Raw genomic sequence first — 71,626 nt, forward strand, 5'->3', positions numbered from 1 at the left:
GCATATGGTTAACACGAAAACTGTGGCTGTATTTAAAATGGGGTCACAGGTAAAAATTCAGTAGGTTTCACCAGGATTGGAATTCTCTTTCAAAGTCAGTGGCACTGTCCCAAATTATTTTCTAAATTTGTGTGGGAAAAGTGCCTTGTTCACCTTCTCTTATAACTGAAGCAAAAACTGTCTGCATCTACAATTGTGTCTGGATACAGCTGAGAGCCAAAGAAACATTGTTTTGTGTAGCACAAAGTGCATCAATTATCAATTTGTGATCATTTAGATTTACCTTCTCCCAATTTGGTAATATGTTTGATAGCAACCACTGGTGCGTTCACAAAAGCCAGTAAGAATGACTGCAGTGGTTGCTGTAATTTGATCAAATCTCTAATTGTGACAGCCAATTGATTCAAGTTGAAGTAATTTACATGTTATGTATAATATCATCACCTGGTGTTACCGTAAAGGGAAGGGAAAACATTATTTCCATCACTAGTGTTATCATGGTTTATCAGGTCTTCTTGTCCCTCGGAGTTCTTCTGAAAAAGTAAACACAACAGACTGCCACGAAGAGGCAGAAAAAGTTAGAACAATGGAATTGTCAGAGAGGTTTTGAACAGCAGTGGTACTTCCCCTACAGCAGCAGAGGGTCCACCAAAAACAGGTTGTCCAGGGTAATGTGCTGGGTTCTTGAAATCATCTGGTCCCTGTAGTGAGGGAATTATGCTTGGAGCTGTCAGGCAAAAAGCAGTGATTTTGGAACACTCATTTACCCCCCATCTATAGTAAGAGGTGTGAGAAGTCCATTCAATCTTTTCACCTTCTGCCCAATCCTGCACACTTTTGACAGTAGAGTGAGAAACGTTGTCAGATTGAATTTCCTGTGGGTTTAGGAAAATCCCAAACCATCCTTGCATTGCTTTAACAGTATTATCTCCTGTATCTCTTTTAAAAGCATTAGCCTGGAGCAACCCAAGTATAAACATACCAAGTATAGCATAGGACTTGGTGTTAGTACAGACAAGAAAGCAATTCTGTCCCTCGCTTTGGAAAATACTCCAAACAGTTAACAGTTCCCCAACCTGGGCATTGTCCTGTTCCTCTCTGTTAGCAGAAGTGGGGGAGAGAGGAGGGGTTGCTTTAGTCACAGAGGCAGGTTTATTTTGTCTGCTACCCAAGCTCCCAGTTTCTTGGATTGCGCAGTTCTCCTCCACCTCCCTGGGAGCCAAGCCAACCACAAACACTCCCCCTTCCCAGGTAGTGTACCTATTCTCAGCATCTTTGAAACCACAGGAATAAAAACCAACAGGCTTTGTCAGACCCTCAGGACCCTGCTGCCAAATGTGTACTGAAAGCTGTGAGGAGGGAAATCCCCACTCCACCTGAAAGGGGTCTATAGGATTGATAGGGTCCAGTGCCTGATGAGCTGTCACTTCAAGAATCAGCAATTTCAATGTTTCCTTTTGAGAAGAAGTTCAATCCCATTTTATTCTTTTTCTCAGCAAGTCGTAAAGGGGAATAAAAGGGTCATTCTGGTTACTAAGAAGTTTATCTGGTCTTTCTATAGGAGACAGAGCTACTATGGTTTTCTGAAGGAGAATTGCTGTAGGTTTAAGTGTTCCTGGAAGCCTTTGAGTTAAAGAGGTCATAATTTCAGGCTTTACAGGTGATTGGATTGGAGATTCAAAACCAGGAATTAATTTCTTTTCATGAATCAATTGCAGGCAGCCGGATTTGTGAATGTTTTCCAGGAGTTGGTCAAGGGTACCAACCAAAGGGTCTCTCCTTTCCAAGGGGTTAAGCCCCCCTGCCCAATGAGCTGTGTGCTGAGTTAGGGACCATGGGATGCGTCTGTCTGCTGTGGTTAGAAGCACCCCGTGTCCCCAACACCCACTGGCTTTTTGATCTGACAAAAGAATCTGATCTCCCCCAATGAGAGACATTTGACAAATCTGTTCTGTTTCAGATTTTTGAGGGAGAAGCCTGTACTGCTTTGCAAGTTTCGTTAATTCAGTAGTAGTGTACGGGATTTCTTTAGTGGTTTTGTGCGGGTTACAATCTTCATTATTGATATAGTTGCATTCTGTTTTAATTAGAGGTTTTATGTTATTACAGCAGTGCTTCCCGCAATTTTTCATCAGGGCTAATTCTTTTTGAGAGAAATTGTGATTAATGTGAGGAGTTTCTTTATCTTCTGTTTCTTTTGAGGAATCAGAGTTCTGTGAATTTTTAACATGTTCCTCTCTCAGGGCAGCCCACAACAACTTATTTACATTTCTTTCTTCATCCAATTGTTTTTGCAAAACTTCAACTAGGTTTTGGAGGGAGCCTAGGATAGCATTGTCCTCACTTTTTCACTTAAAGCAAGTTTCTATGGCTGCTGTGAGACAGGCACCCAAGACTGAGCAGAGGATGGTTTTATTTGTGCCCAGTTTGAATTTTGTTTCATGTTGCAAAAAAGATATTCTATCAATAACATTTTCTAAGTTAAACCAATTGCAGCTTGCCCATTCTTCTCCCCCCGGAGAAGGTGTGGCATTGTATTTAGCAAGCAGAGCATAAAATTCAGCTTTACCTTTTGCACTGAAGTTCTTAGTCATTTTGTGAGGGGACCAAAGCTACACCAGGGAGTTAACTTAAGTTACACAAATCACACAGCCTTTCCACTGTCCCCTTGCTTCCCTGGGTAGTTGAAGAGACAGAATCAGTCTGGGAGGCCCTGTGAGGTTGCTTCAAATTTGTCTCTTCCTTCCCAGACAGTACAGATACGCACTCACATGAACACACACACACAAGTGTTTTCTTTGTGAGGGGACCAGAAACCTAGAACAGGGGGAAAGCCATGCAGCCTTTGCTGGGCCACCCCTCACTCCCCTGTGTAGGTGAAGGGACAATATCTGTCTAAAAGGCACAGCTTAATTTCTTCAGGTCTGTCCCTTCCGTTTTAGACAGTCCAGGCACACAAAAATACAACAGTAAAAACAGTAACAGTTTCAAATTCAGCTCAAATACAACAGTAACAGGTTCAGATTCAACTCAAATACAACAACAACGGTATCAATATCAGTAACAGCATCAATATCAGGATCAGGAGAAGTATCAGTGTCGGCATCAGGGCCGGTATCAGAGTCAGCAACAGTAGTGACAGTGACAGTTACCCCTGTTTTGCACTGAGAGATCTTTTGTGCCAATTCCGGAGTCAGAGCACTCAATTTAGCATGGGATTTGCCTGCAAATCCCTCTGTCTACTGGAAAACTGTCCGTGACGCCAATTTAAGGTCAGGGTCCATCCTAATGGACAGATGACCTGATGGTTCATAGGAATGATCTCAGAGTGCAAAACACCAACATGGTACAAGGGGGTTTGCAGTGATAATCAAAACAAATGCAGTTTTATTGAAATAACTACAGCAAAAATGTGATAGAGGGATTAAGAGAGAGAAAAAGAGAGAGAACGAGAGAGAGAGAGAGGGAGAGAGAGAGGGGATATAGCTACCAACTCAGAGACGAAGTCCTTTGGTGCAGTCCAGCCGAGGGTCCGCCTGCTACGCTGGGGAGATCTGAAAGGCTCTAGCTAACTCAGAGGTTTTTATTACTGAAAATTGTGAGGGGCGGGGAAACAGATACAATAGGGAACAGATGTAACAGGTAGTCTATGTTCTTAGCAGTAAATGAGCTTGATAGATGTAACAGGTAGTCTATGTACTTAGCAGTAAGCGAGAGCCATTGTATTCTCGGTCCAGTGATCACAACCTGCAGGCAAACATCTCGCTTTGGTCAGCTTGCCTCCCCCACACACCTCCCTGGGCTGGGGGTTTCAGTCCCAGTCCTTGGAAGGAGCAGAGGGGCCTTTTAGGAGTTTCATGTCTCAGTCCTTGATGGAAAAGCTTCTCACATCTCCGTCTGTCTGTCATGGTGGTTGTAAAACAGGTGAGGGTCTTTGGTGGGAGACCACCTGGAACTCAGGAGAAGTCCAGCCAGGCTGAGGGGTGGGACAGCTTCCAAAGCTGCTATTGTTGCAAACAGGGCATGGTGCCCTCTTCTTAGCATACAGCAAACACTCCTGTGAAAACAATAGCTCAAAACTGAGCTTTCAGGTCTCAGGGCTCGTGGCGTGTGAATTTCTCCTCCAGAGCCAGATATAGACGGGGGGGGGGGGGGGGTTGTGTCTTCTCTTCAGTGGTCTCCCAAGGACGATCGTGAGGGCAGATGAGGGAAAATTCTGATGGACTCTCACACCCAGTGTCCCCAGTCTTCTCAGATTGGCCCCAGTGTCCCCTGTATGTCCCAGTATCCCCCAGTGTCACTCCCAGTATGCCCCAGTGTCTCCCACAGCGTTCCCAGTGTTCCCCAGTATGTCCCAGTTCCTCCCCAGTGTTTCCAAGGACAGTTTCATTTCTCACAGTGGCCGCAGCAACCAAACCCAGCAGTGGGGTCAGTGCAGTGCCCATGGCCACAGCCCCTTGCAGTGCCCAGTGCAGCTTGGGCTGATGATCCACCCTCACAGCTGGCCCAGGGCAGCTCTGCAGTGCCTTTGGTGGCACCTGGGGCTGGCACACACTTGAGCAGTGTGTCTGTTTGCAGTGGGGAAACTCAGCAGTGTGAGATTGCTGCAAAAAGTACAAAAAGGGAAAACCCCTCTCAGGCTGGGTGCAGCCAGCTCTGCAAGCACAGCAGGGCCCAGGACAGTGAGGACAGACAGGATGGGGCTGGGCAGTGTGGAGCAAGATTGTCCACACTGGGTCAGAGCTCCAGGCACAGCTTCTGTGAGCAGGCCAGAGCTGCTGAGGAGAGACCCTGGGTCAATATCAAGCACAGAATGCTGCAATCACCTCTGCTCTAAAGAGAAATTTAATAAAAGACACCCTTTAAAATAGGAATGTGTATTTTATTACTGCTCTTTGAAATCTTTCTGCATAACTGGACTAGGAAAACTTTAATGACCCTCTCAGGGCTTTCCTGTTGTTTACATCAGACTCAGTCCTTGAGAGTGTCTTGAAATAACTTCTCAATAGCCCAGAGTTAAATTTAAACTCCAAATATTCTTGAAGTTTTAATAGGTCACACAGAGGGGACGCCACTGGGAAAGTGTCCCCAGGTTCCAGGGTCAGCAGAACACTGGAGGCAGTGATGACAGCTGGGGACAAACAAGGCAAAGGTGTCTCTGGTGCTGAGAAAACCTGGATGTGTTTGAGGAATGCCAAGGGCAAAGGCCTGAGCCCCAGTCCCTGGCCAGGCAGATCCTGTCCCTCCCTCCTTGCTCAGGGCTCTTCCCGGGATGGGCACTGGCATGTGGGGATGTGCAATGGCAAGGGCAGGAGCATGGGGCGGCCCCTGCCAGGCTGCTGAGCAGGGACAAGGAGGCCATGAGGCCCCAGGCCTGCAAGGGTCACTTGTCCCCTCGTGGCCTCAGGCCCAGGCCCAGCAGCCACGGCCAAAGTGCTGCCCAAGTTGGCTCTGGCAGGGCTGTCTTGCAGCTGCTGCCCATCCCTGTGCCCTGTGCAGCCCAGGCTGTCCCACGGTGTCCCTGCCCTGCGCCTCTGTCCCTGCAGGCTGTCGGCATTCCCCGACTGCCCCACCTGGCTGGCCCCTTCCTGTGCTGACAGCTCTGCCTCCTGCCTGCCTCTGCCTGCCCACACAGAGCCTTGGCCTGATACCAAAAGTGTTTTTTCCATGTTTACCCTGCCCGTGATCTTTCAGCACAGGAACAAGACATGCAGGGGCTGCTGTCCCTGCAAGGATGGTTGGAAGAGAAGAAGAAAACATCTGGCTCAAGGGTGCAGGGATAGAGAAAACAAAAAGTGAATCTGGGAACTTGGGGTGGGTTTTACGGAAATGGGTAAATTGTAATTCACATTTTGCAACTGCATATGTGCAACACACTGGTAGAATTACACGTTCATGTAAGGTTGGGCGATATTCCATGTTGGATCTCTCTCCTGAATAAATGATACCCTCTGAAATAGCAAATTAATGTTCAGGAGCCTTATTCTGATATTTCAGAGATTTGGTGACAGTGGTTCCTCACAGAACCAAGGACTCAGCTGTGACACTGTGCAAACTCATGGAACAAAGGGTCCATGGTGACACAACAGAACCCCATGGAACCAAAATCCATTTTGGCACATTGGGGCCACATTGAACCAATGCTCCATTGTGATACTGCAGATTCAAGGAGACCATTGTGACCCTGAGAAACCTCTTGGAACCAAGGGGCCATTGTGACACAGCAAGGCCTGATGGAACCATGGCTCCATTTTGACACTACAGAACCTCACGGAACCAAGGTGACCATGTTCTACCGCGAAACCTCATGGAACAAAGGGACCTTGGTGACACTGTGTCATGGTTTAAGCCTGGCACAGAGCCAGTGCCCCCATGAGAATACCCTCTCCCTGGTGTCTGCTCTGAGATGTGACCAGGAATAAGCAAAGCAGGCTCCAGCTTGGAAATAAAGAAAACTTTATTAACTAAACTACAAGAAAAGAAGGGAAAAACTATAAGGGGAAAATTGAAAACCTTACAAAAAGCACTTTCCTCCTCCTCCCCACCAAATTTCTCGATGTAATATATTCCCCCAAATCATCAAATCTCAGTCCAGCATCCTTTAGAATACTAAAACTTCAGTCCATGAAGAGGAGAGGAGTCCTTCTTGCACCATAGACTTCCCCTGGAAACATGCTGAAACCTCGTGTGCTTCCATGTCACTCAGCACTGCCCGGAAAGTCCTTTGCCATTATGACATTTTTCCTTCCATGCCCAGTGCTCTCACCACTGTGCATGGACCAGAGCTTCTTTTAGGGTTGTCTTTTAAGGATGCCTTGTCTCACTCCAAAAGATGCACAGTCTCTCCTTCGGGACATCTGTCCCCCCCATTTTTTCACTCCCTGGGGCCGAGGCGTGCCCACAATGAACCCTCCTGGTTCTGAGGCACTGCCTCCCCCTAAATGCAGTCTCTGTGTCACAGGAATAAAAAATGGTTCAGTCTATGGCCACATAAGGAAAGTCCAGCCAAAAGGCCACTCCATCTCTTCCCCCACTCAGCCAATCTTCTCCACTTTCCTCGGGCCTAGTCCTCGTTATCTCATCTCTTATCTCTCTTCTTATTCAGCTCCGAGGAGGATCAGCATTTTTGCAAGGTCCCAATCATGTAAGAAAAGGGTTAAAAATTTCAGTCTCTGCCTGTCCTAGAGCTCCGGCACTCCCACGCTGCTCTGGCCCCTGCTCTGGCCGGGCACTTTCTTGCCGCACTCCCCCCTTCTCCTCCTCGGCCAGCTGCTATCACATTCTGTCGCCGGCTCTCCCTCTCTCTCTCTTGGGGGAGGGGGATGGGGTGGCTCGATGTCTCTTGGGGCTCCTCCACCCTTCCATCCTCAACGGCCTCCTCACCCCGCACCTCTGTCCAGGCCCAAGCCTACCGCATGGCTGCCCCTCTCCCGCCCAGCAGCAGCAGCGGGACGGGGGAGGGAGATCCGACCTCTTTGCCTCAAAGTCCCAAGAGAGAACTCCCAGGGCCGAAGCTCTGGTTTTTAACCCCTGCGTGATCTCAGGGGTGTGTCCAAACCCCACTGGTCACATCAGGTGCCAGTATCAAAATCTGAGCACCCATTGGTTTGACCACAACATCCCAGAATTCCCACTTCTTCCTGGTCAAACCAGCACACACTGCAGAACCGAGGAGACTGCCTGGCAGCGTGAGAGCTCATGGAACCAGAAGTCCATTGTGACACAGGATGTACACCAAGGGTCCTTGGGCCTGATGTATGCCAAGGGTCCCTTGTTAAACTGTGTGGCCTCATGGAACCATGAGACATTGTGACACAGCAGGGCCTCATAGAACCTGGAGGCCATTATTAAAATTGGTGGCCTTGAGAAAACAAAGGGCCTTTGTGGCACTTCAGAGCCTTGTGGAGCCAAGGGAACACTGTGACACTGTGAGGCTCCATGAAACCAATGGCCTGTTGTGACACTGCAAGGCCTTATGGGATCATGGAGACCATTGTGACACTGCAGGGCCCCATGGAACTAAGGATCCAAGAACAGTACAGGACCCCATGGAACCAAAGGTCCATTGTGACATTGCGGGGCCTTGTGGAATCCTGGAGGCCATGATGACACTTAGAGGCCTTGTTGGATCAAGGGGCTCTGCAGGGCCTCATGGAGCCAAGGAGACCCTTCTGACACTGTGAGTCCCCATGGAACCAAACGTCCATTGTGACACTGCAGCACCAAGGAGACCCCTGTGACACCACCAGGCCTCATGGAAGCAAGGGACCATGTGACACTGAAGCCCCATGGAAACAAGAGGCCAGTGTGAGACATCTGGGCCTGATGAAACCAAGGATCCAATATGACACCACCACTGTGACCCTGCAGGGCCCCATGGATCCCAGGGAACAGGGAACAGGCCTGCTTGGCTTGGCCTGACTGGTCCAACTGCCCTTGGCATGTTGAGGGTCTCTTCTTATGTACCCCTGAAACCCTGGGGTCTGGGCTTTCCTTCAATTGGAAAAGAGCTGCCTTTCTCATTCAAGCATCTATGGCCAAAATGGGATTCCCCCTCCAAATTTCCCAATATCCAGGGATTTCTCCCACATAAAAGCTTCCATTACCAACACGTCTGGCTGACCTTGTCTTCCTGAGGGCTGGCTCTCACCTGCCTTCAAACAGTGAGGCTGTGTGCTTTCCTTCCTATGGAAAAGAACTGTCCCTCCTGCACAGGCACCCATGGCCAAAACTGGTACTTGTCCTCCAAAATTCCTACATTCAAGGGTTTTTTCTTCCAGACAAGATCTCCCAGTACAGACAGGTCGTGCTGGCCTTGGCTTCTGGTTGTTGCCTGAATTCTGCCCTGAAACACTGGGGCTCTGCCCTTTCCATCCTAAGGGAAAAGAACCATCCTTCTTCTCCAGGTGCCCGTGGTCGAAATTGGGATTCCACCTTCAAAAGTCCTATATCAAATGATTGCTCCTACACAAAAGCTGCCATTACAGAAAGGTCTGGCTGGCCTTGGTCTCTGGTGCCTGCAGTTCATCAGCCCCTGAAGCACTGGGGTTCTGTGCTTTCCTTCCTATGGAAAAGAATCTTCTTATTCCTCAACGGCCAAAATTGCTACTCCTCCTAAAATATTCACGATATGAAGGGTTTCTCCCAGACAAAACCTGCCAGCTCTCTCTGGCACTGTGGGCTCGGATGGCCACCTGTCATCTACTCCGGAAACACTGGGGCTCTCTGCCTTCCTTGTGATGGAAATAGAACAGTCTCCTTGTCCAGGGGCCAGGGCCAAATTTGAGATTTGGCCCCTAAATTTCATATATCCAAGGATAGGTCCCAATCAAAAGCTGCCAGGAGAGATGAGTTTGGCTGGCTTGGCCTCCCAGCGGCTGCTTCTCATCTACCATCAAACCCTGGGGCTCTCTGCTTTCCTTCAGATGGAAGAGAAATGGCCTTTTCATCAAGGGACCAGTGGCCAAAACTGGTATTCTACCTCCCAAATTATGTGTATCCAAGGATTTCTCTCAGGCACAAGCTGCAATTCCAGCAAGGTCTGGCTCACCTTGGCCCTTGGTGGCTGCTGCTCATCTGCCCCTGAAACACTGGGCCTCAGCTTTCTTTCCAATGGAAGAGAATCGTTGTTCACATCAAAGTGCCCATGGGCAAAACTGAAATTCGGCCTGAAAAATTCTATTTATCCAAGGATTGCTCCAAGGCAAAAGTAGCCAGGACACACAGGTCTGACTGGTGTTGTCCTGAGGTGATTTTCTTAGACTATGAGCAGAATGTTTTCATTTGCCAATACCTTGGACAGGGCCCAGATATCTCCCAAGGTGGGGTTTGGAGGCTTCAAGCACATGAGCACTTTACAGGGACAGAGGAGCTCTGTGCTCAGTTGGGTGGGGACTGAGGACAGCAGAGGTGAGCCCTGGAAGGGACTGAATGGTGGTTTCAGAGGTGGTGGATCTTTTTTACATAGTAGAGAACAGACAGAGAAAGAAAGAATTAATGCAAAGGAGAGATAGGGAGGGCCAGACAGGACCCAAAGAGAAAGGAATTTCCCTCTCAGAGCAGGACTGTGGTGCAACATGGCCCCCAGAAGGAGTCTGGGTCATCCCTAGGCTTTGTGTGGGCAGGCAGGGGCAGGCAGGAGGCAGAGCTGTCAGCTAAGGAAGGACCCAGCCAGGTGGGGCAGCCGGGGAATGCCGACAGCCTGCAGGGACAGAGGCGCAGGGCAGGGACACCGTGGGACAGCCTGGGCTGCACAGGGCACAGGGATGGGCAGCAGCTGCAAGACAGCCCTGCCAGAGCCAACTTGGGCAGCACTTTGGCCATGGCTGCTGGGCCTGGGCCTGAGGCCACGAGGGGACAAGTGACCCTTGCAGGGCTGGGGCCTCATTGCCTCCTTGTCCCTGCTCAGCAGCCTGGCAGGGGCCGCCCCATGCTCCTGCCCTTGCCATTGCACATGCCCACATGCCAGTGCCCATCCCGGCAAGAGCCCTGAGCAAGGAGGGAGGGACAGGATCTGCCTGGCCAGGGACTGGGACTCAGGCCTTTGCCCTTGGCATTCCTCAAACACATCCAGCTTTGCTCAGCACCAGAGACACCTTTGCCTTCTTTGTCCCCAGCTGTCATCACTGCCTCCAGTGTTCTGCTCTAACTGGAACTAACCAGGGACACTTTCTCAGTCATGTCCCTCAGTGGGAACCATAACAACTTCAAGAAACTTCAGACTTTCAATTTAAGTTTGAGTTCTTGAGAAGTTTTTTGAACACTCTCTCAGGGACTGAGTTTGATGTAAACAACACCAAAGCCCCAAGAGGGTCATTAAAGTCCTTGTGCTCTGTGCTGCTGAGTTGGGCTGGGCTCCTGGCACAGAAGCAGCTCCTGGCAAACCAAGAAGACCTTCAAAAAGACATTTCTCCTGAGGAGCAGCTCCTCTCCCAGCCCAGCAGGGCTGGGGCACTGCCGGTAGCCACCCTGGGCACAGCACAGAGGCACAGAGAGCTTCAATCCGTCAGGGCTGGGAAGTGCTGAGAAGTGCCTGGGGCAGAATCACTGCCAGCATTTGCCGCAGGAACCTCTGGCTGCAGGACAATGAAGCTGCAGCTCCTGGAGTGATCTCCCAAAGCTGGAACATCCCAAAGCCTACAGACTCTGTGAGTAAAACTCTGAATATTTCTGGTGCAGGGGAGGTGAAATGCTCATGAAGCTTTGACATGCTGAGGAATGCTGGTCAGTCATAAAATATTTCCAATACAAGGATTTCATTAAAAATTAGGACATTTCCAAAGACTTCAGATTCCTAATATTGGAGAATGGCAGGGAGTGGGGGGATTAATATTCAAGATTGATTATGAATTATTAATTAAAAAATTTTAAAAGTTCCTGAGACATTGGAACTGTTATTTTTGTGTTCTGTAGATTCACAGGAGATCCCTAATGTACTTTCAGCCACTCTGCCCATGAACAGCACCAGCATCCCATTTGCTGAACCCATCAGGCTCAGTCTGAGCTGTCCTTTGTCCCATCTGCAAACAGAACCTGGCCCCAGGCAGTGCCCTGAAAACAAGCAGGGTTCTGTAGGGCCAAGGAGAGTGCACAGAGATTTGGGGTCTGTGAGTGCTGGCAGGGAGAGATCAGGCACTGGGAAACACCTGCTGGAGGGAAATCTGCAGGAAGCAGAGAGAAGATCGGGCAATGAGAGAAAACAAAACCCAGCAATGCTGTGGCAGGGAGAGTTTAGAGATGTCCACAGGATCCCCTGCAGTGCAGCCCCTCCCTCTGAACAAGCCCCCTCCCTCCTGTGCCCCAGCCAAGCCTCTGCCCTCAGGGCCGGGGCTCCAAGGCATGCAGCCCCTCCTGTGCAGGCAGAGCTGCAGCAGAGCTGTGGGGCAGCTCTGCAGCCCCGGGCCCAGTTCCCTCTGCAGAGCACAGGGCTGGGAGCAGCTGCCCGGCACTGGGGGCTCTGGAGGGGGCACAGCTGGCTCAGGGTGACGCTGTCCCCAGTGCCCAGCTCTGGGCAATGCTGTCAGTGCAGCCAGGGAAGGAGCTGCATCTCCCTTCATCCAATGCCATCATAGGGACACCTGGAATCTCCCTGAGATTTCAGTCCAAGCTTTGAGCTTCCCTCCAGGATACAAACCTGTCTGTAGCATCTCTGTGTTATCTAAAAGCCCCACAGTGAGACACAGAAGGTCTATGATGAGAAAATACTTTTGGGTTGGTGAAATGAGCCCTGTCCTGGGTACAAATGTGGGGCTGAGACCTTGAGAAGGGGATGGACATTTGGTGGACTGTGGGGATCCATCTGCTGTCAGCAATGTCAGGATGGTTTTTAAGGGAAACATGGGAGGGTGATCATCCTCTGTCTGGGAAAGGTGAAAGCTTAGAGAATCCTGAAACAGGACAGGGTGACAGACATCCTCCCCTTCTTCTCCACTCACCACCTTGCCTCAGAGAACTCACTGTTCTCCCTGAGGGCAGCAGAAATGCAAAGAGTTTCTGACATCCAAAAATAATCAGCAGGGGAGATGAAGAAAAGCTGTAAATAACACTAGTACATTTTAAGAGACTTTACCATTCCTGTTCACTGGCAGTGAGAGGGCAGATGCTGACAGGGCTGTCTGTGTTAACAGAGATTCAAAGAAGAACAAAAGGACAGGTCCCTGTGCCCCTCCTATGTCTGCACAGCAAGGCTGAACTATAAAAACCTCTGTGTGTACCTACCCTAAACCTGAAGTCCCACTCAGGCAGCACCAGCCAGGGCTCCAAACTTGGAGCTGAAGAAAAATCTTCTGGAAATTGAAAAGGGTGTCAGAGTGTTACAGGAGAAGGGTCTGTGGAAAAAGGCTTTGATTTGGCTGGAAGAAGTTTCTCCCAACCGGTCACTAACTTTTCTCCATGAACAGCTCCCAATAGCCAGAGAAATCAAATGTCCAACAGCAGCTCCATCAGGCACTTCCTCCTGCTGGCATTGGCAGACACGCGGCAGCTGCAGCTCCTGCACTTCTGCCTCTTGCTGGGCATCTCCCTGGCTGCCCTCCTGGGCAACGGCCTCATCATCAGCGCCGTAGCCTGCGGCCACCACCTGCACACGCCCATGTTCTTCTTCCTGCTCAACCTGGCCCTCAGCGACCTGGGCTCCATCTGCACCACTGTCCCCAAAGCCATGCACAATTCCCTCTGGGACACCAGGAACATCTCCTACTCAGGATGTGCTGCTCAGCTCTTCTTCTTTATGTTCTTTATCTCAGCAGAGCTTTCCCTCCTGACCATCATGTGCTATGACCGCTACGTGTCCATCTGCAAACCCCTGCACTACGGGACCCTCCTGGGCAGCAGAGCTTGTGCCCACATGGCAGCAGCTGCCTGGGCCAGTGCCTTTCTCTACTCACTGCTGCACACAGCCAATACATTTTCCCTGCCCCTGTGCCATGGCAATGCCCTGGGCCAGTTCTTCTGTGAAATCCCACAGATCCTCAAGCTCTCCTCCTCCAAATCCTACCTCAGGGAACTTGGGCTTCTTGCTCTAAGTGCCTGTGTAGCCTCAAGCTGCTTTGTGTTCATTGTTTTCTCCTATGTGCAGATCTTCAGGGCTGTGCTGAGGATCCCCTCTGAGCAGGGACGGTACAAAGCCTTTTCCACCTGCCTCCCTCACCTGGCTGTTGTCTCCCTGTTTCTTAGCACTGGCGTTTTTGCCTACCTGAAGCCCCCCTCCATCTCCTCCCCATCCCTTGATCTGGCCCTGTCAGTTCTGTATTCGGTGGTGCCTCCAGCCCTGAATCCCCTCATCTACAGCCTGAGAAACCAGGAGCTCAAGGCTGCAGTGTGGAGATTGGTGACTGGACTATATCAGAAACATTAAACTGCTTGCCAATTTCTGCAAATCACTTGAAATCAATGTAATCTTTCATTGTTCTTCTTGCGTATGGTGGTTGGTTTATTATTCTCATTCTTTTTATTTTTTTTAGTATTGTCCAAATGAAGTGCTACTGGTTTTGCCATTTCTCATTTCATTTCTCTCCACCTTTGCTGTGGCCCCAGACTGTGTCAATGAGGAGCTGTGCTCTCAGTGGCTCTAAAGGAAGTAAAGGATCTCCAAGCAAAGTTTTAACCAGAGTTCCCCCTCTTGTTGCCTTCGCTGGAGCTGCAGCAGCAATGTCTGTGTGCAGAGCTGGGGGCAGATCAGTGCTGGCACAGCAGCTGTGCCCAGCAGCAGCAGCTCTTGCTGTTGCCAGTGCTGCTGCCGTGGCCCTGCCCCGCTGCCCTGGTGGCCCTGGTGTTGCTGCAGGGCCTGAGTGCTCTCAGGGCCGGGCACAGCCCTGGGGGTGGCAGTGCTGGGGCTGCAGCAGGGACAGGCCATGGGCACTGCTGGGGCAGCGCTGACGCCTCAGGCCAGGCCCTGGGGGCTCCAGACTCCTTGCCCAGGCTCTCTCAAGAACACACCCAGGCCAATGGTCAGCACAGAAAAGCCCCGTGAGCAGCCCCAGGCTGGCCATGGGCAGGCTGGGGGCAAACAGCATGGCTGGGGCTCTACAAGGTCCCTGGGGCAGAGGGGAAGGAGTAGCAGAGCAGGGGCTGATCCATCCCCAGTGTGCTGCACAGCCCAGGGCAGCGTCCCAGAGCGTCCTGATGGAGCTGCCAACAACATCCCCCTCTGCAGCCCTGGCCTCTCCCCCAGCTCACACAGGTGCCCCATCCTTGCAGGCACAGACACGGCAGCACTGGCTCAGCAGCCCCTGTTTGCATTGCACACAGCAGGGGGAGCACCCCCATGCTGTTGGTGTGGGGACATGAACCTGAGGGAGCACAAATGCCATCAGCCCCTGGGGCCAGCAAGGGCTGGGGGACAGCAGGGAAACCACTCAGCTTTGTCCTGGCCTCTGCAGTCAGCCAGAAAGTTTGTTCCCATCAGCTGGGACTTTCCTGTCCCACTGCAGATATTGTTGGTCAGAGCCAGGGCTGCCTGGCAGCCACTCCCAAACTGCCCCGAGCATTTCCCTGCCTTCACCTTTGCTTTCCTTCCTCTTTCCTGATCCAGATTTCTTCCTATTGCCCATCCCTGTTCCTTCCCCTCCAAGGAGCCCATCCCTGTTTGCCCTTTCCTCTCTGGCCCCACTCCCCATTGCAGTTCCTGACTTGGCACCATGGGAACGTCCCTTGGGGAGCAGGATCATCCTACAAGTGCTGCAGGAATTGTCTGCAGGCTCCTGCAGTGCCTGGTGCTGCTTCCTTGCCAGAGGCACCCCAGGCCAGGGGGGCACATCTGGGCTGCTCTGTCTGGCTCTGGGGCTCCCTGTTCTGGGCAATGAGGAGGAGCTGCAGAGGCTCTGCAGGACTGACAGGATGGGCTTTGGGGCTGCCAGGAAAAGCTGAGGCACCTGGGCTGCTGGAGCTCCTGAAAAGGAGTCCCTGGGCTCATGCTGCAACTTCTCCAAGGGTGTTTCCAGAGGATCCCAGAATCAGCAATGTTGGAAAAGACCTCGGAGATCATCAATCCAATCTTTCCCCTGCCACTGCCTTGTGTCTTCTGAACCTCCTCTTCTCCAGGAAAGACAACCCCAGCTCCCTCAGCTGTACTCCAGACCCCTCCCAGCATTGTGTCCCTTCTCTGGACACGCTCCAGCCCCTCCATGTCCTTCCTAAATTGGGGGCACCAGAACTGCAAACAGCACTTGAGGTGCTGCCCAAGCAGTGCTGAGCACAGGGGAACAATCCCTGCCCTGCTCCTGCTGGCCACACCATTCCTGATCCAGGCCAGGAGCCATTGGCCTTCTTGGCCACCTGGGCACACTGCTGGCTCCTGTCCAGCCTGCTGTCCATCAGTCCCTGCAGGTCCCTTTCTGCCTGGCTGCTGTCCAGCCACTCTGTCCCCAGCCTGTATTGCTGCAGGGGTTGTTGTGGCCAAAGTGCAGGACTCAGCACTTGGACTTGTTAAACCTCACCTTGTTGGGTTTGGCCCCTGCATCTATCCTGTCCAGGAGCCCTGCTCCCAGCATGAGCCCAGTTGCCCCCCCCCGTGTCCTTCCAGTTTCCTTGTCAGTCCGAGGATGATCCTGGTCACTTCCCCTCACTCCTGGCAGGATCCCTCCTCTTCCCAGTATGAGCCCAGGCACTCACAGTCATTCCCCGTTATGCAATTTGTCCCCAACCTGGTCCCAGTTGCTCCCACTTTCATCCAGTGTGTTCCCAGTTCTACCAGTTGCCCATAGTATAGTCCCAGTACCTCCAAGTATGATGTCAGTCTCTCCCAGCAGGGCCCCAGTCACTCACACTTGCCCCCAGTTGCCCCCTGCATGGTCCCAGTTCCCCCAGCACATTCCCAGTGGCTCCCAGTGTTGTCCCAGTCACCACCTGCATGGTCTCAGGCATTCCCAGCATATCCCAGTTGCCCTGAACATACTCGTACTCATTGCCAGGCACTCCCAGTTACCTCAGTGTGGTTCAGCTGCCCCCAGTTTTATCCCAGTCACTGCCAGGAAATCCCAGTTGTCACCAGCATGCATCCTGTCATTCCCAGTTGTTCCCAGTTCCTCCCAGTATGATCCCAGTTGTCCCTCGAATAGTCCCAGTCCCTCTCAGCATGGTCCCACTCACTCCCAGTTGCCCCCAGCATGGTCCCAGCTGTTTGCATTGTGGTTCCAGTGCCCTCAGTATGGTCACAGACACTCCCAGCATATCCCAGTTGCCCCAGTGAGGTTCTGGTTTCCTGAAAATGATCCCAGTCTTTCCCACTTACTCCCACTTGCCTCTAGCATGATCCCAGTTTCTGGCAGTTGCCCAAAGTGTGGTCCCAGTTACCCCAGTTGTGTCCTTAGTCCCCTTAACATGGTTGCAGTATCCTCCAGTTGATTCCAGTTGCTCCCAATGTGTCCACATTTTCCTGCCAGCATGGGCCCAGTAGCTCCCAGTAACCCCCAGTCAGGATCCATTCTCATCTCCTGTAACCCCAGTGGCTCCCAGGATGATCCCAGTTGCACCCAGTCACTCCCAGTATGGTTACAACCACCCCTCGTATGATCCCAGTCACTCGTAGATCCTCCCAATATGATTCCAGTCATGCTCAGAGTGACTCCCTGTCACTCCCAGTGTGGGCCCTGTTGCTCCCAGTCACTTCCAGTATAGTTCCAGTCACAGCCAGCACCTTTCCAGTCACTCCCAGTCTGGTTCCAGTAGGATCCCAGTCACTTTCAGATACTCCCAGTACTATTCCTGTCAATCCCAGTATGATGTCAACCAGTTCCAGTATGACCCCAGCATGGGCACAGCTGCTCCCATGACCATCCAGTGGGGTTTCAGTTGCTCCCATTTACCCCCACTGTGGTTTCAATCACTCCCAGCGTATTCCAGTTACTCCCAGCAGGTTCCCAGTTAGTCCCAATTGTCCTCAGTTGCTTCCAGCCTGATCCCAGTTGCTCACAGCCACTCCCAGTCACCCTCAGTGTAGTCCCAGTTTCTCCAAGTATGATCCAGTTTGATCCAAGTTGCCCCCAGCATTGTTCCAGTTGCTCCCTGTTCCTCCCAGTGTGATCCCAGTTGAACCCTGTTGTCCCTTCTATAGTCTCAGTCACTCCCCATGTGATCCCAGTCCCGGCCAGCATGATCCCAGTCATGCCCTATTGCCCCCAGTGTAGACCCAGTCACTCCCACTCACTCCCAGTTGCCCCTACCATGGTCCCAGCTCTCCCCAGCATGGTCCCTCTTGTTCCCAGTCATTCCCAGTATGATTACAAACACTCCCAGTACATCCCAGTTTCCCTCAGCATGTCCGTGGTTCTTCCCAGACCCTCACAGTGATCCCAGTAAGGTGCTTGTTATCCCAGTATGTTCTCAGTCATGCCCAGCATATCCCAGGTGCCTCCAGCCTGCATCCAGTCATTGCCAGTTCCTCCAGTTTGCTTGCAGCATGATCCCAGTTTCTCTCAGTTGCTCCCAGTGGCCCAAAGTGTGATCCCAGCTGCTTCCATTCAATACCAATAGGAGCCCAGTAAGCTCCAGTTTGATCCTTGTCACATGCCAGCACTCCCAGTATGGTCCCAGTATAATCCCAATAACTTCCAATCACTCCCAGTATGGTCCCAGTTGCCTCCAGCTAGATCAATCCAGTCAGTCCCAGTATGATGCCATTTGCTCCCAGCTGTTCCCAGTCGCCCCCAGTATGGGGGATGATGTGCATGGTGTGTTCCCAGTCACTCTCAGACACTCCCAGTATTAGTCCAGTCCCTACCAGTATGATCCAGAGATGATCCCAGTGTGTTCCCAGTCCCTGCCAGTATGAACCAGTTGTGCCCCACATGGCTCGAGTTGCTCTCTTTCACCCTCACTTTCATTGCAGACACTCCCAGTATGTCCCAGTGTAGCCCAGTTCCTTCCAGCACATTCCCAGTCACTCCCAGTCCCTTCCAGCATGATCCCATTTGCTCACAACCACTCCCAGTCAGCCTCAGTGTAGTGGCACTCACTGCCAGTATGATCCCAGTCACCTCCAGCATGACCCCAGTTCATCCCAGTATAAGCTCAGTGGCTTCCAATCATGCCCATCATGTACCCGCTCACTCCCAGTTCCTCCCAGTTGCTCCTTGCATGATCCCAGTTGCTCAGAGCTGCTCCTGGTCACCCTCAGAATGATCCCAGTCACTCCCAGTATATCCCATCTGTCCCCCAATATGGTCTCAATTGCCCCCTGCAGGCTCCTACTCCACCCCAGTGTGATCCCAGTATGATCCCAGTCTTCCTCAGTGTGATCGCAGTCTGCCCCAGCATGGGCCTAGCTGCTCCCAGTATGATCCCCGTAGCATCCCAGTACAATCCCAGTCATTGGAGATGTTGATCTTTGACATCCCTGAATGATCCCTTTTGGTCCTGAAACAGACTTGCAGAATCCTGAAACAAAGAACTGCTAAAGAAAAGTCACTAATAACTATTTTAAAAATTCCATTGATAATTATCAAACAATATTGAGAAAATTTCTGGAATGCTCTGGCCACTGTCCTTAATTGAATCACTTGGGCTGAGCCTGACTTGTGGCTTTCCAGTACTTTGAGCTGGTAGCTCTAGCCACCATTCTTTTTTTTTTATTTTTCCTGCACCACTGGGTGGGACAGGGTCCCTGGCCCCAGTCCGAGTGGGCAGACCAAGGACCCCAGACCAGGCCCACAGAACAGAGCCCCAGGCCTGAGTAGGGGAATCAAAGCCCACAAACCTGGTGGTGGGCAGGCCAAACAGCCCAGACCTGGCCTGCAGGGTGGGGTCTTTGTTCTCACAGCCCATCCCCACCATGCTGCCAGTGCCTTGGCAGCAGGAGTGACCGAACGCTTTTTCCCTCTCCCCCTATAACCACCAGTGCACACCGGCAGCTGGGAAGGAGAAGCTTTCCCTGGGATCTCCATCCCGGATCTGCGGGTCTTCTTTCCCCAGAAAAAGTGAGCGATGCTCGCTCTCCACCCCCTCCACCCCTCACCCCACAATTCAAATTCCAATGTTCCTGTTTTCTGTTCCTCAACATCACCCCCATCCCCTCCGGGCTTCTGGACAGAGGCAGCACCTCTGGGAGCCACATCCCCCACGCCACTGGCGCCCATGAGGGGAGTCAGGCACCCCAAATCCCAGCGAGAAGCCCCTGACCAAACATGAATCAGCCTGTGAAAAATGTTGTGTCCCAGAAAAACACTGAGTTTGAAAGTTTTCAGCTGGGAGGCCCCGGCTGTCAGCAAATGAGCCGCGCCTCCCCTGAGGGACAGGCCAGCGTCCCCTTCTTCTCTCCCAGCTCCCCCCACAGGGGTATTATAAATAAGAAGCTTGACTAGGCCAATATTCAAGCAGCAATCAAGTCATTAATTAATATGGTAAAGTACGAGCAATACAGCGCTGGGTACAGTGGGGGAAGTTTTCCCTCCAACTGCACACCGATAGTTGAGGCATACAGGTATTTGTAGGGGTACTCATCAGCTTTCTCAGCAGTTTCTATTCCCAATTTTTATGTCACAATTCTATACCTATTGTGATTTAGTTATTCTCAGGATGTATCCCAGAAAGGAGTATCTCAAGATCCTGGTGGTTCAGTTTCTGAAAGAAGGAAGAAATCTCCCAGATGGTGTGGTCCAGAATCCAGATGTGGGTCCACCTTTTAATTGCAGAGACTATAAATCTCATAGCAGTGATGTCCAGTTTCCCTTGGCTATTAATCCTTGAGTTGAGTTGAGGTTCATCTTCCTTTCTCAGGCTGCTTTTCACTGTTTTGTTAAGGTGTGAGATAAGCGTGTTTCCTTTTATTTATTCTAAAGGTATATTTTCAAAGATCCTTACTACAAGCAATATTCTAAAATTATACTTCAAAAGGTTATTATTGCAAAACTCTTTCAGGCTTAGCTACAAGCAGAAAGTTCCTGTCAAAAAGCAACATCCTTAATGCTTTAATTCAAATGCTCCTAAATCAACTTAACACTTATAAAGGTTAATTAAGAAAAAAGGATAGGTTCAAAGGCCTTCTTCCATGCTTTACGTTCCTCAGTAATTATTAGAATTTGTCTTTATAACTGTCCCATGTTTGGTTTCCACACATATTAAAATCACAAATACACACGTTGCCAGTATGTACCTGACATGAAACAGGGCTTTGTATTTCACAGGGGGGCACAGGGACGTCTCCTGTGAGAAGCTGATGGAAGCTTCCACCGTGTCTGGCACAGCCAATTCCTGTTGGCTTCAAAGATGGACCTGCTGCTGGCAAAGGCTGGGCCAGTTACAAATGGTGGCAATGCCTCTGTGATAACAGATTGAAAAGGAAATCAAAATAGAGATTGTGGCGCAGTTTTAACTCCACTCAGAGGAGAGCAGAGGGAGAACATGTGAGAAGAACAACTCTGCAGGCATCCAGGTCAGTGCAGAAGGAGGGGCAGGAGGTGCTCCAGGCCCTGGAGACCCAGGCACCCTGCAGGAGAGCCATGGAGAGAGGGGCCCTGCTCCCAGGCTGGAGCAGCCTGTCCCTGGAGGAATGCACCCCCTGGAAGAGTGACCCATGCTGCAGCAGTTTGGGAAGGACTGTTGTCCCTGGCATGGACTCACACTGCAGCAGTTTGCAGAGGGCTGCTGCCCCTGAAATGGACTCACATGGGAGAAGCTCCTGCAGAACTGTCTCCCTTGGGAGGGACCCACGGTGCAGCAGGGGAACCACTCCTCTCCCTGAGCAGGGCCAGAAGCCATGGGTGATGAACTGACCATAACCCCCATTCCCTGTCTCCCTGCACTGCTGGGGTAGGAGGTAGAGCTGGAAGGAGGGAGGTGAGGAGCTTATTTTATTTCCCCTTTTCCTGCTCTGACTTTGTTAGTAATAAATGAATTTCACATCTCTAAGCTAAGCCTGTTTCTCCCAGGACAGTATTTGATGAGTGATCTCACCCAGTCCTTATCTCAACCCACGAACCATTTATTAAATTGTCTTTATCCAGCTGCAGAGGGGAGTGAGTGAGCAGCCCACATGGATGCCTGGCATTTGGCCTGGGTCAACCCACGACACCTTGGTACCACAGGGTCACAACGGACCCTTGGTTCTATGGGGTCTCATCGGTTCCATCTGGCCCTGCAGGGCCACTGTGGTGAATATTATTAATAGTTGGTTAGCTGAGAAAGGCCATACTGACATAATGCCGCTGGTCAAGCTGAAAGAGGGAAGTCAGCAGTCAGCAGGCTGAAAGGAGAAGTCAGCAGTCGGTGACCAATGACAGGCAAGGACAGAATGCCCTTGCCGCAACATGAGGATAGGGAAGAGAGATTCTTCCTGAGAATATGTAGAAAGTATCAAAAGTATAACCATAAGAATGCAGAAGTAGGCGTAGTTGCTGATATGTAACTAACCAATCCTGAGCTCAACTTTTGCAATATGTATGAAGCTCATTATGAACTGTATTTAACCTGCTGTACTGATCAGTAAAATTGGGCCTGTGATGAGCTAATTGATGTCCTGGTCTCCTTCTGTCGACAGGCCACTTCATTCAACAAGGCCCCAAAGTTTCACAGTGGTCTCCAGGATTCCATGGGGCCCTGCAATGTCAAAATGGACCTTTGGATCCATGGGGGCCCACAGTGTCACAATGGGCTCTTTTGGTTCTACAGCTTCACAACGGCCCCTTGGTTCCATGTGTCCTGCACTGTTCCATGAATCCTTAGTTCCATGTAGGGTCACAATGGTCTCCTTGGTTTCATGGTGCCACAGTTGCCATAATTTCCATGGTCTCACAACTGCCCTTGGATCCCAAGAGGCCCCAGAGTGTGACAATGGCCCCTTGCTTCCATGACGCCCTGCACTGTCACAATGGTGTCCATGATTCCATCAGGCCCTGCAGTGTCACCATGGACAGTTGGTTCAGTGACACCCTACAATGTCACCACGGACCCTTGGTTCCACAGAGCCCCACTGTGTCACTGTGGTCCCTTTGCTTCCAAGGCTCAGAAGTGCCAGAACAACCCTTTGGTTCCATCAGGCCTTGAAGTTCCAAAATGGTCTCCATGGTTTCATGAGTACCCCCTGTGTCACAAGAGACTCTTGGTTCCCTGAAGTTCTCCAGTGTCACAATGGGCCCTTGGTTCCATGAGGTTTCGTAGAGTCCCAATTGACTCCTGAGTTCCATGCAGCCCTGCTGTGTCACAATGCCCATGGTTCCATGAGTGTCCATGGTGTCACCACAGTCCCCTTGGATCCCCAGTATCACCATGGTCTCCTTGGTACCATCCAGGTCTTGTAACAAGAGACAGTGAGGCATTTTGTGCCTTAGATGAAAGGCTGCAAAACCCATGGTGGTGAGGCTGTGTCACTGATAAGAAACAAAAACCACCTGAATCTAAACGCGAAATATCATCTCAAGTACCTTCAATCCCAGCCTCAACAGAGGTAGAAAATACAAACAGAGATCTCCTAGTAAATCAAAAACAGGGACCATATTTGGAATGCAGGCAAAATGCATTCAAGTGCACTCAAATGCACTCGATATGATGGGGAGGTGATGATCCCCTATTCCAAGAGTGAACTTAAGAAGGGCTGACTATTGAAGTAACTACAGAGAACCACAATATAAGAAAAGCTGGTGGCAAAGGTAATTCTGGGACAGGGAGACCAGAAAGCAAGAGCAGATGAACCAGCACAGTCGCCACCAAGAAGATCACGTTCACACGCTGTGGGCAGCAACCCCATCAGGCCATGTCACCATCCCCTGGTACAAGGGGGGTCACAATGGTTTGTTTCACTGATCTCAGGGTGCAAAGACACACAGCAGGGGACTTTCAGTATTAACCAAAACAAATGCACCTTTTATTGAGCGCCTGCAGCAGATGCAACAGAAGGATTAGAAAGGAGATAAAGGACAGAGGGACAGAGAAAAGGGGGGGGAGAATAGCTGCCAACGAAGAGATTAAATACTCGTGTTCTGGCCAATAGATCCGTCTGGTCACGTCGGGGAGAGTCTCAAAGTCTTTGGTTAACTCAAGGCTCTTTTATAATCTACCGCCGGGAAGGGAGCAGGATGGCACATGGAGGGAACAGTGGAGAATAAATCCATTGGGAACAGGCACAGACAGTCCAGTTCTGAACAGCACAAACCGGTGCCAGCAGTGAGTGGGGCCCGTTGTTTCAGGACTGGTTCCTATGGGAAACATCCCGCTTCCCATGGCAGACATCCCACTCCAGTCAGGCCAGCACCCCTGGGTTAGAATTTTAGGGGTCTCAGTCTCAGTCCTTGGGGAGGGCTTCAATCTCCATCCTTGACGACGGCTGTGAGGCAGATGAGGGATCTTTGGACCGTCTCTTACAGACTGACATCCCTAAACATAAAAATAATTAGGCATTTCCCCTTAAAAATAAAATTTACGGAATTAGGAAAATTATAATTATTTTTATTATTTATGATAGTAATATTCTATATTTGTATTAAAAAATTTTAATATTTGTATTTAAAAATCCATACCTTTTTAGCAAGCAAAAAATTTATTGGTCATTAGTTCTAAGTAACACAATTCCCAACATTAATTCATTGACCAGTGTGGCTATTGATTTCTACTTCTTTAGGCTAATCAGTCCTATGTTAAATCCTTTTGTTATCTTTTTTATCATTTTCAAAGACAGGATAAAAGGGGCCACTTTGCGGTCCGTGGAGACATTTCTGCGGCACATTTTGGGCAGTTTTGGGTCTGGAGAGGGAATTCAGAGAGAACTTGAGGGTCTGGAGGACACGGGGGAGCCGGGTGGGCACTTGGTGGGGCACTCAGGGCTTCCAGTTCGGGGCGCGGGGCAGCACTTGGGGGTCCAGGGGGGCGCTTGGAGGCCAGGGAGGGGAATTTGGGGCCCTTCGGGATCCGGGCGGGCCCTTGGAGGACTCTGACGGAGCTCTCTGGGGCGCGAGCGGTGATGGGAGTTGTAGGCGCAGGTCTAATGCAGTTTAACAGGGCCGCGGGGCATCATGGAAGTTGGAGGCGCAGCTGCAATAGACGTCGGTTGAGGTGCGGGGCATGACGGGAGATGAAGTCCCGGCTAAGACAGCACTGGGCAAGTGCCGCAGAGCATGATGCGAGCCGTAGTCCCGGAAGTGGCTCCAACGCTTTGTTTGGAGGTTCGGGAAGGCTCTTGGCGGACTCTTCTGCATCCGAGCCGCGACTTGAGGTCCTCGGGGGAATGTAAACGGTTTGAGAGAACTTGAGGGGAGCTCGGGGAGCTCTAATCGGGCTCTTTAGGGTGCGGCCCACGGCAGGAGTTTTAGGCGCCTGACTGTTCTGAGGGGCTTTGGGGCCGCGGGGCATGAGAGGAGATGAATTCCCAGAAGTGGCTGTACCGGGCATCTGTGGGGTTGGGAGCACTCAGGGGGTCCGGGGACGCTTTTGGGGGGTCCCGAATGGGCACTGAGGGGGCAGTGAGGGATCCTGTAGGGTCTGGGGGACGCTTAAGGGACAAAGGGGTGGCGGATCCCAGGGTTAGAGCGCGGGGCATGACTGGGGTTGTAGTCCCGGCTCCAATGGGGCTCAATCCGGCCGCGGGGCATGACGGGAGTTGTGGCTACAGTAGGTACCGTCCCCGAGTCTCCGAAATCTGCCGCTGATTGGCTTCGGGCGGTGATAGGCGGGAGTCTTGGCAAATAGGATGCGGCAGAGGCGGGAACAGTCCATTCAACATCTCCAGTCCCTCCCAGTACAGTCCAGTTCATCCCCAGTACAGCCCACGTCATCTACAGCCCAAGTACAACCCAGTTCAACCCCAGTGCCCCTCACATCCCTCCCAGTACAGCCCAGTCCCTCCCAATACACCTGAGTTTATACCCAGTCCCTCCAAGTTCCCTCCAGTGTCATCCACAGGATGCCCCAGTGTCCCCAGTCCTCCCCGCAACGGCCCCAGTGTCTTCCACAGCATTCCCAGTGCTCCCAGTATGTCCCAGTTCTCCCGAGTCTCACTCCCAGTATGTCCCAGTGTCTCCCACAGCGTTCCGAGTTTTCCCAGTTTGTCCCAGTCCTCCTCAGTGATTCCAAGCACAGTTTAATTTCTCACGGTGGCCATGGCAGCCAAACCCAGCAGTGGGGTCAGTGCAGTGCCCATGGCCACAGCCCCTTGCAGGGCCCAGTGCAGCTTGGGCTGATGATCCACCCTCACAGCTGGCCCAGGGCAGCTCTGCAGTGCCTTTGGCGGCACCTGGGGCTGGCACACACCTGAGCAGTGTGTCTGTTTGCAGTGGGGAAACTCAGCAGTTTGAGATTGCTGCAAAAAACCCCAAAAAAGTGAAAACCCCTCTCAGGCTGGGTGCAGCCAGCTCTGCAAGCACAGCAGGGCCCAGGACAGTGAGGACAGACAGGATGGGGCTGGGCAATGTGGAGCAAGGTTGTCCACGCTGGGTCAGAGCTCCAGGCACAGCTTCTGTGAGCAGGCCAGAGCTGCTGAGGAGAGACCCTGGGTCAATATCAATCACAGAATGCTGCAATCACCTCTGATCCAAAGAGAAATGTAATAAAATATACCCTTTAAAAAAGGAATGTATATTTTATTACTGCTCTTTGAAATCTTTCTCCATAACTGGACTAGGAGAACTTTAATGACACTCTCAGGGCTTTGCTGTTGTTTACTTCAGACTCAGTCCTTGAGAGTGTCTTCAAAAAACTTCTCAAGAACTCAAAAGTTAAATTTAGTCTCCAAATTTTCTTGAAGTTTTAATGGCTCCCACAGAGGGACACAACTGCCTGCCTCTGCCTGCCCACACAAAGGCTCCTGCTGGGGGACATGCTGCACTACAGCCCTGCCCTGGCAGGGAAATTCCTTTCTGTTTGGGTCCCGTTTGGGTCTGGCTCTCCCTATCTGCCCCTTGCATTAATTCTTTCTTTCTCTGGCTGTTCTCTATTGCGCCAAAAGGATCCACCATCTCTGAAACTTCCTTCAGTCCCTCCCAGGGCTCCTCTGCTGTCCTCAGTCTCCACTGAGCACAGAGCTGCTTTGTCCCTGTACATGAATTTCCTGTTTCAGAGGGTGTCATTTATTCAGGCCAGAGCTCTAGTGAGGGATAACTCCCAACCTCACATGGACATGTAATTCTACCAGCGTGTTGCTTATATACAGTCACTAAATGTGAATTACAATTTAGCCATTTCCATAAAACCCACCCCAAGTTCCCAGATTCAGTCCTTGTTTTCTCTATTCCTGCACCCTTGAGCCAGATGTTTTCTTCTTCTCTTCCAACCATTCCTGTCGGGAAAGCATCCCCTGCATGCCTTGTTCCTGTGCTGAAAGTTCCCAGGCACAGTAAAAACTGAATTCACCCTTTTGGTATCAGCCCCAGGCTTTGTGTGGGCAGGCAGAGGCGGGCAGGAGGCAGAGCTGGGTGCAAAGGAAGGGCCCAGCCAGGTGGGGCAGCCGGGGGATGCCGACAGCCTGCAGGGACAGAGGCGCAGGGCAGGGACACCGTGGGACAGCCTGGGCTGCACAGGGCACAGGGATGGGCAGCAGCTGCGAGACAGCCCTGCCAGAGCCAACTTGGGCAGCACTTTGGCCATGGCTGCTGGGCCTGGGCCTGAGGCAGGAGCAGGAGACAAGTGACCCTTAAAGGGCTGGGGCCTCATTGCCTCCTTGTCCCTGCTCAGCAGCCTGGCAGGGGCCGCCCCACGCTCCTGCCCCTGCCATTGCACATCCCCACATGGCAGTGCCCATCCCGGGAAGAGCCCTGAGCAAGGAGGGAGGGACAGGATCTGCCTGGCCAGGGGCTGGGGCTCAGGCCTGGGCCCTGTGCATTCCTGAAACACATCCAGCTTTGCTCAGCACCAGAGACACCTTTGCCTTCTTTGTCCCCAGCTGTCATCACTGCCTCCAGTGTCCTGCGCTAACTGGAACCTGGGGACACTTTCCCAGTGGTGTCCCTCTGTGGGACATATTAAAACTTCAAGAAAATTTGGAATTTAAATTTAACTTTGTGCTATTGACTCTCAAAGACTGAGTCTGATGTAAACAACAGCAAAGCCCTGAGAGGGTCATTAAAGTTTTCCTAGTCCAGTCATGGAGAAAGATTTCGAAGTACAGTAAGAAAATATACATTCCTGTTTTAAAGGGTGTCTTTGATTAAATTTCTCTTTAGAGCAGAGGTGATTGCAGCATTCTGTGATTGATATTGACCCAGCAGCTTTGGCCTGCTCACAGAAGCTGTGCCTGGAGCTCTGACCAGTGTGGACAGCCTTGCTCCACATTGCCCAGCCCCATCCTGTCTGTCCTCACTGTCCTGGGCCCTGCTGTGCTTGCAGAGCTGGCTGCACCCAGCCTGAGAGGGGTTTTCACTTTTTTTGGGTTTTTTGAAGCAATCTGAATCTCCTGAGTTTCCCCACTGCAAACAGACACACTGCTCAGGTGTGTGCCAGCCCCAGGTGCCACCAAAGGCACTGCAGAGCTGCCCTGGGCCAGCTGTGAGGGTGGATCATCAGCCCAAGCTGCACTGGGCCCTGCAAGGGGCTGTGGCCATGGGCACTGCACTGACCCCACTGCTGGGTTTGGCTGCCATGGCCACCGTGAGAAATTAAACTGTGCTTGGAATCACTGGGGAGGACTGGGACATACTGGGGAACACTGGGAATGCTGTGGGAGACACTGGGACATACTGGGAGTGACACTGGGGAGGACTGGGACAACCTGAGGGCACTGGTGGCATTGCGGACAAAACTGGAGACACTGGGGCATCATATGGATCAGGTTGGGAAGAACTGGGAACAACTGGGAATGAACTCAGGTGTATTGGGACAGACAGGGCTGCACTGGGAGGGACTGGAGGGCCACTGGGGTTGAACTGGGTTCTACTTGGAATGAAATGGGCTTTAGTGGGGTTATATTGGTCTGTACTGGAATGGGCTGGACTGTCCCTGGAAGGACTGTGGGGGGTGATTTGGCTGTTCCCGCCTCCACCACATCCCATTTGCTGAGGCTCCCACCTATCACCGTTCCCAGCCAATCATCACTAGGAATCTGGGCCTAGGGGCCGTGCCTAAAAAGGCACCATATTTTCTCCTTGCATACAACTCCCATCACACTCCGCGGCCCCATTAAGCCCCATTGGAGCCGGGACTACAACGCCCGTCGTGCCCCGCGCTCCACAGTACCCCAGGATCGCCCCCATCTGTCCCATCAGTGTTCCCCAGACCCTCCACGATCCCTCAGTGCCCCCTTACCGCCCATTCGGGAGCCTCCGAAAGCGCCCGGGACCCTCTGAGTCCTCCTGACCCCAAGATGCCCTGTTATCAACAAAAACTCGGTTAATATTTTTTTATGAGAAAAAGTTTCAAAAAGGCAGCCAGACCACTGGCCCTGCCCAAGTTCTGTGTGTTTTGTTATTGTAATCACGGGTCGTTGTCGTTAATGGTTGTTTTTGTATTAGTAAAAGCCCTGGCTGGGGCGAGGTAATGGCCCTTCTCCTGGGTGGGGACCTTGCCCGAAGCTAAGTTTTGCCTTTCTCAGAATAGGGAAGACACCTGAGAAGGTGGGGGGGGTTATGCAAAGTGACTCGCAAGACCAGAATGCTTTGTGGGACCCCATCTCCAAACTCATGGAGAAACCCCAAAAACAACGAGCCACCTAAGAGCTGAGAGACTAGAGTGATGTCTGGACGTGAGGAACCGAGTGCTGAGCCTGCAGAGACGCGGAACACCTTCGGACCCTCTCGCCCTGACCATGGGAGGTGACCCCGGAGCTGAGACCAGGCCGACTGAGTGGGAGGGGCAACATCTGACGACACCATCTTATGGGATCAGGAGACCCAAAAGGCTCCCAAGAGGATCTGATCCCCAGCTCTGCCCCTGGTGGACAGAGCTGCGCATATCCTCCTCCTCTGAGTCGCCCTGGGAGACGACGGACGCTGCAGACCCGTCGAGCCGCCCAATCCTGAGCTGATCACTTTTAATAAAGGCATTACACAGGAGAAGAAGTCTCCTGGCCCTGTTTATTTCAGCTGGGGGCTCTCGTCCGGAATAGCCACGCCGCAAGAGGACTCAGGACTGGCCATCTTGGATCTTCAGAGGACAGCTGGCTACCAGGACCAGAGGGACCGGCTCAGGACAGCGACGCAGAGGAGCACCGGAGCACCGGACTGGTGAGAAACTCGGTGGCGGGAGCGGGAGACGTGCGTACGTGTGTGTGAGTGAGACGAGGGCCGGCAGCCGGACCTTCGAAGCGAGAGTGGACCCCTCATTACTGCGGTTCCGTCTTTTTGCGAGAAAAGCGGCCAGGAACAGGGGGACGCGAGTGGAATTAGTGTGAGTGAGTCGTCTCCCAAGGGGGAATAAAGGGCCCCCCACTCCGGGCGTGCGGAGTGAATTACTGTGTATGAGTGGCACGCACCCCAAAGTCCTGACAAAGGGAGGTCAGGCACTTTTGTAAGTCTCGAGAAGGATTCGAGTAAGATTTGTCAGTCCCGAGAAGGATTCGGGTGGTTCACAAGCCCTGCAGGCAAAGTAAGTCCTGACGAAGGGAGGTCAGGCACTTTTGTAAGTCTCGAGAAGGATTCGAGTAAGATTTGTCAGTCCCGAGAAGGATTCGGGTGTTTCACAAGCCCTGCAGGCAAAGTAAGTCCTGACAAAGGAGTCAGGCACAAACCCCAGCGAAGGAGGCTGCGGTTTGCTTTTAAGTCCTGATACAGTGAAGCCTAAAAATTGGCAGGTTAGGCAAACTAAAAATCAGGCAGTTGTTTCTCCTGACTGAGGGTGTCAGGCACGACCCGGATTCTTGGCCGTGGCTTCGTGTGTTTAAGTCCCGATAGATGTAAGACCTGACGCTGGGAAGTTGGGCAATCAAGAGATTGGGCAGTTGTTTCAGTATAAAGTCCTGAGCATCAGGCAGTAAATTTGAAGTTCAGTGGAGGAGGCTGGAGCTCCTCAAGGAAGGTTTTTTTGAAATTCCCGGTCAGTAGAGGCACCTTCGGGATATTTTTTATTGAGACTTGAAAAATGGGATGTTGTAGTAGTAAAAAGACCGGCAAGAGACTGAGGTATATACATCCCAATAGTCCCTTAGGAGAACTGTTAGTAAAATGGGATTCTATAGAGGCCACGGAGGGATTAGATAAAGTGAAAATGATCCATTATTGTATGGAAGTCTGGCCAGAATTAGAGGTGCAAGGAGGATGGCCTTGGTGTGGGACAAAGGATAAGTGGATGTGCCAACAATTAAATAATTATCTGACAGCTCGAGGGGATACTGATCCTGAGCAATTATTGTATGTGGCTTGCTGGTTAAAGAGTGCTGTTGGGGATGAAGGGGTGCGAATTTGTAAGGTACAGAGGAAGAAAGAGGGGAATGAAGGAGGGGATGATAGAACTAGTAAAAGATGGGACCCCCTGGATTATTTGCCTCCTTCTGCCCCTCCACCTTATAATCCTCTTCTTCAAGCACCTCAAATGGCAGGTCCGGTTCCTCCCCCGGCTGCCATCTCATTACCACCTGCTCAAACTCCTCCTTCTACCTCTTCAGCTTCTGCTATGATGAACCCAGTATCTCCTCCAGTTCCTTCTGCACCACCACAAGTGCCTACTCCACCTGCTGCATTCTCCACCCCTTCTCCAGCTCCGATTAATATCTACTCAGGTCCCTCTCCCCCTCCTATTGCTGTCCCTTTACCTCCTTCTACCTGGGACACAAATGCCTCCTCGCCCAGTAGACAGCTATCAGCAAATACACCTGCTGATGGGCAGAAAGTTCAGGGTAACCCAGATGTCCCTCAAAGTAGTTTGGCATCTGAAGATGGGCCATACTGTAGCACCAGATCCAAGACCTCCAAGGCAGAGAGACTCTTTCCCCTCAGAGAGGTTCCTATGGGAGGAGTGGCGGGAGGTGTTGGCTTTGTGAATGCTCCCCTAACTGCTTCTGAGGTGAGAGGATTCAAGAAAGAGTTGGGGCATTTAGTTGAGGACCCAGTGGGCATAGCCAAACAAGTGGATCAATTTCTAGGTCCAAATATCTACACTTGGGGGGAAATGAATTCCATCCTGAGTATATTATTTTCCCCAGAAGAGGTCCAGATGATAAGGGCGGCGGGCATAAAAATTTGGGAGAAAGATAACAGTCCAGGACCTCAGGTGCCATCAGGTGAAGAGAAATTGCCACTAACGGAGCCCAACTGGAACCCTAATCAGGAGGAGGGTAGGAAGGCCATGAGGGAATATAGGTCTTTGATAATACGGGGGATCAAAGAGTCAGTTCCCAAAGGAACTAATACCCAATTGGCATTTGAGGGTACACAGGAGAAAGATGAAGCTCCTGCTGCCTGGCTTAATCGCCTAAGGCGGAACTTTCAGTTGTACTCTAGATTAGACCCAGACACCCTGGAAGGTCAAATGCTACTAAAAGTCCAATTTGTTACCAAATCTTGGCCTGATATACGGAGAAAACTGGAAAAGATGGAAGATTGGCAAGAGAAGGACATTAATGAGTTATTAAAAGAGGCACTGAAGGTGTATTTAAGGAGGGAGGAAGATAAAGCAAAGGCCAAGGCTAAGATCATGGTTGCTGTAGCTAGAGAAAGTGCAGGGTGGGCGGGTCCACCACCAGGAGGAGGCAAGGATAGGTCAGTACTGTCAGGTGCAAGAGGGATGGAGACACCTCAAAGCCCTTTGAGAGAGCGACATTGCTCTTACTGTGGAAAGGCAGGACACGTCAGGAGGTTTTGTAGAAAACTCAGTCTTGATGAGGCAATAGCCAGGGAACAAGATAATTTAGGGAAGATCCTTAAAGGTGACGATTAGAGGGTCAGGGGCTTTACACTATAGGGGACCTGATGTAACATCTAGAAGAGCCCTTGGTAAACTTTGAAGTGGGACCCTTAAATGAAGAAAATTAGAATTTTTGAGTAGATACAGGAGCAGATAAGTCCTGTCTCAACAAAGTACTAAGAAGTATAGTATAGTATAGTATAGTATAGTATAGTATAGTATAGTATAGTATAGTATAGTATAGTATAGTGAAAAACATCTGAAGTTAGAAAAAAACAGCTAGGTAGAAAGGATATCCAATAGCACCAAAAACTGGCCAGTAATACTTAACTTGTAATAAGTGATGTGAAAGTAAAAGGTACCTTATTGTTGTCTTGTTGTGTGCGTGAGAGTGAGTCACAAAGTCAGCCTCAACTTCCCGGGCAGGTGGGAAGGGGGCAGTGGAAGTGTGTGTATGTGTGACCTGCAAACCAGGCTTGTGTCCCCCAGGCGGGTGGGGGCTGTGGCCAAAGAGTGTGTGTTACCTGCAAACGAGACTAGTGCTCCTCAGGTGTGTGAGGGAGCCGTAGCTGTGAGAGCGTGAGTGACACGCAGACAGCCTCACAGGTGAATGTGCACCAGAGGCAACCAGAGCCAGGGCCCTTCCAGGAGGCCCAGAGATGCTGAGACCTGTGGGCCAACCCCAAGGTGAGGGGAGCCACAGTGATTTTCTAGCAATAATGATCCAGTTTGTGTCTTGAGGGTGTGAAGGAATGTGTGAGAATAAATATAGACAAATTAGAATAGAGGTAATGTAGATTGTGCATTATAAGTTTTACCACATCTCCTTAGAGGGAAGTGTATTGTGTAGAAGAATGGCGTAAGAAAAAAAAAAAGAGAAAAAAATTCAAGTGTAAGGGGTTGAAAGAAGTATTTAAGCTGTAAGTGAAAGTGAGAAACAGAAGCAAGAGATAAATAGATAAGATCTTGAAAAATAGAACAGAAAAACCAGTGAAATAAATACACAGAAAAATAGGGGAATAAAAATACTTTGGGAGTTAAGTTAGCTGAGAAATACAACTCCTTGCAAAATACAGAGTATGTAGAAGTTGATGAGAGAAACATGCAAGCTATGGAAAAAGAGAAATTAACCAATAACATTAAACAGAGAAACTGAGTTTTGATAAAAATCATTAAATTGCAGACCACTAATGCCTGTGTTTGAAAGCCCGTTTCAGGTACTCTTCATTACTAATTCGACTGTGCAGACCAAAAGAAAATGGTTGGACTCACATCACTCTCACCCCCCTGGCATTGGACCAGGATTCAACACCAGTTTTTTTTCCCTCTGGCATTCTGGCATTGGACCGGACTGCACCCCATTCTTCCGCTGGCATTGGGCCAGAGTCCCAGTTTTTCCCTCTGGCATTGGACCAGAGTCTACACCACTCTCACCCCCCGGCGCTGGACGAGATTCATCTGCTTCACAAGCTAAATCACCTGAGTACACTGTGGTAAAAGGACCAAAGGATTTAAAGTTGACTCTCAGAAGGAAGAGTCAAAAAGACTAAACTGTGTGGGAAAAAAAAATTGTTAAGAGTTCTAATATTGCTTAAAATGTTTTAAGACTGTTCTGTGTAAATTATGTTGGTAAAAAGTTTAAGACTGTAAATAAGTAATTCTAGTTAAGTTCCCCAATTTATTTCTAAAGACTCCAGGTTAATCCTCTACAGAACACTCCCCTGGGAGGGGAAACCAAAATTGGTAGGGAACAGACCAAGAGAGGTTTAACCAGAGAAACGGGTAGAAGGGACTCTAAAGAGCTTGGAAGCTTTTCCTCAGTAAAGTTCCCCAAGAGGCAAGGCCGGGTGGGCAGGCTGTGTGAGATGACCCATACCGGACTCTTGGGAAGGGTAGTGCTGATGGCTCTGGTTGCTGGTGGTGCTCTGGGGTGCCCAGCTGAGTCGTGCAATGAATGCTACCAACCCCGCTGTGAGGAGGAAGTGAGCTCCTTGTCGAGAGTCCACATCAGTTCTAACCCTGATTGTGTTAACCTCTCCCAATTGGTCTTTTATCAAAAAAATAAGAGAGTGTATTGGATAATATACAATACTGCCACTTTTAGGCAGCCACTCCTAGGAGAGTGCCCTATAGGGGAAGCCTGGTTGTGCTTTAAATGGGATGCTGCTGAAACAAGCTCAGCAGATCTAGTAAAAAGCAAAGAAATGGTGAAAATAGTAAGAAAAATTGTTTGTTACAAGTATTTATATGAGTGTACTGGAAAAGAGATAAACCCCTTTAGGAACACATTTCAGGGGAGCCTTAAACCCCTAGATTTGATCTCGTCTGGCAGCTGCACCGCTGGAGTGATAAAACCAATTTTCTTATTACCCAAAGAAACTGGATCAAGTTTGGGAGTTCCTATATATAATTTGGGAGAAATTAAACAGAACAGGCACAGTGAAATAGAAATTGAGAAAATCCAAAATTGTAAAAGCCAAATTCGGATCCCAATATCTATGTTAAACAAAGTTATTCGGCTCCAGGCAGTATTAAAAATAAAGAATTCAATTATTAGGAACATTTCAAACGAAATAAAAAGGTTAGTATGTGTAAATAATGAAGATCAAACTCCTACACTTGATCCCAGTGGGTGGGAGAACCTGGAGATTTTCAAAAAGGATGTGTGGGGAAAGGTAGTTTTTCTCGCTGTGTGTGCACTTGGAGGATTGCTATTTTTACTATGCTTATTTATCTGTTTCAGTAAAATAGTGTTTGCCGTGAAGACAAACCTGAAGAAACCAAGGAAAGTAACAAGGTTAAGTAACCGTGATTACCAAAGTGCACAAGAGATTTATATTAGATTCAAAACAAAAATTAAGAGTTGATGCGAGCTTAGAGTTTAAGCTCGATCAAAGAAAAAGAGGGGGGACTGTTATGAACAAAAACTCGGTTAATATTTTTTTATGAGAAAAAGTTTCAAAAAGGCAGCCAGACCACTGGCCCTGCCCAAGTTCTGTGTGTTTTGTTATTGTAATCACGGGTCGTTGTCGTTAATGGTTGTTTTTGTATTAGTAAAAGCCCTGGCTGGGGCGAGGTAATGGCCCTTCTCCTGGGTGGGGACCTTGCCCGAAGCTAAGTTTTGCCTTTCTCAGAATAGGGAAGACACCTGAGAAGGTGGGGGGGGTTATGCAAAGTGACTCGCAAGACCAGAATGCTTTGTGGGACCCCATCTCCAAACTCATGGAGAAACCCCAAAAACAACGAGCCACCTAAGAGCTGAGAGACTAGAGTGATGTCTGGACGTGAGGAACCGAGTGCTGAGCCTGCAGAGACGCGGAACACCTTCGGACCCTCTCGCCCTGACCATGGGAGGTGACCCCGGAGCTGAGACCAGGCCGACTGAGTGGGAGGGACAACATCTGACGACACCATCTTATGGGATCAGGAGACCCAAAAGGCTCCCAAGAGGATCTGATCCCCAGCTCTGCCCCTGGTGGACAGAGCTGCGCATATCCTCCTCCTCTGAGTCGCCCTGGGAGATGACGGACGCTGCAGACCCGTCGAGCCGCCCAATCCTGAGCTGATCACTTTTTAATAAAGGCATTACACAGGAGAAGAAGTCTCCTGGCCCTGTTTATTTCATGCCCCGTACAGCCACTTGTAAAAATTTATCTCCTCTCATCCCCCGCGGCCCCAGATCCCCTCAGAACACAGTCCCGCGCCTAAAACTTCTGCCGTGCCCCGCGCCCTAAAGAGTCCGGTTAGAGCTCCCCGTAAGTTTCCCTGAGGGTTTCAAGTCGAGGCTCGGACGCAAAAGTGTCCCCTAACAGCCGTCCCGGACCCCCAAACATCGTGATCGAGCCACTTCCGGGACTTCAACTCCCATCAAGCTTCGCTGCGCACGTCCGGCGCTATTCCATCCGGGACTTCATCTCCCGTCATGCCCGGCGCCCCACCGAGGGCCATTGCAGTTGCGCCTCAAACTCCCGTGATGCTCCGCGGCCCTATTAAATCTTATGATACCTGCGCATACAACTCCCATCACCCCCCGCGCCCCAGAGAGTCCCGTCAGCGGTTCCCCAAGGGCCCGCCCGGACCCCGAAGGGCCCCAAATTCCCCTCCCTGACCTCCAAGGGCCCCCCTGGATCCCCAAGTGCTGCCCCGGACCCCGAACTGTCCCTCGGGATCCCTGAGTGCCCCACCAAGTGCCCACCCGGCTCCCCCAAGTGTCCTCCAGACCCTCAAGTTCTCTCTGAATTCCCTCTCCAGACCCAAAACTGCCCCGAATGTGCCCCAGAAATGTCTCCAGGGACCCCAAAGTGCTGCCCCTTGACCCTGTGTGAGAAAAAGATGATTAAAAAGATGATAAAAAAGATGATAAAAAGACGACAAATATAACTAATTACCATAAAGAGGAAGAAATAAGTCGCCAAGAAATAATAATTAATTAATGGAAGGAATTGTGTTTTTCTTAATTAAATTAATTAATTAATGAAAGGAATTCTTAGAATGAGGGACAATTTTTTTTTATTACTAAAAAATGTATAGATTTTTAAAGGAAAATATAAAACTAATGTAATAAAAATAATAAAAATATAAATTAGAATATTATGTTTATAACTTTATTTATTAATTAAATTTTTTTTATAAGGAAAAATACTTTCATTTTTTTATGTGTTTTGAGATGTCAGTCCCCGGTGGGCCATGTCAGACATAGGTTGGGGGTGAGGAGCAGCTTGTCCAAACAGGGACAGCCCCTGCAAGGGGCTCATTCTTCTCCCTGCCCAGACCTCCTAAGGAGACATTCAGCATCAAGATCACCTGGGAAATGCTTCTGTCCCTTCTTCTCTGAAATGAAAACAAAAAAAAATATTCCGTTGACTGAAAAGAAAAATCATGAGGTGCACATTGGAATCTTCCTCCTGAAAAGAACTCCAAACTGACTCCAATCACTGCACAAGCCCTGGAGACCCAAAGACAATGGAAGGGAGACAAAGAGCTCCTGAGGGCTTTCTGTATTTTAATCAGCCCCACGCTGGATTTGGGGCTGGCTCCAGGAGCCTCAGGCATGCAGAGAAGGATGGAGAAGCTGCTCAAGGAGTCAGCAGCAAAACTCCAAGTGCCTTGGAGCATGGCTGGGCCCCAGGGAGGGCAGGGAGTGCCCAAGGCTGCCCAGGGCCTGGTGAGAGCAGATCCTTGAGGACAGGATTGCAGGGAGCCCAAGGCTCTGAGCAGGGAACTGCAGTGCTGAGCAAGGCCTGGCTTGGCTGGGTTTTCTCTCCTTTCAAGAGTCTCGGGGTAGGCACTGTTGGTTTCAGGTCCATGGTCCCTGTGCTGCTCTTGGCCTGTTCTGGTTAGGGTGACGAAGGCAAAAAGCTCTGGCCACGGTCCTGATGTTGTGTTATGTTTTCTCTGGTTAGAAGCGTTATTTTAATTCTTCATTTGCATGGTGGCTTGTTGTTCTAGGTGTTTTCATTAGGTCATTCTTTTCTGTTATGTTTTATGGGATTTTCATATTTGGTTATTATCTGACACAGTCCTCTTCTTTATGGTGTTGGGCGGTTAAACAACTTAGATGGGAGTGGGAATGATAGTAAAAGATTCTAAAATCATAAAATTCGGGGAATTAGAAAGAAGCTAGACATAGTGGGGCCATAGAAAAATGTTAAAAATAGACTCTGGAAATGTTAGGCTTTGTGTTTGCCAGATCATGTGAATTTACACCTGTGTAAGCAGTATATGATAAAAGATATAATTGTTAGATGTGATGATTGTTTAGTAATTATATACAATTATTTTATAATCATAAGAAGAATTCTGAGAAACTATGTTAGATGTTTGAGGGGAGGGGTCACGATGAGCCCATGCTTGGCTGAAATCTATGTATACAATAAAACAATATAGGTTTAATAATTAACATTAAAGTTATATAAGGATTGACTATAAAAACATGTTTGTCCCGAATACATGTCGGAGACAGATTTGGGTTGTACCCTTGACACCCAGAGCTCTTCAATAAAAGCACCTGCATTGAATCATTCTCGTGATTATGCGCTTCTGAACGCTGACAGGAGCAGTGGGGGTAAAACCTGACAGTGAGGGGATTTACATAATTATAAATCCTTTAACTAGCATTGGAACTTGACATAACTGTTAAACATTCAACAAACATTCTATAAATAACATTGGAACTTAATATTAACTCCTTTAACAATGAACTTTATATCAACTCCTTTAACAATTGATTCTCTACAATTTCCCCCTTTAATTGTTCGATTGGGCTCAAGCCTGCATCATTTAGCAATTACTTCTTCTTGAAAGTATAATTTTTAATATTGGTTGTAAATTTGCTTGGCATCTTCATGTTCTTGATCATTCATTATCATGATTACTTTTACTTCTTTTTTATTAAGCTCTTTTGGTATCATTACACTTGCTTGTACAGCAGATGTTACAACTCGGATTATACAGGGGAGCATGCAAGGTAGGAGGATCAAACCAGCAATTTCACATAAGATGAAAAAGGTTTTTTTTTCCCACCAGTTTCCTTTTAATGACCAGAAATTGTCCCACCAGCTGGTATCGAATGTAGGGGTCCACTCTGGTGTTCCAACATAAGCTAACTTCCAGATTTCCTTTGAGATATTTCTAATGACTTCACTGCAGTCATCCATTTCTAAGCAGCACTGGGGGAGTTAAATTTTCCACATATGCTTCCATCATCAGCTAATAAATAAACTACTGCTAGTCTGATTTGATACACCACAGCTCTAGTCTGGGATAGTTGGTCATTTATGTGGTCTAAAGCTAGAGAGGCTCGGTTCGATACCATCTCGAGTGCTGCCTGTAATCTCAGAATCCGATTTAACTCCGTATAAATTGGGGTCCGGTGTCCCCAGGACCCATCTTGAGCCTGGGTTGCCGGTCCATGAGTGCAAATTATTTCCTGGGGGGTCCATACTGTGTTTTTCCATGTCTGTGTTCCTCCAATTTCAATTAAGTTTCTTTTTGGTCAGCTAGATTTGTTCAAATCATCACATACTGGGACCCCTAGGTTCAATCCAGACTCTTTTGGGAGTAAGAAAAATGACGGTTTAATAATTCCGATAGTGCAAGTGCTGCTCCACTCCCCGGGTAATTCAGTGTAAGCCACATTCCCACATATCCAAACCAGGTTTTCTGGAGCTTTCCAGGAAGCATCACTGATAGTCATTGGAAATTCCCAGTACTTGGATATTTCTCTCACTCCCCAGAATGGGTCCATTCCTCTTATTCCTTCCTTTCTTTATTTATTTATTCCTTTATTTATTCCTTTATTTATTCCTTTATTTATTCCTTTTCCAGTACACTCATGGAGTTTAGATCCTTCTCGGTAGATACACCCTGTTTCTTTCTTCCCAATGGATTTTCAGTGTTAAATTTATTATTTTAAATTATTATTATTATTATTATTATTATTATTATTATTATTATTATTATTATTATTATTATTATTATTATTATTATTATTATTATTATTATTGTATGATATTAATATATAACTTATATTATATTATAATATATTATATTATATATAATAGATTCTATATTGATTAATTAATAATATTATTATATAAAACTTATATATAATAAATATATAATTAATATTAATAATATTAATTAATATACATTATATATTATATAATATATAATTATATATATTATATATAATTAATATTATTTTATATATAATACATAATATATTATACAATTATAATATATATATTAGTATATATATTATATATTATTATATATATAATATAATATAATATAATATAATATAATATAATATAATATAATATAATATAATATAATATATTATAATATAATATAATATAATATAATATAATATAATATAATATAATATAATATAATATAATATAATATAATATAATATAATATAATATAATATAATATAATATAATATAATATAATATAATATAATATAATATGTATTATAATATATATAATATTAATATTATATATAACATTAATATATAATAATACTATTTTATTATTATTATATATTAAAATAGTATTTTAATAAATTAATATTACTTCTTATTGTTTAATGTATAATATTTTAATAAATTAATAATATTATTCATTATTTAATAAACATTTAAATTAATAAATTAAAATGGTATTGTTTATTATTTAATAAAAAATATTTATTTATCCAATATATAAATAATAAATAATACTTCCAGTATTTATTGGGTTCTCTAGGGACCTACCCAGCTACTGGATGTTTTATTTCTAAATATCTCTTACAGGATATTTCTCCTACTGGGGTTTTATAAATTTATACATTTTATACATTTTCCCATTCGTAGATATACACTACTCTTCTCCAATTATTTTAGACTTCAATTCCCACCATTCTTTTCCTCTTTGTCCAATAGCTGGTACCTTTTGTCTTGTTTGTGTCCATTTTAAGATTTCTATTGGTCTTAAGCTGATCCCTTCCCAAGGCCAGACTTCGGCCATTTATGTATTTCCACAGATCCAGCAATTAGTTAAATGTAACTCTTTCCTGATCTTTTCCACTAAATCTATGAACAAGTTTTTCCCACGAGATGTTTCTAGGTCTTCTTTCTCATTTACTGATGTTGTTACTTCTTTCTCTTTTATTAAGTCTGCTGTGCCTTTTTGACTGGACTTACGTTCAAAGCAAAGCCAAGCATCTCCTATAGGATGCTTCCCAAGCAGTCATTGCAGTCATTCTATATTTTGTGAAATCAAATAAGTGTTCCCGTACCCTTGGCAGGTTGTTAACAGAGAGAGGTTGACACAGTTTAGATTTAAATTTGTATGTACTCGTATTAAAGATCCGGTTTCTTCCCCTCTGTAAAGGGGGTAGTAACATTTAGCACATGGGCTCTTCTGACTTCCCAGCATGTTGTTAAACAAGTTAGATCAGTAAGAGCATTCCCAGGAATCTGGTATGAGGCATTCCCTAAACTCTACAACTACTGAGCTGCACCCAGTGATTGGAGTGGCTGTTTTTAGGCGGACTGTAGACTCACCCAGCCTTGCCTCCTGGTTATGCTTTTCTCCTACAGAAGAGCTCGTTGGTTTTAGTACAGAGTTTTTATTCTCTCAGTGTCAACACATTTGACTTTTCTTTACTAATTTATTTTTGCCCTGAGGGATGTTTTATAGGAGATTGGTTTGTACACTAAGATTGGAGTTAACTGGGGTATTTAAACTTCTTCACACAAAAACATGACCTAAAACCCTTGAACTCAATGATCAGATGACTTTAAGAATTATCGGTATCCAAAATTATAGAAAAAATACTCCAAACAAATAACGAGGTATTTACTCTTACGCCTAATCCTACAAAATCACAATAGACACCAAAACAAGCAAAGGCTCCAACACAAACTAAAAACTGTACATTCATTAATAAACACTAACTAATAATAAATGCAACAGGAAAGTATCTGCTTTTCAAACTCAAAAGTAAAATATAAATAACATTAACTGCAATTTTTAACAGTTCTTAACAAGTTTTGATTATTTAAACAGTTCTTAACAAGTTTTTGACTATAGACAGTCTCCAAGTCTTTAGGTCTCCTCTGGAGGGTTAGCTTTAGATTGTCTGAGTGATTAGTCACAATCCATTCATTAGAAAGCTTAGTAGGGGATGTGGTTGGATTTGACTCTTCAGTGGGAGGTGGTGCAGGTCCTTTAGTCTGGGTTATATGTGTCCACCCCTTCTCTTGGGTTGTATGGCTGTATTGGTGGTGAGTAGGACCTGAAAATGGCCTTCAAACTTAGAGGTTAAAGGTGCAGAGTTCCATGATTTAACTAACACCCAGTCTCCTGGATTGATGTTATGTCCCTTAGTGTCTAAGGGAGAGGTTTGAAGGACCTTTTTCCTAAGATCTTTGAATCTCCTTCCTATGGCCTTTACCTATTTTTGGGTGGCTGTCTCTCCTTCTGGATAAATTCCCGTGCTATACGGGGTTCTCAAGAAGGGGAGTCCAAACATCATTTCATAAGGTGAGACTCTTATACCTGTTTGAGGCCTTGTTCTTATTTGTAACAGTGCTAAGGGTAGACATTTAAGCCAATTCATCTGGATTTCTGTAACTAATTTAGTTAACGTGTTTTTGATGGTTTTATTAATTCTTTCTGCTCCTCTGGAGCTCCGGGGATGCCAATGGGTTGCGCAACCTCCATTTCATTCCCAGGGCTTCAACAACTTGTTGTAAGACTTTGGCAGCAAAATGTGGAGATTGATCAGAACCAATATTATTTATCAACCCATATTGGGGAATGATGTTTTCTAGGATTGCTTTTGTGGCTGCTTGGGCTGTCTCTGTTTTGGTCAGGAACGCCTCTACCCAATGGGTGAGGTGATCCACGGTCACTAATAAGTGTCTGTGTCCCTGGACAGGGGGCATTTCTGTGATGTCTACCTGCACACTTTGGAACGGCCGCAAGGCCAACTCTCTTCCCCCAGATCAGACAGTACTCTTCTCATTAATTTCTGATTGATTTTTTGGCAAGTTAAACATCCCTTGGTAACTGCCTTTGCTATGTTAGGTACTCCCATGCACATTTGATCCCTTGGAAAGTGGTCACATAAGCCTTATATTCCCCAATGGGTCAACTCATATAACTCTGTCATCACCTTTCGGGCTAGAGCTTTATTTAAAATTTGCCATCCATCAGGGGTCCACCATTCTCCATTTTCTTTTTGCTGTCCTCTCATCTTTTCTAACTCTCTTAATTCGTTCTCGTCAAAGATGGGTCTTTCCTCTTTTCTTTCTCTACTAGGTGTTCCCTCTATCTTAAGAATTTTAATTGGTCTACCTTGGTCCAAGGCTACTTCTTTTGCTACTTGATCAGCTAAATGATTTCCCTTTATTTCAAGGGTGTCTCCTTTTTGATGACCTTCTATGTGACCTTTGGCTATCTCTATTGGTTTCCTTAGGAACTCTAGTACTAATTTTCTTATCTCTTAATGTATTAAATTTTTGCCTTTAGAATTTATGTACCCCCATTCTTCCCATATTTTTCCAAATGTATGGACAATTCCGAATGCGTACTGGGAGTCAGTATAGATTGTTCCTTTATCTTTTTCTAGTAAATCTAGCTGTCTCTTCAGGGCATAGATTTCACAGCACTGGGCAGATCAATTTGAGGGTAGCTTTCCCATTTCCTGAACTTGCATGTTCTGCCCATTTATGATTGAAGACCCTGAGACCTGTTTACTGGCTACCATTTGTGATGATCCACCTGTAAATAAAATTCTCACATATGGGAAGGAGTCATCTTCTAAATCTTCTCTCACTTTAGTCTGCATTTCAATAATTTCTAAACAATCACGATCCAGGTCTGTTTACAGCTCTCCCATGAGGAACTGGGCTGGATTTAAACATTTTGAAGTGACTAATTCGAGGCCCGTGGTACTTATTAGGATGACTTCATGGTTTAGTATTTGGGCGTCGGTTAGCCACTGAGGGGCCTTGTGACTTAAAACATCTTTCACATTGCGTGGGGTATGAACCTGGATCTTCCCCTTTCAGGTTAGTTTCTGTGTGTCTTCTGTTGGGGTGGCTGTTGCCGCTATCACTTGCACACAGGCTGGCCACCCTCTGGCTACTGGATCTGGTAACTTGGAGAGAGATGCGACCGCTTCCTGAATCCTCCCCAATCCCGTGTAAGGACTCCGCAAGCTGTCCCCTCTTCCACGTTTACCAATAGGTCAAAGTTCTTTATAAGGTCTGGTAGGCTCAGTACAGGGGCAGGGGACAATTTAGTTTTCAGATTCCGAAGCTGTTCCTCGTCATTTGAGGTCCAGGTTGCAGGCCCTGAGTCTATCAATTTGTCATATGGAAATTTAACACTTTTTAGTATACTGATCAAGCCATAATCTGCAATACCCAAATAAACCTAGTAATTTTCTAACGTCTCTTTTGGTCTTTGGGGCAGGGATGGACGGAATTCCCAAAATTCTCTTGGGGCTTGACCTTTTATACCCTTGGCCCATTATATGTCCTGGATATGTTACTTCTTGTTCCACAAATTGCAGTTTCTTTTGTGATACTTTTAGGCCTTTTTTCCCCTAAGAAATTTAGATGCTAGTATGTTAGAACTTCTAACTTTGTCTTGTTCTCACCCAGATACAAGTAAATCATCAATATATTGTAAAATAGGCACCCCATTCTCAGGTTTAAAGTGTTCTAGGACTTCTTCTAAAGCTTGCCAAAAAGGTTGGGGGTTCTTTAAACCCCTAGGGAAGATGTGTCCACCTTCGTTGCTGTTTTCTTTTCTTTTAAATGTTCTCCCATTCAAAGGCAAATCAGTTCTGGCACTCTTCAGCCAGGGGACATGCCCAGAAGTCATCCTTTAAATCCATGACAGAGACCCATGCATGCTCCTCAGGTACTTGGCTTCAAACGATGTATACGGGTTTTGTACTACCGGGTGCCTCGCAACCGTTCTTTTATTAACTTCTCTTGAATCTTGTAGTAATTGATACCTTCCATCAGCTTTTCTCAACGCTAGTATGGGAGTATTATGTGGAGACATGCATGGTGCTAAAATCCTTCCTTTAATAGCTGGTCAATTACTGGGGCTGGTCCTTGCTTTCCCTCTGGGGAAATTGGATACTGCCTTACCCAAATGGGGGAGATGTCTTTCTGGAGCTCTACTTCTACTGGTGAACTATTCAAACAACCAATTTTCCCTCCTCTGCTCACACATTTGGGTTGATTTCATCTATGTCTCCCTTTGTTAAGACCATTATTTGTACTACCATTTTTCCTTCTTTTGGCATTACTCCAGTTCTCAATTTGATTTGTAAATCATGTCCTAATAAATTACAACCTAACTTGGGGATGTAAATGAACTTAGCTCGACACTCTTGAATTTCATCTAATTTCTACATCTTCTATAATCTGGGCCTCAAATGGTTCTCCTTTGGCCCATTGTACTTTGCAGACCTTCATACCGACTGTGATTCCTGTTGGTATTTTAGTCACACATGACTTGTCTGCTCTGGTATCAACTAAAAATTCAAATTCATCATTCTGGGGACCAATCTCGGAATTTACAAAGGGCTCTTCTAGATGATTCATTAAATTCTCCAGGGCATAGAACTTATTCCGCATACCTCTCATCTCTTCTTAAGTTTTTCTCTAGAGTTTCTTGCTCCCAGGCTATGGTTTCATCTAATTGGAGTTTCTTACAATTTCTCTTTAGGTGTCCTTTCTCTCCACAGTAATAACAATATTTGTCACTGAGTAGAGCCCTCGCCCCTTTTGGTCCAATAAAACCTTTGTCTCTTCTAAGTGGTTCTACTGGCGTGTATTTCTACTGGCTCCCACACTTTCTCTGGCTATGGCTGCCATAATTTTAATTTTTATTTTTTGTCTTTTCTTCTTCTCTTCCTATATATACTCTTATGGCTTCTCACAGCAGTTCATTAATATTTTTTCCTGCCAGTCCTCTATTCTTTCTAACTTTCATCTGATATCTTGATGTAGTGACAAATTGTACCTTGAGAAGGACTTGGCCTGTCGGAACCCAGGACACACCTCTGGGTGCCCTGGAGGACATGTGCCCCTGGCAGGGGGCTGGGGATCCCTGGCAGCGGGCTGGGGAGTCCTGGCAGGAAGCCAAAGATGCCTGGGATTTTGATCTTAACCCATGGAGCAAATTACCACCCTTGTATGAAGAATTACAAGTCACAAAATTTAAGTAGAATGATAATGAATCTGTCAGAGGGTATAAAACGGTATTTTGGGGATTTTTATATAGAGGTCTAGGAGGCAAGATGGAGGGACTTGGGTGTTGTCCTATTCTTCTTCCTTCTTCTTCTTAGTCTCCATGTTCTTGGTGATGGTGGCATTTTAGGATTGGTTTAGAGTAGAAGTAGACTGTCTAACATAGGTGATAGGTATTGGGAAATAATGATAAATAAAGTACACGTAGTTCATAGTATAAAATGTAGACACCAGCCCTGGGATGGGGAGTGTGCCTCTGTCTGACCTGCTAAAAACATCTCGGCAGGCCAGAGAAAAAATGTTATAGATAAGAAACAATAAAGAACCTTGGAAACCAGAGCCGAAGAATTCAGACTCCTTCTTGGAAACATCAGGCTGAGAAAAAAGGATTCTTGGGGTCATCCCCGACTGCAGGGAACCCAAGATTGGCCTTCTGGGCTGTCTGGGTCAACATCAGAGTAAATCTGGAAGTTTTGCTTTAGCCTATTAAGCCATGGTGCTGGGGTCTCATCTTGTTCCTGGGTGCCGTCAAATGCTAACCTGGTATTACTCCCTCTAGGGACTGATTCTTTATCCCTCTGGTCATCAGGGACCTGTGATCTCTCATGTTCCTTCTCCCCTCTTCTTGAATAGGGTCCCAGTCAGGCTCCACTAAAGGCATTTTTTTTTGTCACCTGGGGGCCTGGGTTGGTTTTCTTGCTCCCAAATTTTCATTCCTGCAGTTCTTATTATTCGAGTCTCTTCTGGGGAAAATAGGATGTTAATGATGGAGTTCAATTCTCCCCATGTATAAATATTGGGGGCTAAAACTGGATTAATTTGATTTGCTATTCCTACTGGCCAATCTCACTGGCCACCCTGCACATGGGAACTTCTCTGAGGGGGAACAATTTTTCCACTTTACCCACTTTGGACCGGGTGTTACAACATCAGCTGTGGAGGCTGACTGGTTAACTTCACTCTTGGGCATGAGATTCTGAGATGTTGTTTGGCTTCTCATTTGTGCTGGGGGAGGCAGAGCAGGAACCTGCTGGTGAATTAGGGGTGCATGAGATGGTTGAGGTAAGGGAACAGTAGTGAAGGGTAAAGAGAGTAAGGAGAGGGTAGAGGGGAAGGTGTTGGAGGTATAACTGGGTTAGGAGGTGGTAAAGGAATGACAGCTGGGAGAGGAGAAGGAACTGTGTCCACAGCAAGAGGAATTGGAGGAAGGATTTGAGGTACTGCAAGGGTAGGAGGAAGTAAGTGGTCAAGGAGGTCCCAGTTTTTGTCAGCCTTCCCAGCCTCTCCTTCTTCTTTTACTTTCCTAGCTTGCTTTCCCTCTTTTAATTCATAGACTCTTGTATTTTCCTCCTCTGAGGCGTGCTTTACCCAACAGGTGACATTCTGTATGTGATGGGCCGTTTGTAGGAACTTGGGACAAAACAGAACGTGCATCACCTTTGGACAGAGAGGCAGGTAACTCAGGAAATGTGTAAGGATGTTGTTAGGTCATGCAGAAAGAAAGTTAGAGAGGTGAAAGCTTAAGGCTTAACCAGGCCATATCTGTGAAGGATAATAAAAATGTTTCTATAAGTACATTAATAGCAAAAGGAGGTACAAGGCCAATATCCATTCATTATTGGGGGAGATACGGTTTCCAAATATGAGGGAAAGGCTGAGGTACCTAACCGCTTCCTTGTCTTAATTTTGAAAAATCAGACAGGTTGTCCTCAGAACAAGAGTTCTCCTGAGCATGTGGATGGGCACAGGGAGCAGAACAGCCCCCTGTAATCCAGGAGGAAGCAGCTGGGGACTGGCTGAGCCACTCAGATGCTCACAGGTGTCTCTGGGAACAGATGGGATCCATCCCAAGTGGGTGGGGGAGCTGATGGATGAGCTCACCAAGCTGCTCTCCATCATTTACCATCAGTGCTGGCTCAGCAGGGAGGTCCCAGAGGACTGGAGGTGCCAGTGTGAGCCCATCCCCAAGAAGGGCTGGAAGGGGGATCTGGGGAACTCCAGGCCTGTCAGCCTGACCTGGGTGCCCGGCAAGGTTATGGAGCAGATCACCCTGAGTGCCATCACAGGGCACCCACAGGATGGCTGAGGGATCAGAGACAGCCAGTGTGGATTTCAGTATCTGCACTGATGATCTGCATGAGGGGACTGAGTCCAGCATCAGCAAATCTGCAGATGACACCAAGGTGGGTGTGAGTGTGGATCTGCTGGAGGGTAGGAGGGTTCTGCACAGGGCCCTGGACAGGCTGGATCCAGGGCCCAAATCCAACAAGGTGAGGTTTAACAAGTCCAAGTGCTGGGTCCTGCACTTTGGCCACAACAACCCCTGCAGTGCTACAGGCTGGGGACAGAGTGGCTGGAGAGCAACCAGGCAGAAAGGGACCTGCAGGGACTGATGGACAGCAGGCTGGACATGGGCCAACAGTGTGACCAGGTGGGCAAGAAGGCCAAAGGCTCCTGGCCTGGCTCAGGAATGGTGTGGCCAGCAGGAGCAGGGCAGGGATTCTTCCCCTGTGCTCAGGACTGGTTGGGCAGCCCCTTAAATGCTGTGTCCAGTTCTCGGCCCCCTAATTTAGGAAGGACATGGAAGGGCTGGAGCATTTCCAGTGAAGGGCTACAAGGCTGGGGAAGGGTCTGGAGAACAAGTCCTGTGTGGTGTGGTTGAGGGAGCTTGGGTTTTTTATTGGTGAGAAGTGGAGGCTCAGGGACACAAGCTGGTGTCAGGGCACAGGTTGGACTTGATGTTCTCCAAGGTCTATTCCATTCTGAGTGATTCTGTGATTTTCTGAAACCACCCTTGGAGCAGTTGCACAATGAGTCCTGGGCCTCCTCTTCAGAAGCTCCAGCAGCCCAGGCCCCTCAGCTTCTCCTGCCAGCCCCAAAGCCCATCCTGTCAGTTCTGCAGAGCCTCTGCAGCTCCTCCTCACTGCCCAGAACAGGGAGCCCCAGAGCCAGACACAGCAGCCCAGATGTGCCCCCCTGGCCTGAGGTGCCTCTGGCAAGGGAGCAGCACCAGGCACTGCAAGAGCCTGCAGACAATTCCTGCAGCACTTGTAGGATGATCCTGCTGCCCAAGGGACGTTCCCATGGGACCAGGTCAGGAACTGCAGTGGGGAGTGGGGCCAGAGAGGAAAGGGCAAACAGGGATGGGCTGTTTGCAGGGGAGGGGACAGAGATGGGCAAGAGGAACAAATTTGTACAAGCAAAGAGTACAGAAAGCAAAGGTGAAGTAAGGGAAATGGTCAGGGCATTTTGGGGGTGGCTGCCAGGCAGCCCTGGCTCTGACCACCAGTGTCTGCAGTGGCACAGGAAACTCCCAGCTCATGGGAACAAACTTTCTGGCTGACTGCAGAGGCCCGGACAAAGCTGAGTGGTTTCCCTGGTGTGCCCCAGCCCTTGCTGGCCCCAGGGGCTGATGGCATTTGTGCTCCCTCAGGTTCATGTCCCCACACCAACAGCATGGGGGTGCTCCTGCCTGCTCTGTGCAATGCAAACAGGGGCTGCTGAGCCAGTGCTGCCGTGTCTGTGCCTGCAAGGATGGGGCACCTGTGTGAGCTGGGGGAGAGGCCAGGGCTGCAGAGGGGGGATGTTGTTGGCAGCTCCATGAGGACGCTCTGGGACGCTGCCCTGAGCTGTGCAGCGCACTGGGGATGGATCAGCCCCTGCTCTGCTGCTCCTTCCCCTCTGCCCCAGGGCCCTTGCAGAGCCCCAGCCATGCTGTTTGCCCCCAGCCTGCCCACAGCCAGCCTGGGGCTGCTCACGGGGCTTTTCTGTGCTGAGCATTGGCCTGGGTGTGTTCTTGAGAGAGCCTGGGCAAGGAGCCTGGAGCCCCCAGGGCCTGGGCTGAGGCATCAGCACTGCCCCAGCAGTGCCCATGGCCTGTCCCTGCTGCAGCCCCGGCACTGCCATCCCCAGGGCTGTGCCCAGCCCCGAGAGCACTCAGGCCCTACAGCAACACCAGGGCCACCAGGGCAGCGGGGCAGGGCCACGGCAGCAGCACTGGCAACACCAAGTGCTGCTGCTGCTGGGCACAGCTGCTGGGCCAGCACTGATCTGCCTCCAGCTCTGCACACAGACATTACTGCTGCAGCTCCAGAGAAGGCAACAAAAGGGCATATCTGCAGAAAACTCTGCTGGGACATCCTTTAGCTACTTTGAAGCACTGAGGGTGCAGCCCCACATTGACACAGTCTGTGCTACAGTGAGTGTGGAGAGAAACAAAATGACAAATGGCATTTTCAGTGCCATTTCTCTGTGGAAAATACAGAAGGGCTTGACAGCTAGCTTACAAAAAAAGCTGCGGTAATGGATGAAATAACAATTGATGATTTTAGAGTGTATCCATAGCAAGGAAGAAGACAAAGCATCAGCATGCGAACAGATTTGAAAAGATACATGTAAATTTTTGTAAGCTAGACTAGGTGCATGCATAAATGTGTATACGTACCTTATTAAATTTCTGTAAAACTTTTGCTAATTATATTGATACAAAGATCTTTGCTCTAATGAATATAATAAGTTATTGTGATGTACTTAATGACTTTAGGATGATGCTTTCTTAAAACTATAAAAACTCGAGAACACATGTTGGTCACATCCAATCTAAGAGTATCAGACAAGATTAAAAACATAAAACAAAGAAAAAGAACCTCCAAAATGAAACCAACAGAATGTATCAAAAACGAGTTTTATTACAAGTGATTTGCAGAAATTGGAAAGCAGTTTAATGTTCCTGGAAGCACCCAGTCATCAGTCTCCACACTGCAGCCTTGAGCTCCTGGTTCCTCAGGCTGTAGATTAGTGGGTTCAGGGCTGGAGGTACCATCGAGTACAGAACTGACAGGGCCAGATCCAGGGATGGGGAGGACATGGAGGGGGGCTTCAGATGAGCTAACGCTGCAGTGCTGAGAAACAGGGAGACCACAGCCAGGTGAGGGAGGCAGGTGGAAAAAGCTTTGTACCGTCCCTGCTCAGAGGGGATCCTCAGCATGGCCTTGAAGATCTGAATATAGGAGAAAACAATGAACACAAAACAACCAAAATTTAAACACACACTTACAGCAATTGGGACAAATTCCCTGAGATAATGTTTGGAGCAAGAGAGCTTGATGATCTGTGGGATTTCACAGAAGAACTGGCCCAGGGCATTGCCATGGCACAGGGGCAGGGAAAATGTATTGGCTGTGAGAAGCAGAGCAGTGAGAAAGGCACTGGCCCAGGCAGCTGCTGCCATGTGGGCACAAGCTCTGCTGCCCAGGAGGGTCCTGTAGTGCAGGGGTTTGCAGATGGACACGTAGCGGTCGTAGCACATGACAGTCAAGAGATAAAACTCTGTTGCTGCCCAGAAAACAAAAAAAAATACTTGAGCAGCACATCCTGTGTAGGAGACGTTCCTGATGTCCCAGAGGGAATTGTGCATGGCTTTGGGGACAGTGGTGCAGATGGAGCCCAGGTCAGTGAGGGCCAGGTTGAGCAGGAAGAAGAACATGGGTGTGTGCAGGTGGTGGCCGCAGGCTACGGCGCTGATGATGAGGCCGTTGCCCAGGAGGGCAGCCAGGGAGATGCCCAGCAAGAGGCAGAAGTGCAGGAGCTGCAGCTGCCGCGTGTCTGCCAATGCCAGCAGGAGGAAGTGGCTGGTGGAGCTGCTGTTGGATATTTGCTCTGCCTTGGCATGGGGATCTGTAAAAATAGTAATCATGGAATCATTGGGTTTCGAGAGGACTTTAAATATCCCAGCACAGCCTGGGGGCACTTTCCCCCCTCTCCCTGCTCTGAGCTCTGCTGCCTGGAGCTGTCCCTGCCAGCAGCTGCTTCCCTGTGCCCAGTGCTGGGCCCTGCCAGTGCTGCCAGAGCCCAGCCCAGCCCTGGGGGCTCAGCTCTGCCCTGAAGACCCCTCCCAGCTCTGGCACTGCCCGGGGGCAGCTCTGGCTCTCCAGGCTCTGATTGCAACGTCAGAGCAACCCTGAGGAGGCTGGAAAAGCAACACTGATGCTGCCTCTAAATGGTGCTTGGGTAATTTCTGCACTTCCTGGTTTATTCATATCTGGGAGATTTTGTTTGTTTTTTTTTAGTATCATTCTGATATTAAAAATATCTATGTGCTCTCTCACATACAGGCAACCTAGAGCAGTAGATTAATAAAGCAGGTTTTCCCCTTTTATGCAACCCCTTCCTCACTGTGCTCCCTGTATAATCTACTTGGACATGTTGTGGAGTTAAGTGCCATGCTGGGACCAGTGCTGAAAAATGCAGCATCACCACCACACAAGGATAACACATCCAAACCTTACCAGCTGTTTGTCCCACCAAGATCTTGTCCTCCAGAGCTGGGAGCAGCTGCCAGGGCTGACTGAGAGCTGTCCCTGGCAGCCAGCAGAGTCCCTGATCCAGCGCAGCGCCCTGGGCTGCAGGACCCTGCTCTGCGCGACAGCCCTGGGCACCCCTGGCTGCTCTGCACAAGAGACAATCAGAGAATGTACTCACAGAGTCTGTAGGCATTGGGATGTTGCAGCTTTAAGAGATGGCTCCAGGAGCTGCAGCTGCATTGTCCTGCAGCCAGAGGTTCCTGTGCCAAGGGCTGGCAGTGATTCTGCCCCAGGCACTTCTCAGCACCTTCCCAGCCCTGACGGATTGAAGCTCTCTGTGCCTCTGTGCTGTGCCCGGAGTGGCTGCAGGCAGTGCCCCAGCCCTGCTGGGCTGGCAGAAGAGCTGCTCATCAAGAGAAATGTGCTTTTGAAGCTCTTCTTGTTTACCAGGAGCTGCCTCTGTGCCAGGAGCCCAGCCCAGCTCAGCAGCACAGACACAGCACAAGGAAATTAATGAGCCTCTGGGGCTTTTTGCTCAGGCCCTGAACATCAGTCCCTGAGAAGGAACTGAAGAAACCTCTCCAGAACTCCAAGTCAGAATCCAACTCCAAAGTTTCTTGGACTTTTAATGGGTCCCAGAGAGGGACACAACTGAGAAAGTGTCCCCAGGTAGAGCAGAGAACTGGAGGCAGTGATGACAGGAGGGTCTTGGTGCCCTGGGGCACAGCAGCAGGGTCTGTGCCACCAAGGGCTGTGAGGAGACACCTTGTCCTGAGGCCCTGGGGCCTCTTGGCACAGCCAGGCTGGGCACTGTCAGCCCCTTTTCCTGCCCTCAGCATCCCCCCCTAACCCAAATCCCAGTGGCCTCAAGGATCTGCTGGAAGGAGTCCCTGGGGAGCCTTACTCAGCAATGGCCCTGGGGGGGTCTTTAATGCTCCCTGAAGGGATTGCAGGTTTTTCAAAGGACTTTGAGTTTGGCTTTTGCCTTGGAGTCTCTGAGAGATTTGTGCAATCATGGCCTCCAATTATCTGCTGTATTTATTCCCTGGAGAGGTTTTGTCAGTAACAACACTCATTGGGGCTCATTAGTACCTCAGGGTATTTCAGTTATTTTAAGGTACTTGGTGTTTCCCTTTTAATACTGACTCTGTGAGAGGTTTGTGCAATCATGCCCCCAATTATCTATTTTAACGAGTCCCTTGAGAACTTTGTACTGAAACTTAGCAGGGCTCATTAATGCCTAAAGATACTCAACATTTTTAACGTATTTTATGGATTTAAGAATACTTTTATGTAATTTTAAGGATTTTCTTGCCCACACTGAGTCTCTGAGAGGTTTTTGTGCCATCCTGACCTCCAGTTCTCTCCTCCAAGGAGTCCATGAGGAGCCTGTGTTGGGTATCTTCCCCCCTTTCTGTTTTACAATAAAGATGGAACTGAAAGAATTTTGTAAGACTTTCTAAAAGCATCCAAACAAACATGGGACAATTAACAATACAACAGCAACCACTAAGAGAATGAATAGTCCTTTTTTAGCTAGACATCATCCAACCCTTTAGTCCCTTGGATTGGGGGAGTTTTTTGACCCAGTCATTGTTTTCTACTTGAAGCTTCTTGAACCCTTTCTTCAGTACCGTAATGCCCTTATGGATTGACTCGCTGTGGCTGGAGAGGTTCATGCAACACATGCCCTCAGAGTCTACACAGCCATGCCCATGTGCCCAGAGTTAAAACTCTATCGCTGTTCTGCAAGGTGGCATGTCTGATGGTCTATTTCTCTGAGAGCACGCCACTCAATGTGAGGGAGGTAGCATTGGTTTGCTTACTTAACAGGCACCCAAGATGGTCTGATTGTCCTAAAGCTTTAGCTGCAGCCACCCAAGGTAGTCCAAATTGGGAGTGCTACCATCCGATACCTGGATTAAAGCTTTCAAAGCCATCTCTTTGGTATCATCCCATACTTCTCTGGTGATACCTACTGGTTGATCGTCTGGTAGGCTGTGCTGTCCTTCTCCAGCTAGATGGTTGATTGTCAATTCTGCCCTTGCCTCATTATTAGCATAGTCTGCTATTAATTGATTCAGCAGACACTTCCATCCCCCTTCCCACAGGGTGTATTCTGTAGGTGAGAACAACATGGTCATAATATATTTTAAATCATAGGGGGTTAAGACATGGCCCTCATTAGTCCATTAAAACAAGGTAAGTAGGTAAGTCCTTCCTATGGTCTTTACCTGCCCGACACAGCTCCCTTATTTCCCCAGAAGCCAATGGCTGTTACCTGGGTTTCTGCCCCCTTCTTTCATAATATACAGGGGCCACAAGGAGTTTTGTGAGTATTTGCTAGTCTCCTTCCTTCAATGCTTCTTTCCAGATCCTTTCCTGGGGATCTTCTGGGGTTGACGGGTGGGGTGGTTCTGGGAAATCCAAACTGTCTTCTCGGGAGGAAGAATAACTTGGAGGAGAATTATTTGGATTAGAAATAGTGTGACAGTTGGGCTTAGTACCTTGAGCATAGGGTTATATTGTTGCCGGAGGGTGATGTAAATGGCGCTGCCATTTTGTCAGGTGTTGGGGAGGAAGGGCCTTGATTTAGGATGGCAGACTTCAGGGTTGGTCTTCTGGAGGCATGGCCCAGGCTGAAGGTGGAATGATTGAAAGTGGGGGCGTGACCTGCAGTCATGGGGGTGGAGTCTGGAGGTTCATTCAGGGCAGAATAGAAGGTTGTGGTAGCAGGAAGTGGAGGAGCCAAGATGGAGGGAGGACGGTCAGGCTCACGGCCACCTGGAAAATTTTTAATGATCCACCTCAGAATTGATTTTATTTTGTTCTTTGAAGATACTTGGTCATGATCAGTGAGAATTAACTTAAAGCATCCATATACACACCTTTCTACTTTGGACTTCCAGCTGCCCATTTTTCTCTTTCTCTGCCTTAGGTGGAACAGCCACTGGAACACTCCAAATCAGTTAAGGGATGTGGATTCATATCGTAAAAACACAGTGGCAAAATGGGCAATAATTGTTCTGCCTTTCCCCAAACCCACCTGCAATCCTACATAGGTGCAACCATCATTGTCCCTGAAGATCCTGGCCAAGGTCCCTCAAAGCAATGATGAATGTGCCAGCCCAGCAAAAACCAAAATCCCGAGGAGCACTGGCCTATCCATCAGCTAAACCCAGCTGACATGACTGAATGTCAGGGTCCCTGTTCGGGCGCCAAAGGTCACAATGAGGGTGGCTGTGACAAACCTTTCTGGTTCCCCAACTTCAGGGCAAGGATGGTGAAAATGAAAAGAAGCAGATGCTGGGGAAGATGAAACATGAAAGCCTTATAAATATGATTTCCTGGCAAAAGATTTTGAGAATATGGAAACTATAAGTGAGATTGAAATGAAAGCAAGCTTTGAGATACCAAGCCTTAGTTACTGAACAACTGGAAAACAATGGTATGGCCGGCTGAAGGTAATCTTCCTTTGATGAAACAATACCCTCTGCTTGCAGACAAGTCCAAGTGTCAGAGCAGACTGTACTAGCTTGTCAGAAGGAGTCCAAAGAATAGAATTGGGAACTCCCCTCCTCTTTTGGGCATCCATTTTGGGCGTCTCTTTCCATCTCCTCTTTTGGGCCTGCTCTGAGCTGTGACTGGCAGCTCCAAACAAGGTCCCTGTACCCACACCCTATGCAATAAACCACAACTTCCAAAACCTGGCTTCAGAGATCTCTGGTCTCCGTCCGTCCCAACCGTCCTAGCCCCCGATGATCCTACAAGAAGGATCAATGAGTTTGCCCAAAAAGAACTTTAGTAACAGGGTGAAAAACAATAAACATGGAGAAGTCAAGCGCAGTGCAAGGGGTGGGATTCAAAGACCTGAGATAAAGGCGAAGCAACAATATATACACTCGAGGGTAGAACACTCTAGAACAATAACCATATAGGGGACACAAGTAACCATAGGGGAGGAGAACTTGGACAACTTAGCATAACAACACTAAAGGCTCATGGGGGAACTCTGTAACTCACCTTAAGTTAAACAAATTATTCCCAGGGCTTGAAACTCGAGCCCAGTACTTCCGAGGTAAAATCTGTCTGACTGAGTTACAGCTGGGCTAACTCACACACCGCTGCTTTGCACTGGTCCCTTGGGACCGTGTGGCCCAACAGAGCCACAAAGATGTCCTGGGTTCCACAAGGCTCCACAGTATCACAATGGTCCCTTGGATCCATGGTGCTTGGCAGTGTCACAATGGCCCCTTCATTTCACAAGGCTCTCAAATGTCAAATTGGTCTCCATAGGAAGGAAACCACGCAGCCCTCATGTTTCAGGAGCTGATGAACAGCAACCACCAGAGGCCAAGGTAAGTCTGACCTGTCTGTCCTGGCAGGTTTGCTTGGAGCAACTCTTGGATTTTTGAAATGATGAATGTGGAGTCCTTATTTAAAACATTTGTGCCTGGAGAAGAGGGATGGGGTTTTTTTCATAAAAAGAAGAGCACAGAGCCCTTTCCAGTTTTTATGGTTTGGGCCTGGCAAAGCCAGAGCCCCCATGAGTCTACCCTCTACCTGATATCTGCTGTGAGATGTGTACAGGAATAAGCAAAACAGGCTCCAGCTTAAACGTAAAGAAAAGTTTATTAACTAAACTACACACAATTACTAAACTACACACAATTACTAAACTACACACACACACAAAAAAAAATCACAAGGAGAATGAAAACTACACAGAAACACTTCCCCCTCCTCCTCCAGATCCCAGTACAATTCATCTCCCAAAATTATCCACACTCCCAAAATTATCCACACTCGGTCTGGCACCACCCTTTAAAAAATCAAATCTTCAGCTTATGAAGAGTAGACGGAGTCCTTCCTTGTACCACGGACTTCTTGTCACAATTAGCACACCGCCCGGAGTCCCGCTATCTTGTGACTTCTCCTTTCCATGCCAAGGTGCTCTCACCACCAGGCATGGGATGAGGCAGAGGCCTGCTTTCAGGGTGGGCCTTTTTAAGGATGCCTCGTCTCGTTCCAAGCAGAGCACAATCTCATCTCTGGGACCTTTTTCCCCCTCATTTCTTCTATACCCCCTGGGGCCGAGGGGTCTCAACACCAAACTCTCTTGGCTCCGAGCCCCCGCTTCCCCCTGCAATGCAGCCTCTGTATCACCAGGAAACAGTCCATGAATCTACAATAAAAGACTCCAGCAAAGTTGCCACTCCATCTTCCCCCATTTCTTCAACATCTCTCTTTCTCTTTGCCAGACCCCCTTACTGGCCCGTTTCTTCCTTCATCTTCCACTCTTATCCCTTTCCTAGGAAAGGTAATGTTCCATGAAGTTCTCACTATCCACAAGAGTTAAAAGCTCTCCCAGGCCGCTGGGCTGCTCACAGCCCCCCCTCTTCTCCTCTCAGCCGTGCTGCCGGCACATGATATCATGTTTCAAGATAACAGCACAGGCTGCATTCTCTTCATCTCCAAAAAGGTGGGGGGGGGAGGAGGGGGGGGGTAAACAGGTCGCTCGATGCTCCCCCACCCTTCCACCAAATCTGGGCCTACCGTAAATGGGCCACGTGGCTTTCCCCTCCCCCAGCCCAGCCAGCAACTGGGCCGGGGGAGGGAGGCCCAACTCTTCACGCTGGAAATCCCAAGAGAGCTCTGAAGGACAAGAGCCCTGCTTTTAACTCCTTGGGTTTGTAGTCTCAAGAGGCGGATCCAATGCCCCACTGGTCAAACCAGGTGCTCATCTTAAAATCCGAACACCCATTGGGTAACCACAGCAAAACAACATATCCCAGATGTCCCATTTCCAGTCAAGCCATGACACCAGTGTTTGGAAAACAGGTGAGTGCTGCCCCTCAGGAGTCAAAGACCAGCCAGACTTGTCTGTCCTGGGAGCTTTTGTCTGGGAGCAATCCTTGGATACACAGAAATTTGGAGGTGGAATACTAATTTTGGCCATGAATGCCAGGAAAAGATGGACAGTTCTTTTCCATAAGAAAGAAGGTGCAGAGCCTCAGAGTTTCAGGGGCAGATGGGAGTGACCTTCCACATTCCAAGGTCAGTCAGACCTGTCAGGTGAACCCTGGGAGGCCAAGGCAGCCACACCTATTTCATGTTGCCTTGGTTCCACAGGGCCCTGCAGTGTCACAATGGCTCCTTGCTTCTATGAGGCCTTGCCGTGTTGCAATGATTCTCTTGCTTCCATGATGCCCTGAGGTGTCATAATAGCTCCTTGGTTACACAAGTCCTTAAGGATCCTAATGGTCTCCATGGCTCCACAAGCACAAGGTCCCACAGTGCCATAATGGACTTTGGTTTCCATGAAGCCTTACTGTGTCCAATGGCCCCTTGGTTCCATTGGGGTCCAGTAGTGCAACAATGATTCCCTTGGTTCCACAACTTCCCATAGTGTCACAATGGCCCCTTCCTTCCATAAGGCCCTGCAGGGTCACAATGGTCTCCATGATTCCACGGGGCCTTGCAATGCCACAGTGCTCTCCATGGATCCATGGTGCCCTGCAGGATCACAACGGGCCTTTGGCTCCACAAGGCCCTGAAATGCAGCAATAGCCTCTTGGTTACACAAAGTTCTGCTGCTTCACACTGGTCCCTTGGGACCGTGAGGCCCAACTGGGCCACATGTTCTTGGTTCGAAGAGAACAGAATGATGTTCTTGGTTCCACGAGGCCCCAGAGTGTCACAGTTGCCCCTGGGATCCATGGTACCCTGCGGGGTCACAATGTTCCTCTTGGTTCCACAAGTCTCTAAGTGTCACCATGGCCCATTGGTTCCACAATGCTCCGCAGTGTCACAATGGTCTCCATAGGAAGAAAACAAGTGAGCCCCAGTGGTGCAGGGGCAGTCACCAGAGAAGCAGTCACCAGAGGTCAAGTTTAGCCCAACTTGTGTCATCCTGGTTTTTTAAGATTTTCTAAGCCTTCTGATGTTGACATTCTTGTAGTGAACTTTCTCACACACTTTGTGTAAGTAACTCATTGTTTCGCATTCCTTTTATGGAGGAGGAGAGAGTTGAAGGGCTGTTGGTTTGATCAGTGTCATTGGAGAGATGGCACTGTCACTCTCCAATCCGCTGTCACTTTTGGAAAACTATAAATGTTGGAGTCAGAATATAATCTTCACATTTTTTCTTCACCTTGAGAACAGCCATGTGTGCTTCTGTTCTTTCCTGTCCTCTAGTGACATCAGGGGAGTACCAAAGTGTACTGCAGCCTAGGCTGAGACAAAGTCTGGATTGCCGGTGAGGTTTTATTGTCACCCCTCTTTGGTGCTTTGCCTGCTGTTCTTGGGGTAATGGCAACCACTGTGGGTTTCAAGGAGGATTCCCTCATTTTGGATCTCTGGAGGGGGGGCCTGGAGTGGAAACAGGTTTCTATTTCCTGGAATGATTTTGAGCGATTGTTTCTTTGGGCCCAAGAGCGAGGGCTCTTTTCAGACTCTGCAAAGCCGTTCTCCAAGGAGGAGTGGTCTCTTGTGGGGGTCCGCCGCATGGAGGCCCTCTTTGATGATTGCACTGTAGACATGGGATTGCTGCTGGTGCAGTGGAAAAAGTGTGAGGAGCTTTGGCGGGGGTCTGGCTCTTGTACCCCTCGGAGTTCCCAGTTGACCCCTTCTGTCTTGGACATGGACGAGGGGCAGTTTGAGTTTCTGTGCAATGTGGAGCTCTCTCCCCACCCTGGGACAGTGTGCTAGGGGATGGGTCCAACTCGGGGGATTGCGATGGTTCCCCCGGGGTGGATTTGGCTGTGCCAGGCTCCCTTGTGCCGCTCTCTGCAGTGATGCGGCTCCACGGGCTGCACCTCTCTCGGCACCCCTCCCCTCCTCCATGTCAGGGACAGGGCCCTGCTCCGGTCTCGTCCTGTTGCAGACATCTTTTCATTAAAATCCTTTCATTAGGATTTTTCCTGCTGAAGTTGAGAGCTTTCAGCAAAAAAGTGTAAACAATGGTTATCTGCTGCTGTGGAATGCAGCAGGTGGATCCATGATTGGTCTCCTGTGGATGTTTGGATTTACTGACCACTCACGGCAGAGCTGCTCTTGCTCTCTGCCGAGACACAGATCTTTGTTATTCATTCTTTTCAATTCTATTTTTAGCTTAGCCTCCTGAGAAACCTTTTCCTTTCTATTTCTTTTTAGTATAGATACAATGTAGTGTATATATAATAAAATAATAAATCAAGCCTTCTGATCATGGAGTCAACGTTCTTGTCTCTCTCTCATCCTGAAAACCCTTGTGACCACCATCACATCGTCCCAGTCCACACTGGATTTGCAGGCCGTGCTGGCACCCGTGCCCGCCAAGGCGCCCCCTGCCGGGTCTGCGGCGTGACAGGGCACTGAGGTATTTACCTTTAGTGTGAATTCCGACAGAGCCGGCGGGAGGCCGGTGGGTTCCCGGGGCCATGGCGTCTCCTCGTCGAATTTGTGGACGCTTCCCTCGTGCCAGGTGACTGTGTGTCCAAGGGCCCCCATGCGTTTCTGGCAAGAAGCCAGAACTAAGACTAATGAGATGTCTGAGCCTGCCTCCTCGCGGCATCTGCTAGGTCACAGAGCAGGCTCCTCTGGCTCTGCCAGTGCTGCAGGGGGCGTGGGGGTGACTGGTGTTGACCTGGCTCCCAGTCAGTCATCGCCTCTTGTCCCTGTGGGGACCAAGTACCAGGACACAGCAGGTGTTGTGGCTTTGCCAGGGGGTTCCCAGGCTTTCCCTATGCTCAGGGGTGTTACTCACAACACTTATGAACCGCTTTTGTATAAGCTGGAGAGGGAAGTCCATGATGAGGTTGCTCAGCATGGTTTGGAGTATGCTGAGGTTATGCAGAGTCTCAGGAGGGTTGCTACGGACGTGCTGACGCCTCATGACCTCAATCGTGTGGCATATTCTCTTTTTGACTTTGTGCAGTTTGGTGTTTTTGAGACCAAGTGGGCTCGTTTGGTGGCCCATGCGGTGGTGCAGAATGCTGCATTGGCGCCACAGGACCCCAGGTGTGGGGTTGTCGCTGACATGCTGTTGGGCACAGGGCTTTATGCCAATGTTCAGGCACAGGCTGGATACGATCCCCTTGTGCTTGACCAGTGCCACATGCTGGGCACGGCAGCAATTGTTCAGACCCTGGAAATGGCTGCTCCAAGGCAGCCGTTTGCGACCATTGTCCAGGGGGTTGATTTGATGAGTCTTTCATGGCATTTGCAGCAAGGCTGACTGCGTCTGTGGGTAGGTAGGTGTCTTATCCTGTGGCAAAGAGGATTGGGATTGCAAACCTTGCGAGGTGAAATTGGAATGATGCTTGTAGGAGGGTCATAGTGGCGGTGCCTGGTTTTCCTACTGTCTCCCAGATGGTGGAGGCCTGTGCAGACATCATCAACTCGGGTCAGAAGTTGGCTGCCATGGCTGCCGCTGTGCAGCCACTCTGGGCAGCACCGCAGGGCAGGCAGCCACAGCAGGGGACTGCGCAGGCTGGCAAGAAGCGGGGGAAGAAAGCACAGAAGGTCAAATTCCCCATGTTCTTATGAGGTTGGTGTGGTAGACTGAATCACATGTCCAATATCTGCCAGGCGACTGTTCATGTTAATGGCCAGGCTTTACTGGGCTCGGGAAACATGAAGCCGCCTCAAGTTCGCTGGACTGCTGTCCTGACAAAGGACCGTCCCGATATGCTGCGTACCCTGTCTGTTCCTGGTGCGATGCCATCAGAAATCCACCTCTGCTGGCTTCTCAACAGCAGTGCTGACATCGTGGTTCTCTCCCTTTCATTCTGGCCCCCAGAGTGGCCCCTGGATCTGGTGGGGACGTCTGTCGTGGGCCTGGGAGGGACGGCACAATGCTACATGAGCGAGCAGCCAGTGCTGGTTGCAAACCCAGAGGGACAGACAGCCTGGGTTAGGCCTCATGTTACTTCAATTCCTCCCAACCTCTGGGGGAGGGATGTTCTGTCTGTCTGGGGGGTGTGCATCGGGACGGATTTTTGATGGGGGCCACTGCGATGAAGGGCGCAGAGTGTCTTACGCCTCCTATTCGGTGTCTGGTGGACAAATCTGTCTGGGAAAAGCAGTGGCCCCTCCCTCAAGATAAATTGGTTGCCCTTCAGAACCTGGTGTAGGAGCAGTTGGACCAGGGTGAAGCTGTCAGGGGGGCTTTGTACAAACCACAAACCAGGCAGGGCTGCTGTAGAACGTGCCTTGAGCTGCTTTAATTTTCAGCATCAGTCTCATTATGTGGTTATGACAATGGGAAGATGCCAGCAGCTCACATTCCAGGCAGCACACCAGGAACTTAATGTTACAACTTACTTTATAAGTTTCTTGACCAATCACACAAAGCAAAAGCACACTGACAGCAGTTCTAGCCAATCACCATAAGCACACGTACCTTTGGTTAAAACAATGCTTTCTTATTTTGAATACAATACCTGCTTGTAAGCCTTAAAACACAATGCACAGAGCTCCATTATTAAGCTTTAATCTTCCTAATATCTTGCTAGATAAACTTTCCGTAGCTTACAGAGCTATTCTAGACAAGTGTTAATACACAGACCATTGTTCTATTTGCCCTTGCTTTTCTACAGTTTAAATAATTTTTCAGCTGACCTATCTCATGGCTGCTGCATAGCTCTGCTCACAGTTCTGCTGTGTCTGAGGCCTGCATCTTGAAGCTTTCCCAAAATCCTCTAATTTTGTGGATTCCCACACAGGGTCATCTGGAGCCTTCTACCAGTCTCTGGAACACTCCTGTCTTCTGCATCAAAAAGAAATCTGGGAAGTGGAGGTTGTTGCAAGACCTCCGAAAGGTTAATGCCGTGATGGAAAGCATGGGAACATTGCAGGTGGGCACGCCATCGCCTACCATGCTTCCCCCTGCCTGGTCGGTCCTCATTGTGGATCTGGAGGATTGTTTCTTTATGATTCCTTTGCATCCCGATGACAGTCCGAAGTTTGCCTTCTCAGTGCCAGCGATTATCGAGGCTGAACCCGCACAGAGATATCAATGGAGGACGTTGCCCAAGGCATGCAGAATTCTCCTGCCTTGTGTGGAGTTGGCAAGCAGTTTCCTGATGCACGTCTGTATCATTATATGGACAACATTCTGGTGGGTATGCCCACCCAGGATGAGCTGCTGAGGATTCAGCCTCAGTTGCTCGATGCTTTCCATGCTCATGGACTGCAGGTGGCTCCAGAAAAGGTTCAATAACAACCACCTTGGAAATACTTGGGGGTCAAAATTCTGGAAGGGATGATCCGTCAACAGGAGGTGCAATTTGTCCATTCCGTGAAGACACTGAAGGATGCTCAGAAATTGGTAGATGTCATCACTTGGTCATGTCTGTACTTGGCGCTAACTGATGCACAGCTGTCTCCTCTGTATGATTTGTTGAAAAGAGACTCTGATCTAAAGTCGCCTCTCACACTGCCCCCTGTGGCGCTTATGGCATTGGAGGTGGTTCAGCAAGCTGTTTTGGCTTGCCAAGTTTATCGCATTGATCCCTCTGTTGATGTCACTGTGTTCATCACCACTCCAGATTCGCATCCCACGGGCATTATTGGCCAATGGAGTGACAAATGATCCCATTCCTCGCACATGTTGGAATCAGTTTTCCTGCCCCATCAGCTGCAGAAGACGGCAACTGCATTGTTTGAGCTGATTGATCGCTGGATAATCAAATGCCGGCAACGGTGTTTGCAATTGATGGGTGCGGATCCTGCAAAGATCATACTCCCGGTGCAACGTGAGGATTTTGACTGGAGCTTTGCAAACAGTGTGTCCCTGCAGAGTGCTCTGGAAAATTTTTCAGGGCAGATCATTTGTCATCTGCCCAGTCATAGGCTACTGCATATAGTGAAATTCACACAAATCTCTTTGCGGCCCAAAAATAGCCAGGAACCTGTGCAAGGACCCACCGTCTTCACTGATGGTTCAGGGAGAACAGGAAACGCCATTGTTACTTGGAGAGACCAATCAGAGTGGCAGGTTCTGGAAGCTCATGAGGATGGGTCAGCCCAATTGGTTGATTTTCCCAGGAACCTTTCAATCTGGTCATGGATTCTGCCTATGTGGCCAATACTGCACAGAGTTTGGGTCATTCCGTTTTGAAGGAGGTCAGTAATCCTGCCTTGTTTCATTTACTGAAGACCTTGTGGTGTGCCATTCAGGCCCGGGTTCATCCATTCTATGTTCTGCATGTCAGGAGTCACACCAATTTTCCAGGCTTTATAGTGGAAGGTAATGCGAGGGCTGACAAGTTGGCTAACCCAGCGTGGGGAGCGCCTCAGCCTGATACACTCGCGCAGGCCAAGGCATTGCATGGGTTTTTCCACCAAAATGCACATACCCTGCAGAAGCAGTTTCAGCTGACGCCAACTGAGGCTCGTGACATTGTTGAGTCATGTGATGACTGCCATGTACTTGCTCCACCTTTCCAGCTGGGGTAAATCCCAGAGGCCTTAGGGCCTTGGAGCTTTGGCAGACCAATGTCACCCAGATTGCCGAGTTTGGCCAGCTCAAGTATGTGCATGTCACGGTGAACACGTTCTCCTCTGCAATGTGGGCTTCGGCTCACACTGGGGAGAAGGCCCCTGATGTCCTTGCCCACTGGAGGCAGGATGTCGTTCTGGGCAGAACTTCTGCTGTGAAAACCAACAATGGTCCTGCTTACACATCGCAAAAGTTGCGGCAGTTCCTGCAGTTGTGGGGTGTCTCGCACAAGTTTGGTATCCCTCATTCTCCAACTGGTCAAGCTATTGTAGAACACGCTCATTGTACTCTGAAGCAGGTTCTTCAAAAACAAAAACGGGGAATGCAGGTTGAAACCACGCAAAGTCAGTTGGCAAAAGCCTTGTGCACAATAAATCATCTCACTGTGCCACAGAACTCAAATAACCCTGTCATTTTGAATCACCATCTCTCGTTGCAGGCTGTGGATGAAGCACATCAGCCTTGAGCGAAGGTACAGGTGCAGAATTTAGTCACCAAACAGTCGGAAGGTCCCTATGACCTTATCGCTTCGGGGCGCGGGTATGCTTGTGTATCCACACAGACTGGGGTACGCTGGGTACCTTCGAAGTTTGTTCAACCTGACCTGCAACTGCAGAGACAGAATCCAGCTGATGAGTAAGATGGAAACCATGACCAACCTGGAAGGCATCAAGTGGGGGAATCATTGAGTGATGATTCGGATGCAGATGATAAGAGTGATCACTCTGATGATTCCTCCGCAAGTGGACACTGAAGAGTGTTCATATTTTCTTTATCATATTGTTCATTTTCTTTTTTTTTCTTTTTTAAAGGAAAACAGTGAGATGTTGCCCTGTTTTTTTAAGATTTTCTAAGCCTTCTGATGTTGACATTCTTGTAGTGAACTTTCTCACACACTTTCTGTAAATAACTCATTGTTTTGCATTCCTTTCTGGAGGAGACAGTTGATGGACTGTTGGTTTGTCCAGTGTCATTGGAGAGGTGTCACTGTCACCCTCCAATCCACTGTCACTTTTGGAAAGCTGTAAATGTTGGAGTCAGAAAATAAACTTCCCCTTTTTTCTTCACCTTGAGAACAACGATGTGAGCTTGTGTTCTTTTGTGTCTTATAGTGACACTCCTGGGCCAGCGACTCCCTCTGAGTGGGGCCTCTCCCAGCCAGGAACTCTCCCGTTTGCTGCACTCGGGGATCCTGAACAACAACACAGAGTCTGGGCTGATCCCCCCACTCCTCCAGGCTCAACCCCTCACCCCCTGGGGAGATGCCAAAGGATCCTCAGTGAGCATTTCCTGCCCTCAGGGGAATTTCTCACAGGTGCCTTGCACTGACTCTTTGTGTCTGTGTGCACACAGGAGAGCCTGTGCTGGGGAAATGTGGCAGAAATGCTGCTCTCTGAGGGGTTGGAGTGCCTTGGATAGCTGAGTCAGTCAGGTGTGTAGGTAAGGTAAGTCACAAGGTCTAAGTAAAGTTAAATGCTGCTAAACAGTATTTAACTTAAATTATAACCTATGACTTAGCAATTTAAAAGAGGACTAACACTTAACAATATTTAACTTAGCTTATAACTTATATTAAACTTAAAAACTTAGCAAGAAAACAACTCTTAGCAGCATTTAACTTCACTTAGACACTTGACAGCCTCGTGGAACCAAGGGGCCATTGTGACACTGAGGGGACTCATGAAATCATGGAGATCATTATGACACTATGAGGCCCCATGGAATAGGCAAAGCATTGTGACACTGCAGGGCCTCATGGAAGCAGTGAGACCATTGTGACCCTGGGGGTCCCCATAAACCAAGAGCACCATTGTGATACTGTGGGGCCTTTTGAAACCAAACGTCCTTTGTGACACTGCAGGGCTGCATGGAACCAAAGGTCCATTGTGACATTGCAGGGCCTCGTGTCATCAGTGGTCCATTGTGACACTGGGCCACCAAAGGAGACCTTGTGACACTGCAGGGCTTCATGGAACCTCGAGGCCATGGTGACATTGTGGAACTCCATTGAACCAAGGGTTCATTGTGACACTGCAGGCCTGCATGGAACCAAAGCTCCAGGGTGACACAGAGTGGCCTCCTGTCATCAATGGTCCATTGTGACACAGTGGAACCAAAGAGACCATTGTGACACTGCAAATCCCCAGGGTCCAAAGGTCCATTGTGACATTGCAGAGCTCATGGAAAAGAGGAGTCACATGACATTGTGGGACCTGGGGAACCACGGAGATCATTGTGACACTGCAAGGCCTGATGGAATCAGTGGGACCATTGTGACACTGTGGGGCCTTCTGGAACCTAGGAGCCATTGTGACACTTTGGACTCCATTGAACCAAGGGTCTATTGTGACACTGCAGGTCTTCTTGTAATTAAGGGACCATTGTGACACTGCTGGACCCCATAGAAACAGGTCACCATTATGGCACTGTGGGGCCTCATAGATCCAAGGCACCATTGTGACAGTGTGGGGCCCCATAAAACCAAAGGAACAAAGAACAGGTCTGGTTGGTTTGGCCTCCCAGGGGCCACCTGACTGGTCCAGCTGACCCTGGCATTTTGAGGATCTCTTCTCATCTGCTGCTGAAGCACGGGGACTCCATGCTTTCCTTCCTATGGAAAAGAACTCTCCTTCTCCTACAGGAACCCATGGTCAGATTTGGGATTTCTCCTCCGAATTTCCTTATATCCAGAGATTGTTCCCGTAGGAATATTGCAATACAAATCTGGCTGCAGTGGTTTCACAAGGGTCACTTCCCATCTGTCCCCAAAACATTGGGGAAATCTCTGCGCTTTCCTTGCTCTGGGAAAGGAATGTCCTGCTTCTCCAGGTGTCCATGGCCAAGATTGTTTTGTCACCTCCAAAATTCCCTAAATCCAAAGACTGCTCCCAGACAAAATCTGCCTTTCCTTTCAAGTCTGGCTGGCCTTGGCCTTGTGAGGCTCTCACTTGCCTTCCAAACACTGGGGCTCTGTGCTTTCCTTCCTATGGAAAAGAACTGCCGTTCTCTTTCAGGCGCCCATGGCCAGAATTGGGGTTCCACCTCCAACATTGACTTTTGTGCCAGACTGGAGGAGATTTTTGGCTCAAAACATTTCATGTGTGAGGGAGGAAAAGGCAGATCCAGCCTTGCCCAGCCCTGTAAGCCCAGCCCAGCCCTGCCCTGGAACCCCAATCCCCCCAGAGCCTCTATCCCAGCCCAGCAGTGGCTGCCAGTCCCTGGCACAGCACAGGCAATGCTCCACAGCCACCTCTGCAGCCCCCAGCCCAGCTCCTGAGGGACCAAATGAGCCCAAGGCCCACCTGGGGGAAGGGCCCAGCAAGACCAAGGGGTATTGGTGGCTGACCACAAGGCAAGCACACATCTTGACCCTACCTCCTCTTGGAATTTCCACCTGAACAGTGCTGGAATCCAGGAGTTGGTAGCTCTGTGTGTGCTCCCCTGGATCTTTTTTGTCTTTCTCTCTTTCTGTGTCTTCTTCTGTTTCTGTGCTCCTGCAAATTTTGATTAATATTAAATGGAAGTGGCTTAGAATTTGTGTAGTTGAATGGCTCAAGTCAATGCTTTGAGAAGATTTTTATGTTGACTGAATGTCTGTTGTGATTTGAGATGAGAAGAATTTTAAAAAGTAAAACTTTTCGTGTAAGTGACAATCTGTTAAACCACTGAGATACTGAACATGTCTCTGTGAAACACAAATGTTAAAGATGAAAAAGTCCAGGAACCTCCTCTTTCTTTTCCAGTCAACAAAGAAGCAGCAAGCCCTGGCCCTGGCCCCCATCTCAACCAAACCAAACCAAACCAAACCAAACCAAACCAAACCAAACCAAACCAAACCAAACCAAACCAAACCAAACCAAACCAAACCAAACCAAACCAAACCAAACCAAACTAAACCCAACCCAATCCAACCAAACCAAGCAGCCCTGCCGTGGGCTGAGCCCCTTATCCCCTCCCCAGGCTGCCCCTCTCCACATTGGCCCCATTCTAACCAAACCCAACCCCAACAACTCCCAAACAGGAAAACAAGAGGCTACAAAACCCCAACCAGAACAAAGCAAGACACAGCTATTGAAATCTTACCAAGTACCCTCCCCCCAACACAACTAAAACAAAAAACCCCTACAACCTACAACCCATACAAAATAACCTTACAACTAAAAACTTAAACATAAAAAAAGTCAAAAAACCAACCATAAAACCAATCCTAACACAACCCAACCACAACTTCCACCACAAGTTACCGGCAGGTCAGGTGTTAGTCCTTTCAGTTCTTCAACCCTCCTTCAAGTAAAAGAAAAAAAACCCAACAAAATACATGCATATTTAAAAAAAAAACAATAAAAAACCATCCAAGTCAGTAATGAAGAAATTAAATCCCAAATAAAAAAGGGGAAAAAATACCTTAATCATAAAACTAAAATCCTTTTATAAACTATAAAGAAAAACAACTTTTTTTATAGTACAAAAAACCATTAAAAAAATTAATATCAAACAGAAACCTGCATGCTAAAATTAAACAAATGTTAAAATAGCAGTATTTTCATAGTACATTTAAACAGGGGAAAAAAAAAAAAAGTAATCCAGTATCCCCAAGAGAAGATCTCTATTTGCAGAGATAAAAATAATTTAAAAATAAAAAATAAAAACTTTTACACTTAAAGAACTCATCTTTAAAAAAATACCCGATAAGTCAACATGGCTCATCTATAAGCTGTAAAAAGGCTTGTAGCAACAAAAACTTCACAATAAAAGAGTTCCTCAGACAAATGTTATCCATGTCAGAATTAAGAATCAAAAAAAAAAAAAATTTCTTCTTGTAAAAAAATCTTTATAACATTTACAAGAAAAACTTCTCTCCCAAAGTAAATTTAAAAAAGACTATTCTAGAAATAGTAAATACCTAGAAATTTTAAGTTTACTTTACATTGGCAGTAAAAAGAAAACTTTAAAAAGAAAAAACAGTGTTCTAAAGAATTTATTTTAATTTTTACTACTTTTTTCTTTTTGAATTTACTTTTAATAAAAATTTCTTGATAGCCTTTTAAAATGTTAGGCCTACATTGCCTTTCTCCTAATCCTATCTCACAACAAAATTAATACATAAATAACAAACTGACACTAAAACCCATTACACTCTTCAATGCATTAATTAAGAAATCTCAAGATTAGAAAAATGTTAAATTAACCAAACCAAAACCACTACAATGTCATAATAAACCATTTGCCAATTTTTATCTCATTGTCTAAAGTTCTCAGTAAAGACTGTTTTTTTGTTTTGAGCCCCTGAGAACCCTGTTGGTATTTCTCCAGTGAGTTTAACTCAGAGGAGACAAACAATTGTAATTCCTCTAAAATGTCTCTTTGAGTGAGCTTTTTGGGGGGAGTCAGGGCTTGTCTGTCCTGCTTGGCACAGCCCAGGCAGGGCTTTCCCAGCCGCATTCCACACTCCATTTCCCAGCTGGAGCCGCTGGTGCCTCTGAGTTGTGCTGCCCCAGCCCCAGGGACGCTCTCCTTGTCTGCCCATTCCCCCACGGTCTCTGGGCAGGGATGGCCTCAGTGGGGGCTGCTGACATCCTCAGCAACTTGGAGGCTGCTGCTGAATTTTCCTGCTCCAGAGGCTTGTTCAGCCTTCAGCTCTTGAGTGCAGGAATTCAGTGTCCCAGGGCTCATTAACATTCAGAACACCTTAACAAGCCAAGCCTCTGGGAATAATCTGATCTCAGTTTTCAAACCATTTGTGGTTAATTCAACAGATCTCAGTAGTATATCCAAACTAAATGCAATATATTTTAAAATGAGTGACAAAACATATTTTATGGTCTTGTAATTTTTTTTCCTGTTCATTCATTAAAATGTGCAATCTCCAATTGACACTGACTCCAAGTACTGCTCCAGAGGCTTGTTCACCCTTCAGCTCTTTAGTGTAGGAATTCAGTGTCCCAGGGCTCATTAACATTCAGAACACCTTAACAAGCCAAGCCTCTGGGGACAATTTTATTTCAGTTTCCAAATCTTGTGTGGTTAACAAAGAAAGATTTCATAAGTGCATTCAACTGAATATATTCTATTTAAAAAGACAGCGAGAAAACATTTTTTAGGTCCTATTTAGGTTTTTTTTTTTTTCCCTGTTAATAGCAATCTCCAATTGACTTTGAATCCAAGTACCTCCTCATGTAGTTGAAACAGATATGAAAATCAAGACTGTGACGTTTTTCACAGGGGTTCTTGGATGAGGGAAGAGATGAGGATCTGACTCTATGTTTCAGAAGGCTTGATTTATTATATTATGATATATAATTCATTAAAACTATATAAAATAATAGCAGAAAATGTTTCATCAGAAGGCTTAGGTAAGAAGAGAAAAGAAAGAAATTATAACAAAGGTTTCTGGCTCGAGCTCCGTGTCCAAGCCAGCAGGGCTGTGATTGGCCATTAATTACACACAACTACATGAGACTAATCACAGATCTACATGTTGCCTTCCACAGCAGCAGATAATCATTGTTTACATTTGGTTCCTGAGGTCTCTCAGCTTCTGAGGAGGAAAAATCCTAAAGAAAGGATTTTTTCATAAAAGTTCTCTGCGACATAAGACACTTCATGGCTGACAATCAATCAGACTCTGTCCCTACCCCCACCCCACCATTTCCCCCATCCCAGCCCTGGCACTCAGAGCAGCCTTGTGCCAATCTGAGCTCCCTCCAGCCCAGGCTGCACCTGCAGCTTTCAGCTCCTTGGCTCCAACTCCCACCTGCTTTCCTTGGAGAAGGAGCTGCCCGAGACACAGAGGGATGTTCATTTCTTGTCAGCCAACAAAGCCAAGGGAAGGCACAGCTCCATCAAATGCCAAAATCATTCCTCTGCAAGGTATTAAATCCACTTTG

At 48.2% G+C, this 71,626-nt stretch overlaps 2 protein-coding genes across 2 annotated transcripts; one reads left to right on the forward strand and one right to left on the reverse strand.

The window, feature by feature from the left end:
* Positions 1-12,985: 12,985 nt before the first annotated feature.
* On the forward strand, positions 12,986-13,300 carry LOC134413933 (olfactory receptor 14I1-like; the record flags this gene model as incomplete). The annotated part of the gene is made up of 1 exon (XM_063147952.1): positions 12,986-13,300. A coding segment is annotated over one exon (315 nt), but the record flags the coding sequence as incomplete, so codon positions are not given.
* Positions 13,301-50,673: 37,373 nt separating this feature from the next.
* Positions 50,674-51,600, reverse strand: LOC134413908 (olfactory receptor 14J1-like; the record flags this gene model as incomplete). Its single annotated transcript, XM_063147928.1, has 1 exon — positions 50,674-51,600. A coding segment is annotated over one exon (927 nt), but the record flags the coding sequence as incomplete, so codon positions are not given.
* Between the last annotated feature and the right edge of the window lie 20,026 nt (positions 51,601-71,626).

Source organism: Melospiza melodia, unplaced genomic scaffold, assembly GCF_035770615.1.
Source record: "Melospiza melodia melodia isolate bMelMel2 unplaced genomic scaffold, bMelMel2.pri scaffold_61, whole genome shotgun sequence".
NCBI lineage: Eukaryota > Metazoa > Chordata > Aves > Passeriformes > Passerellidae > Melospiza > Melospiza melodia.